Below are 72,089 nucleotides of genomic sequence, written 5' to 3'. Positions count from 1 at the left end.
AGATTCCTGCCAGTAAGCACTACTTGGCATCAGCAATAGTGCATGGGTTTAATGGCTGCATATGGGATGGTTTTGCAGGTGAGGTAGTCTCTGGACGATCTTTTCTCCAATCCCTGCTCCTCAATTTGTTCCATTATTTCCTCCCATGAGTATTTTGTTCTCCCTTTTAGGAGGACCGAGGCATGCACCTTCTACTCTTCTTCTGTTTTAGCTTCATAATTTCTTTAAATTGTTTCATAGGTATTTTGAGACCTATGGGCTAGTATCCACATACCATGAGTGGTTTTTTGTGACTGGGTTATCTCACTCAGCATGATAGCTTCAAGTTCCTTCAATTTGCCTAGGGATTTCATAAAGTCATTGTTTCTAATAGCTGAGTAACACTCCATTGTGAAAATGAACCACAATTTATGTATCCATTTCTCTGTTGAAGAACATCTGAATTCTTTCCAGTTTCTGGCTATTTTAAATAAGAATGCTACGAACATGGTGGAACATATGGCCTTGTGAGATGTTGGAGCATTTATTGAGTATATACTTAGGAGTGGTATAGATGGGTCCTCAGGTGGTACTATGTACAAGTTTATAAGGAACCACCAGACTGATTTCCAGAGTGGTTGTACCAGTGTACAACTCCACTTACAGTGGAGCAGTGTTCTTCTTTCTCCACATCCTCACCATCATCGGCTACCACCTGAGTTTTTGATCTTAGCCATTTTGACTGGTGTGAGTTGTTTTGATTTGCATTTCCCTGATGACTAGAGATGTTGAGCATTTCTTTAGGTGCTTCTCAGCCATTTGGTATTCCTCAGTTGAAAGTTATTTGTTTAGCTTTGTACCCAAATTTTAATAGGTTTTTTTGGTTCTCTAGCGTTCAACTTCATGAGTTATATATATATATATATATATATATATATATATATGATACTAGCCTTCTATCAGATGTAGGACTGGTAAAGTTCTTTTCCCAATTAGTTGGTTGCTGTTTTGTCCTCTTGACAGTGTCCTTAGCCTTACAGAAACTTTGCAATTGCATGGGGTTCCCATTTATTGATTCTTGATCTTAGAGAATAAGCTACTGGTGTTCTGTTTAGGAAGTTTTTTCTTGTGCCTATATGTTCTAAGCTCTTCCCTACTTTCTCTTCTAATAATCTCAGTGTACCTGGTTTTATGTGTAGGTCTTTGATCCACTTGGACTTGAGCTTTGTACACGGAGTGAAGAAAGAATCAATTTTATTTTTTGCATGCTGACTCTCACTTGAACCAGCACCATTTGTTGAAGAGGCTGTCTTTTTTTCGTTGAATTTTTTTAGCTCCTTTGTCAAAGAACAAGTTACCATAGGTGTTTGGGTTCATTTTTTGGGTCTTCAATTCTATTCCATTGACCTACCTTTTGGTCTCTGTACCAATACCGTGCAGTTTTTAATCACAATTGATCTGTAATACACTTTGAGGTCAGGGATGGTGATTCCCCTGGAAGAATTTTTATTGATGAGAATAGTTTTTGCTATATTTTTTAAATTTTTTTTGTTATTCCATGTGAATTTGCAAATTGATGTTTACAACTCCATGAAGAATTGAGATGAAATTTTGATGGGGATTGCGTTGAATCTGGAGATTGCTTTAGGCAAGATGGCCATTTTAACACTGTTGATTCTTCCAATTAATGAGCATGGGAGATCTTTTCATCTTCTGAGGTCTTCTTCAACTTCCCTCTTCAGAGACTTGAAATTCTTGTTATACAGATCATTCACTTGCTTGGTTAGGGTAATACCAAGATATTTTATATTCTTTGTGACTTTTGGGAAGGGTATAGATTCTCTAATTTCTTTCTCAGCCTTTTTATCCTTTGAGTAGAGGAAGGCTACTGATTTGTTTGAGTTAATTTTATATCCAGATACTTTGCTGAATTGTTTATCAGCTGTAGGAGTTATCTGGTGGAATTTTTGGGGTCACTTAAGTATACTATTTTTAATATAGTGATATTTTGACTTCTTCCTTTCTGATTTGTATCCCTTTGACTTGGGGGTCTTACATTTTTGGTGCATTGGCAGGGAACAGCGCTTCTCCCAGACCCTCAATTGGCGAGATCAGAGGTTCGCTCGAAAAGGTCTGTTTATTTTGTATATTTGTGTATTTTCTGTTATCTCTGTTCTTTGTTGTCTGCTTCCACTGTCTTTTTGGTAGACCAAGGTCTGAGGGGTTTGAGTCCCTTTGTGATAATATCTAGTATCAAGAGGTTAGAGTCCCTCGTGAGAGGTCTTAGGGTCTCAGAGAGACCCTAGGTGGTTGTTGTGATGAACAGATGTGCTGGGACTTCACAGGCCATGGGAATCTGGAGGATGCTCCAGAATCCAGCTGGGAAACAGGATTGAGCATGGTCCTTCTTAACCCAGCGGCAGCTTGGATTGAGCTGCTGCCTGGTATGGGAAGTATCAGTCTTTTGTGGAAATAACATGTAGGACATTTTGTTTTGGTTTTATTTGTTTTGTTTGTTTTCTGTGGCCTTGGGTGGTCAAGGCAGGGACACCTAAGGTTTTTGTTTCGATAAGTGTTGTGTCTGTGTGGACTTGGGAATTCGTGACAGGGATGCATCAGAATTTTACTTTCTGTTTTCCTTTTTCTGTCTGTACTTGGACTGACGTTATTTTTTGGACATAACTTTTTATTTTGGAAATAACTTTCAAACCAGGGCAGCAGAGCCTGGCTCAGTCTAAGAACCTTGTAGACATATCAGAGGACCCAGTACCTCCTCCTGCAGCAGGAAGGTTGCTGCAACAAGCCAGTCTTCTCTCTGGCATTTCAGGGTAATGGAGGGATTGTGTGGCTGTGTCTCTGTGTGTGTCTTGTTCTTGCTGTTTGTGCTTTTATTTGTGGTGTGTTCTTGTGTATTTCTGTGGTACTATGTGTGTGGGTGTTAGTCTCTCTCGATGTGTGTTTATATACATGTGAATATGCTTGTGTGTGTGTATACATGCCTGCGTGCCTGGCATGTGTGTAGGTCTTTGTACAATATGCTTTGTGTGTATAAATGCACATGCATGCACATACATGCTTAAGTGCAGCTGTGGGAGAGCATGTGTGTACCCATGTTAAGTATGTGTAGATATATGTGCCTATGTGGGGTTTTGTGGTTGTGGATACTTTTATGAGTGATTGTGAGTCTGTGTCTCTTCTTTTGCTTCTCTGTATGCTCATATACACAACTGTATGTTTTTTTTTTGCATGTGTGTGTGTGTGTGTGTGTGTTCAATTTTAGCCACGTGAGGCCCAGGACAGTTTAATGCACTGTACCTGCAGCATTCAGTCACTGCTTTTATTCCATATGGGTTCACATTGAGTTAAAATTGGCTTCATGAAAAGTTGGGCCTTAGATTTTGCTGGTGGTAGTAAATGATACAGCCCTGTGAGAAGTCCTGTACAATTCTTCACAAAGTTGAATTTCAGTCTCGAGGTGATCCAGTGACTCCAGAGTAAGAAGCTGGTTTCCACAGAGAGACTAGGAGTCATTAGGTTTTAGTCCCATGTCTGGGTAGATCATTATATTTTATTTTAGTTAATGACTACAAGAAAAAGAACATCCCACAAATCTATAGAAGGAAGAATGGACAGGAATTTGACTAGATCATACCATAGACACATTGGAATTTATTCTGATGACATCATCCAACCCACATTGCCTTCCAAAAGCTTCATCTGTAACATCATAGATTGTTTCCACTTTCTTACTACCTCACAATGAGGCTTAAATTTCGACTAGGGGTCTTGTGGTAGATGAGGGTGACTTAGTTGAGATGATAACAACCAGGCAGAAAAGCAAGACAGTGTCATGACAGCTCAAAATAAGAACCCCTGAGAAAATCTGCCACCATGACACACAGTAGCAGAGTGAGAAGTGTTAGGGGTAAAGTACATGTAAGCAACTTAATCAAGTGCAGTTGTTCCTACAATATAATGGAGAGTTTAAAGATGACAGCTCAGTGTGTGCTCTCAGTATCTTTAATTGTAGAGCCATCTCCCCCCTCCCTGTATGAGCAAAGGCTGACTTCAAGATCTGACAAACTGCCACTCTTCCCTTCCATTTTCTTACCCCACCATTGGTCTCTGGATAGTTTATTGACTCCCCAGATTCAGGATGGACTCGATTTGTTTCCTCTTTGTTAGTTTTCTAATTTGTTTCACAATTAGACTCTGTGACAATAGACCTTATACTATGTCTCATATCACACTCAGATTCTTAGGGATTTTCCAGGTCTTTTTTTTTTTTTTTTTTTTTTTTGTTAAAAAAAACAGACACAGATTCCATGTTCTTAAACTTTTTCCTTGTTATTTTATTTCAGTGTTCTCTGGAGATCATCTGCAGTCGTTGAAATGATAATCCCATTCAATCTGATATAAATGCACTAGGATGCATGGTCCTGAAGCTGCGTAAACAGTTATACAATGTCCTGTAAGAAGACAAAGCACATGATTAAATACAGATAATAAGGGACAATTTACTCTAGAAGGGAGGGCAGAAAATTTGAGACTTCTCTGAAAGAGAATGCCTATGAATTGAAGGACCTCTCAACTAGAAGGAATGAAGAGACTGAGGGGCCAAACAAGAGAGAATTTAGGGTTAAAAATGTGAAGTGTGTTTTCATTAACTGCAAAGTTTTATTTAATTTTAAAATAGTACCCCTTTATGCGGGATGTTAAAGCGGGATTACTCCTTTTTTTTTCATTCAATTTTTTTCATCTTCAGAAAGTACCCTGAGAGTTTGAAGGATGCTGGGACATCTGGCATTTGTGGTTTGTAAAGCATTAGTTACTTTTACATTGCCATAAATGATGACCAGAAAGTCTCCTATTTTTCTTGCCATCATGCATATAGTGTATATACTGTGTTTCTACTCAGTGAGTAAAAGTTGATGTCTTTAATTTCATTTTTTCAAACACAAAAATCTAATTTGATTGTTGTACTTTCATTAATGTTATTAATGTATGTGATAATATATGTATATATATTACATAAGAAAATCTATAAATATTGTCTTCCTAATTTTATTGTTTTGATGTGTTTTATATTTCTCTTATTGTAACTTTGTTATGTATTTCACATTTTCATATTTTATTTCTACTGTTTCTGTATACTTTATACAATTATTTAAGGATACTCTGGACATCGTGAAGTGCATTCTGTTATGGTTCTAACTTTTGGTACTAAAACGTTAAGCAGTCTTATGATTGGGGCCTCCTTGTTAATCCCTCTCCATTTCACCTGCACTCACTCTCTTTTGCTGTTTTCATCATCAGAATATAAACAATTCTTGCTGGGTTTCAAGAAACATGATCCTCGAGGTTTTCTTTACTTTTTTTTTACATCTCACCTTACCCTCTACTTCTGGAGAGTCATACATACTTCCTGTATTACTAATCTTTTATGAAATGATAATTACCTTAAACTGGGGTCTTACAAATAATCAGTGGCTGTCTCATGTCCCAAACCAAGAAATTTCTTCAGATCTTCTTTGCCTGATCACTCTGGAAGACCTGAGTTATTTGTATTTGACCCTTCTCTGGACATTACTCACTTCCCCGCTGCTACTGTAAGTCTACCAATCTGCTCAGCTTACATACTCCTGCCAGCAGCTACATCCACTCTGTCTATAACAGGCAAGAAAATTTGCTATTCTCTCTGTCCTGTGAAATATGATCATGGCAGCTTTGAACTTCCACATGAGTTTTCTTCTTTCTACACATGAATGTGTTCAGTTTTGTGGTTTCACTGCACGCTCACTCAGAGATCTTTAAGTTTGAATCAACCTGCTGTCAAGACTGTAAAGGAGATTCAGTATGAGCATAAGGAATCACAATTTGTACATCACAGGGAAGTCATCTTAAAAAATTCAAAGTAAAAGTGAAGTGCTAAAAAAAAATGTTTGCCCCAAGAAGGAACAACTACTTCATATCTCAAAGAAAAAACAAGAATAAAGGTAATTCTGATTTTACAAACAGTATATGTCATCTGAATGCAAAGATGCATTTGTGAGCCCATATCTGCAGTGCCTAAGAAATGCCTAGACAACAGGATCCCAGCTTTGTAAATGCCCTGCTCCTTCTCCATCCCCTCAGTACCAGCTGCATCCTTCTCATTGGTCATTAAAATTCTAAGGGAACGGGCTGGAGGGATGGCTCAGTGGTTAAGAGCACTGACTGCTCTTCCAGAGGTCCTGAGTTCAACTCCCAGCAACCACATGGTGGCTCACAACCATCTGTAATGGGATCTGATGACCTCTTCTGGTGTGTCTGAAAACAGCTAACAGTATACTTACATAAAATAAATAAATAAATCTTTAAAAAAAAATTCTAAGGGAAAATAAACTATGAATATAACAAACCTGAAATTAACAACCTGCTTACACAAGTAAGAGTTCTTAAAAAATAGTAACTATAATTAATAATAATAATTGGGATGATGCTAAAAGACTTAAAGTAGTTACAGTGGAAAGAAAAGAAAATAACATACCTTTTGTTCTCCATTGCAACCATAGCTAGAAATGTCCCACTATCATTTGGACCCACAACATGCCCCCAGAGAACTGAGCACCCAGGAGCACTCTAACTCCTAAGCTCACAGGCCCACAGGAGGGACAAGCTTCAGAGACAACAAGACCAACTCTCCAGTAGCATTCAAGATAACAAGACTAACAAGCTGCTACTCAGGCTTTGTCAGAGCGGTCTAAGATACACAAAGCATCTTGACATACAGAGAAAAGAGGGGAGAAAGAACAAACCCACCAAATGAGGACAATGAGAACCATTTATTTGGCATTTTCATTAGCTCTCATCCTTGCAAGCTACTTTCTTCCTGAACTTGCATGATTTCTGTTAAAAAAATTACTTTACTTCATCCTTCAAAGCTCTGTGCTATTCTAAAGAGAGGCTCCCACATAGGCTTCAAACCTAATGTAGTGTTAGGTGTTACATAGGTCAGTACAGTGGATTTATGTATGTTTATGGTTAGACATGAGGTTAGCAATCCCCTGATATTTAATCCTACCTGCTGCTGGTTGGCAATTGGGACAGAGGTGTTCTTTCTGGCCTTCTCACAGAACCTCCTTGCCTCCTCAATGGCTGCTTGCAGTTCACTCTGCTCCAGCAGCAGTTTTCTGTTCTTGTTCAGCAAGGTTCTTACTTTGTTCTTCACTTGAGTACATTTACGTAGGAGGTGGCAGTGCCTCATGCTGAACAACAAAGAAATCCCAGCCAGCATTCATTTGCCTGATAATCTTCCAAGTACCATCATCCCTGCAAGGGACATGATCCCCAGACATCCCCAATTAGAGACACAGCACCAATTAGAGGCTGGTCAAATCCAGAGACCAGCCCCATTACACATGAATCAAAGTAATTCTGAAAATCCTGACACTAAGAAGGTTTATGTACATAAAGGAAAAGGAAATAGACTGTATGGGAGCATGTAATCCTGGTATACTAAAACCATCAGCAGGTAGAGGGCAAATCCCATCTGAGAGATGAGCGAAAACTCAAAAGTTATAATCTTTCCATGTGTTTCTCATGGATCTCAAAATTTTAAATCTCCTGTTATAGCCCTAGAAGTTCAGGGTTGATTGATATTCCCATCATGATGCATAACTTTTCTGTCCAGAGGATCCTAAATTTTGAAGAATAAATATTGTTCTTATACACTCTTCACACGTAAGTCAACTGAGTCCAAGAGGCAAAAATGAAAGGCCCGTGCCTCCATGCAGGTTTCCTGTTAAGAGGCAGACAGTATAGATATAGTTAGTTCAAAGGTCTAACAGGACAGAAGCATTCCCTTCCTAGTACTGGGGTCTCAGCTCTGTAGGACTCACTGGTAGAAATTGTTCTCTTCTGTTATCTCCTTGAACTTCTTTATGGCATTAATTATCAAGTGGGTCATTTTCTCCATGTCCATCATTTTCATCTCAGGTTGTGATTTAAGCAAGTAGAATTCAGTGTTCAGCCTGTATTAGGGCATGGGTGAAGGAACAAATAACTCTCTGAACTCAGGATTCAAGAACTATGTAAAATCAGGTTGTATCCTCTACTAACCCTGCCCAGTATATGCCACACCCTTGCTCCATCAAACTGAGTCTTATTAGTGCTGATTAAACTTATTATCCAGGGCACAGGACAGCAGAGCCAGGGGACCAAATGGAAGGAGCTGAAGTTCAAGAACTCCTCAGGTAATCCTGAAGGAAGAGACTAATTCTGTAAGAAGTTTCTACCATTCTGTGCCACTGGCTTTGGTCCAACAGATAGTTCTGATGACATTTCTCTTGTTTTTATTGCAGGATGTCTTTATCCTTGGTTCCTATTATTCCATGAATTTCCAGAGGACATAACTAGTCTTACAGGGAAGAGGCTTTATAATACCTTATCCTCTAGAAGACTCCTATGTGCCACTAAGGTAAGCACATGGAGAAAGCTCTCTGTTGATCAATGTAGGCCTTCATGGACTCATCACTATCATGACTTGCCATCTGTGCATCAGACAAATCCACAGGCCCCAACAAAAGTGCCAGGCCCCAGGATGCTGAACAAAACACACACAAATATATTCACGTACATACACACCAACACACACACAAATATAAAAAAATAACAATGCCAAAAATTCCAGGGAGGTGCCATAGAATCAGTGTATCATGAACAAAATCAGCATAGAGCGGTCATGACCTGCAGGCATTTATTCTCACACTGAGAGGCAGCAAGTGTGGCCAGGTCCTTCCAGCTGGTGACAGACCCAACCAGACTGCAAGCACTTCAAGGTTGAGTGCAAAAGAGTTTGAACATAGCACCTAGTTTATTTCACAAGCCATCGCCTGCCAAGGCTTCTTAAAATCCTAGATGAGAGGTGACACACTCCTTTGATGTGAGGACATCTTGTTTTAATAGAGAGGGTACAATACAGTCAACAGGATACTGGGCACAAATAAATACCTTTTGTTCAAATCATTATAATTGTAGAGGCTAAGGATTTGACAAAGTTCATCCCTCTCACAAGTCATCTTCTGAATGGCTACTTTCAGTTCTTCCAATTTTCTCAACTGCTCTTTCTTACTGGTGTAATTTTGGGATGATGCCTTCCTTGCAGACCTTGTAGATAGATAAACATAAGTGAATTTGCACATTTGATGGCCCAGGGGCAGAGAAGACCATTCTGAGCTCTAAGAAGAGGGCAGAGGAAGAAAAAGAGCTAAAATTAGGGTGAATCCCTGAAATTAAAAAACGTATCTTCAAGCTGGGCTGCTAAGCTATGTTTCTCTTCCCTGCCACCATCTGCATACATATGCAACTGTCCCTATTACAGCCACCTTGCCTTGAAATCCATAAGCTGCCTCAGACATAAAGATTTGCGGATATTGTCATCTCATATCAAATGTGGTGTAGGTAAATCCTGGGGTTCATAGTGCTTAGTACCATCAAGCACTAATCATGTGTGTTCAAACCCAAAGTGTTTGAGACATCCATATATGACCAGGGGAGCATCCTTTTCTGTTCTCATCATCAGAACTTACTCATGTAACCTACAGTAATCTAGAGGATGAAGTGCTTCAACTCCCTACTATGAAGGGACACGTTGTTATTCTCACATTGCCTCCTCCTAGCATTCTTTGCCACTCAAAAGGAAATTAAAGAGCTCCTAGAAAAGTAGCTGCAGGCTTGTCAGTTTCTGGGTCTCTGTCAAACTAATCATCAGAAATTCTTGACACTTGGTCTGCCATGGAGAAATTCCAAGGCTCCATCCTGTAAGGACTACTCCTGGAAAGCTCAGCTCAAGCCTAACTCTTCCAGGAAGTTCCCCACCTCTGCCCAGGACTCACTGTGCCTTCCTCAGAATGATTTCATTTTTTTTTTTTTTGTTTTTGCAATAAGACAGGAGGCCAGCTTCCTTCTGCCTCTGTCTGTTCTCTCCTTGATCTTCCTTCTGAACTAGCCTGTGCAGCCAGGAAAACATGCCTGCTTGTGAACACAAAAGACACTGAAGGAATATTCCACAGGCTGTTGGTGTCACCACAACATTGGTGACATCACAGAAGATTCTAGTTCTCTCCTAGATACAAGAGAATGTCTAAGAAAGGGGTTACTGATGATGTAACTGGGAACTGCTATGACCTACCTACTAAATAGCTCTCCTCGAATTGATCAATTTTGTGGGACCCTTTTCTACAACCTCACGTGTGACCCAGGGAATACCCTTTGGCAACCTTTCCTTCCAAAGCTAGAGATTCCTCTCCGCTTCATTGGAAGTCATGAATGCTTTACGTGGGGAGAGTTGGCTAGCAACCTGACATGAGTAAGAGACTTTTAGCACCCAAATTTCTAGGGACCATAGATGAGGACAACTTTTCTCAATAATAAGTTCACGCAAGACAATGCATGTGACATAGAGTGCAATTTCCCAGGTTTTCCGTTTCCTAGAGGCCAATATTTAATTGTATAAAACATGGATAATATTTACTTAATGTGTATTCCTTATTTCTATATACACATTTATGTATTTTAGAAAAATCTATGGTTTATTTTTTGCAATGAAAACTTTTTCTTGAGCACATAGGGGATCAACTACAGGAAAAATATAAAATTATAAACTTTCTGTTCCTTCTTTAAAATATCATCTTGGACATCCTTCTTTTCTCAACTATAAGCAGTCAATTAAAAAGTGGGCATCAGTGAGCAAAGGTCATCCTGGACTGTGTGTTACTACAAGGAACCCACATAGCCATCTCTTCTCCAACATCTATCTTTATGAGCTCACAAGTCCAGACATGAGGATGTTGGAGTTGTCCCAAGATACTCTCCTCATAGCAAACATAAGAATCAGGAGAATGGGCAAGGGAGTGGAGTGGCCTGAGCTTAGTTTTAACCTCAATTTTAATGGGTCCATAACTTCAAGAAGGAGTCTATTTGGCATTGCCATCTATGGCTTCTGCATCCTTATACTGGGTGGGTTGAATCTGTGTTATAATGCCACCTACCTCACAGATGTAAGATTGAAAAATCATGTATGTTTTTTCTGGGAAGAACTCTGCTTTTGAATACCACCTGGAGTTGCAAGTATCACTATGTAAAGCTCAAAAATTAGAGGGGGATTGTTGGTATCTTAGAAGTTGAGGTATTTCTTTTCAATTAGGGCACATATTTTTCAATGTGACTTTTCCTTTCCTCTTTCACTAATGTTAGCTGGCTTATTTCTTAGTCTGAAAGATTCTGGATGTATCACCAAGGGGCCTACTCCATAGAGGCTCCTTTTAATTTAGGAAAGGGTTGCTGCAGAATCATGGCATGGCATCAGGAAGATCAACTAGGCTTCCCTTAGTTTCATCTCACTTGGTACAGGCCAGAAGCCTCAGAGTTTCTGGTGAAAGGAAGTATCACATAGTACTTCAAAACTCTGTTACATCTGTTAGAACTGTTACAAGATTTTTGTTTGTTCATTAGAAATACCAATGAAGCTGGTCAGAGTTGGCATACACTTTTAATGTCAGCATTCAGAAATTTTTTTCCCAATTTTATTGGTTATTCTCTGTATTTACATTTTAAATGTTATACCCTCTCCCTCCCACTCCTCTTCCTCCTCCCCCTCAACTTGCTTCTATGAAGGTGCTTCTCTCCCAATCATTCTCTCCACCTCAGTGCCTCGACTGTTGATGATGTTGCTCTTTCTATGAGGGTGCAAAACCTTCAGCTCTTTCAGTACTTTCTCTAGCTCTTTCATTGGGGTCACCATGTTCAGTCTGTTTAGCTGCAAGCATCCCCATCTATATCTATGTCTCTGAGAGAGCCTCTGAGGAAACATTTGTGTTTGGTTCCTGCCAGTAAACACTTCTTGGCATCAGAAATAGTGCTTGGGTTTGGTGGCTGCATATGGGGTGGTTCTCCAGGTGAGGCAGTCTCTGTAGATCTTCAGTCCCTGCTCCTCTATTTGACCTTGTATTTTCTCCCGTTTTATTCTCCCTTCTAAAAAGAACTGAGGCATCCACGTTTTGGTCTTCCTTCTTTTTGAGCTTCATAAGTTCTGTGGATGGTTTCTTGGGTATTCTGAGCTTTATTTTTGGGGAGGGGGTGGTATCTGCTTATAAGTGAGTGCATACCATGAGTGTTCTTTTGTGACTGGGCTACCTCACTCAGGATGATAGCTTCAAGTTTCATCCATTTGCCTAGGAATTTAATGAACTCGTTGTTTTTAATAGCCGAGTAGCACTCCACTGTGTATATGTACCACAATTTCTGTATCCATTCTTCTGTTGAGGGATATTTGGGTTCTTTCAAGCTTCTGGCTATTATAAATAAGGATGCTATGAACATTGTTGAGAATGTGTTCTTGTTAGATGTTGGAGCTACTTTGGGGTATATGCCCAGGAGTGGTATAGCTGGGTCCTCAAGTATCACTATGTTCAGTTTTCTGAGGAACCTCCAGACTTATTTCTAGAGTGGTTGTACCAGTTTATAATACCACCAACAGTGGAGGAATGTTGCTCTTTCTACACATCTTCTCCACATTAAATTCAGGTGTTCCTTCACCAGATTGGTCTCTTCAGTCTACTATTTATTCATGATTTCTCTCTGTGTGTGTGAGTGTGTGTGTGTGTTTATGTGTGATATAAATGTATGTGCCAATGTGTATTTTGGTGGGTGGGTTGGGAGGTCAGTTAATGACATTTAATTTGGTCCAGTTATTCTCTGGTTTAGTCCTTAGAACCCTGGCCTCTCACTAACCTTGAAATTCCCTGCTTTGGTTAAGCTAGCTAGACAGCAGACTTTGCATCCCCTGTGTCCTCCTAGGTACAGCTCCCTGTCTTGTTTGGCCTCAACTAATTGCTACAATGTCTAACTGCTCACAGTGGAAGCACATGGTGGCTTTCTCTGCATTTTTTACATTTTTGTTGATTTGTGATAAACATGTTTATAATCAACACAAAAGTTAAGCCACACAGGTCTTTTATAAAATAAAACAAGACTTCTTTTTTGTTTTCCCTGCACAAAGATAATCCCCTGGAAATTTCTGGTTTATTTCATTGCCCTCACTGTAAGGATGCATAAGATCTTACAGTGCAACCCTCTGCTGACACTGTGCTGCTGAGGATATCATGGGCTTTGTTTCTGGACAGATTCTCTCTCATAGTTGTGCACAATGCTGCTTTTCAGAAAAATCATTCCAGGTTAATTCACTAGCCTCCTTTGACATTAGGGATCTTTCACTATCATATGTATTGTAATGTGTTTAAAAAGTTACTGAATAATGATCATGGGTTACTGGCTTCCTCTGGTGCTACCTGGCCAAGGTAGGTTTGGGGAGGAGACTATGATGGTCAATTTAGCTTGCTAGAGTCTTCTCTTCAAACTCTCTTCAAAACACAAAACTTCAAAGATGGTTTTGTGTTTTCAAGCTTAGCTGTGTAGACCTTCTAAGTTACTGTAGGACCAGTGAGTCTCTGCATAGAAAATGCCCTGAAGAGGAAAAAATATAGGACTAGGCAGCAGAGCATGGCTGAGTCTCAGAGCCTTGTACACATTATAGGTCTTTCTTCCTCCATCTGAAGGAAAGGTGTTGGAATACAGCAATCTTTTTATGGGTGTGTATAGGCTTTTGTGTGTGTGTGTGTGTGTGTGTGTGTGTGCAGGCATGTACTCTTTCATTTGTAAGTTCACTTGCTCATGAAACATCTTAAATGATGGCAGCCATAAACTTATTGTAAAAAAGTACTCTGTCATTGCACTGTGCATCCACCAAACATCAAATACAGCAGGCCATCATTTTGCATGTCCAAACAGGTCCCTAGAATTGATGGACAAAAAAAGCATTGTAACATTAGATTTCAAGTATTTGTGGAGGCAAAACTATTCATCTGTATATAAATTCTTTGCAGGTAAGCAATGGACTGTCAAACAAGGTGGTAAGGAGCAGGCTGGCCAAGGGTTCCTGTCTCTTTTCTGCTCTTGATGAATAGTGACTGGCCACTGGAGGGTCAAATGGCTCAATATATCTTCTTAGCCTTTTGGTTGTCTTCCTCATTGCCTGCTACAATGTTTTTTTTTTTTTTTCAGCTTTCCATAAGCTTGACTCACTTATCCTTGTACCACATTTTCTGTATCCATTCCTATGTTATATATTGTGTATACAGCATTCTGTCTGCATGTAGACATTAGGCCATAAGAGTGCACTAGGTCTCATTATAATGGTTATAAGCCACCTTGCTGGGCATTGAACTCAAGACCTCTGGAAGAGCAGCTAGTGCTCTTAACCTCAGAGCCATCTTTCCATTCCCCATATTATTCTTGAGTTTCTTCTCATTCTTTTCCTCCTCTTTTCTTTTATTGGTTTCTGTATCCATTTTTCTTTTTTGCTTCCTTTTTATTTTTATTATTTTATGTTCTCATGTGACACAGTCTAGCAACAAAGTCCTAAAAATACAATGTAGTACTATCTGGACTCATGTTATAGTTTGCCATATACAAGGAGCCTCGTGTTCCTCCTTGTCCTGTACTGTTGCTTCTAGCTCCTAGGTTCTGAAATTACAGTCTTACAGAATCTGTACACTCCCATGCTCTCTATGCATATAACTTTGAATGAGATCACTGAGGATGCTGAGTTAGAATTAGTTCCAAGGCCAGGCTGGGCTACAACATAAGTCTAAGCTCAAAGAACAGAACTGAAGATGTTGGTCTGGGGATATAGCCCAATATATCAAGTAGCACACAGAAAACCTTAGGAACATATCATAAAAATGGAAATAGTGGTACATACCTATGCAGGCACTAGGTAGGTGGAAAGGGGATCAGAGGTTCAAATATTGGAAAAGGTTCCATGAGAAGCTTGGTTATTTGACATTGGTTATTTATAAGGATTAGCTGAAGGCAGGTGGGAGGCCATTGATCTGAGTCTGTTCTCTCACACAGCAGAAAGTCCAGTGTCTGAAGAGTATCTGCTACATTCTCTGAATGCTTGAAGATGCCTCATTTGTAAAAGGAATTGGACACAATTCATGTCCTGCTTCTTAGTTCACTGAGGCTCTGAATCTGTGGGAATTGATATAGGCATGTTCTACTAATCTGGATATAAATGATAGAGACACATTCCAGAAAGTTCTGACAGTTTTCCTCCAGATTATAGCCAGAAAAATCTCTATGCATACCTTGAGTGAAGTTATGTAAAACACAGAGTTCCTAAGGGAGAGGGAGATGATTATGGAGCTGTTCCCTCTTCCTGTGGACTGCTATGATAACATGGAATATGTCCATAAAAATACTCATATATATTTTTTTTTAGTTCGTGAATACACTCAGGCATGTGGGGCAGCCCAAAAAGATAATCTTTGCTAACGAAGCTTGTAAAATATGTAAGAAATATTGTGCATGACAAGGAGACCATACTTTGCTTCTATTTGCATAAAATTGGAATGTACTCTTTGCCTTTAGTTATTTGTTACATTCATGTGTGTCCGTTCAGGACCTTGAGTACCGAATTTTTCAGTGGTTTTTGTGTACAGAATTGTTACACTGAAGTGATAATGGAGACACACTCTCCTATGAAGGAGATTTTAGAAATTACAAACTATTCAAATTCAAGATGCTTAGTTCTGGAGGCACCTTGTATGCTTCAAACAAAGTCAAAGGAAAGGAGCACAGAGCAAGGGGAATGTATCTGAATAAAGTCACAGGATTCACTCTGCTTTGTATCTTTCTTTTCCAAGTTGCCAGGTAACCTATTACTCTTGAAAAGTGTTGTATAATTTTCTTTTCATCATTTAGCTATGAGAGTGGGCATCATACTAGTGCAAGTGCTAGAAGCATTGGAGGCTGGAGGTGTCAGGTCCTTAGGGTAGAGTTAGACAGTTGGGAGCTGTCTGGCCTGGGGCAAGAAACAAAACTTTTCTCCTCTGAAGGAGGAACAAATGTTCCAAAGTGCTGATCCCCCACAACCGGATGGGCCAGAATTCTTGTTTTTCTTATTGATTGTGCCTCCACTTCCTAAGTGCTGAGATAACAAACATGGACTGCTGCATCCATCCTGCCTGCCACATGACTATGGGTCACATTTTTCTGGGTATCTAAATGCTCAGTGATTAATGTTATATGAAGGACCTCAACATAAGACAGAATTTTTTTAAGTATCCTAAATCACCTAATGGAACAAATAATTGTATTTTAAAACTTTGTTGTAATCTACATTTTTTTTCTCTTTAACTGCCCTCAAATAATCAATTATACCCTGTTTTATGGATATAATATAATGACAAAAAAAGATTTCTTCTGTACATTTTTTACTGTTTAGTAAAATACAGACTTAATGAGTAGACAGAGGTTTTTGTTTTTTTGATTTTTGGTGTTTTTTTAATGTTATTGGCTTAGCAACTATAAACTGAGTGTGGTTTTTTGCTTGTTTTATTTTCTTCTGTTGTTGTTTTTTTTTTTTTTTTTTGGGTCCTTGTTACTGTATTGCAAGGCTTCACTCTGGAAAGAAGTAGAATCATGAACAGATGTGATTTTCCAGAAGCATAATTTGAGATTATTTGATATTCAGCTATTTTCAAATGAATTTCTAGGGCAAAGATTCACAGTGACTACAAAACATCTTCTACCACACTTGTTTTACATTTTACCAACAGTAGTCCTCAGAACCAAAATTCTCTCAGGAAGGATAACATGTTTGTACTCATTCAATTAGCTTCTCCTGCTTTTCTGAGCTATTCATCTGTAGAAAGAGGACACCTCTTTCTATATCTCTCTGATCTCAAGTTGTACTATATAGCCATTGTATAATAAAAACTGCATGGTATTTGGAGAAAAACACATGTGATGATCAATTGAATACAACTGAAGACCCAGAAATAAGCCCACACAACAATCACCCTTGGACACAAAGTTTTTAACAGGGATGCCAAAAGAGACATTGGGTTCAAAAAGCAATATCAACAAATGGTGCCTCTCTAAAGTAACGTCGACATGTAGACGAAAGCAAGTTCTATATTTATCAGGCTCTAATTTCTCAATTCCACTTGGTCAAAGACCTCACCATAGAAGTGGATACACAACATTTAGTGAAAGAGAAAGTAGGGATTAGCCTTGAACATGTTGACACAGGACATAACTTCCTGAACAGAAACCTGTAGCACGTGCAATAAATTGAGTAATTAATAATGGGACTTGATGAAACTAAAAAGCTTCTATAGAGTAAATGAGTGCATAAGCAGGCCAATGACAGCCTAAAGAATGGGAGAGCCACATGAGCCCTGTATTTGACAGAGTGATGATATCCCTCTGCTTAGTGAAGATGTGGCCTTTTTCTTTCTGTTTGATTATATGGTTCATTATACTGCTGTATTTTTTTATGTTGAACCATTCATGCATCACTGGGATGAATCCTACTAGTTCAGAATTGATGATATTTTTGATGTGTTCTTAGATGTGCTTTAAAAGTATTATTTTGAGTATTTTCCATTGATATTTATATAAAAATTTGGTTTGATATTTTCTCTTTATCTTTTTGTTGAGTCGTTGTGTGGTCGTGTCTTCATGATTCTGGCCTCATAGATCATCTAGATAGATAGATAGATAGATAGATAGATAGATAGATAGATAGATAAATCAATAGAAGATATTGTCCTACTAAAAATTTCTAGTATTCTCTCACTCATCCATAGAGCAGGATGGAACTGGAGCCCAGAGCAAAATAGGCTATTGCTCACCAAGTAGCTCAGTGGACACACCTAAATCTTCACATACTCTCTTGACTGTGTGGTGTGTGGGGATAACATTGGAGCAACACAAAAGTCAAGCTTGCACCCTGCTACTGAATAGCTCCATTTTAAATAAATAGATTTTGAAATGAAGGGTTTTCTTCCAAGTCTTAATCAATTAGGTGTATATGCATATGTGCTATGCATATTGTGCATGTAAAAGCTGGTATCCACAAAGGCCTGAAGAAATGGGCCTGAAGAAACTGAATCCTGAGTTACAGCCGAGAACCACCTAAAGATGTTAGTTCTGAAACCAAACTGTGGTCTTTTTCTAAAGGAGTTTATGCTCTTAAAATGTGAATAATAATTTTTCTGTTTATTTGTTTTAACAGCTTGAAAAAAGTTTATTGTGACCAAATTGCCAGGATATTCACAGGTTCCAGGCAAGAGACCAGTTAAGTTGACAGGCAGACAGGAAAACAAGGTTTTGGGGATTAAAGAAAAGGAGTGTAAGAGACATAGAGGTTATTTTGATGACTTCTGTACCACGGTACAAACTACATGTCCATATGTGAACCATCTTAGCTGATAACTTTATCCACCTATCCAATATTTTGGATTGTGACAGGCCTGGCATCGCAGTGATCATTATGAGTCTCTCCAGAGGGCCTTTTTTGCCAAAGTCTTTAAATTTAGACACTTAAATCCACTCAGATAACAATAATGACATCCACAAAAAGACCTGTTATATTTATTACTAAAGATTTCAATGAAGAACAAACTTTACAAGACCAGGAGAAAGCATTTAGATAATCTGTCCTGGCAGGATTTCCTCAAATTTTTCAAGTTGTCTGACTCCACAAGCCCCCTGTTCCCACAGTTCATCTGACTGGTCCCCGTGTCAAGCTCAGCCTCTATGATTCCAGTCAGGTATAGGCCTGTTCTACTGTGAGGCTACATCTTCTTTATTACACATTCAACTCTAAGCTATATCCAACTGTCCTCAGTACAAGTAAATGGTGGATTTCAAGAATTCATGTACGATAATGCTATCAAAAGCATCTGATCCAATTAAAACCAAGCCAACCTCCCTGAAATTCTCTGCTGTGTACTCCACATGCTCCCTTCTATAGTCCTTAGTTGTTGCATACCTGGAGTGAAAATCTCTTGTTAGTCACATCTCTACTCCACCTAACACAGTCTGCAAAGTTTCCAGGTTAGGTGTCTTCATCAGTGCTCCCACAGGCAGACAGGAAAATGACCAGGAGGCCACCATTGCCTTCACAAGCGTTTTGTATCTGCCAGTGCGGGCCTTCTTCAGCAGTGCTGGGAAGAGCCCAGGGGGAAGTTCCTGCAGAGAGGACATGAGCAAAGCCTCATCTCAGCAGAATCTGAATTGTCAGCTTCTGCAGTGCTGGTGGGCTCTCATCTCCAGTCAGAAGGCTCCTGGAGAACAAGTCAGAAAAGACTGTACTTTCAAGACAAAGTTTATAAAACCTCACCCTCTATCCGGCTTTGCTAGGGTAGGTGAGTCCGGCCGAGGCGGCACCAGCACCGGCGGCTGAATAAAAAGCGGTCACAGTGGCTGTGGAGAAAAAACCATGGGCACGGAAGCCGGATGGGGGGAGGGGGGAGACGGAGCAGCCTTGAGCCCGGCAGGGCTGTCGCACAGGGGACCCACCTGCTTTCTTCCCCAACCCTCCTCAGCACAAGCAGCCTGCGGTGACGGGGGCAGGAGTCAGCCTGCTTCCGACAGCCCCCTACCCACTTTCTGGGGCTCCTATTCTTTGACCCTGGGACCCTAACCTCCTCCTGGGCGGTTGCCTGTACCTGGGCGTCTGAGTGCTCTTTCATTCCCTCCCTGCACCTTCTTCCCTTCACTTTTGCTGGGGTTCTCTCCCTCTCCTCTTCTGTCCTGCCTGTGGCCTCCTCTCCTCACTTTCTTCCTCCAGCCTCCTTCCCTGGTTCATTCTTCCCAGGAAAGTTTGGTACATCTCCCCAATCCCCCTCAATCAGGTCATTCAGAGTAGGGGAAGATGTGGGAAGGCCTGAAAGTTCGAGGGGAGGGAAGCTAGAAACTGGTTTCCCTGATAATTTTCCCTCATCTTTTTTATTTAGAGTGGTTGGAATTTTTTTAAATGTGTTTTTGAGGAGGTGGGAAGTGTTTAGTGAAAGAGTTAAAGTTTCAAGTTAACTCCCACTAACCCTGCTTTGAGGACAAGTATGCTTCAAGGCTAAGAACAAAATAACTTGTTTAAAGAAATGGCCCAAACCCAGACCGGCTAGACTTGATAAAGTCTGGGCTGGCCTTGCAGTCCTGAGAGAAACAAAGTATGAAGGTCAGTGTGCCCCAAAACAGAGTGGTCTAGAGTTGAATTATATCCAAGAACAGAGAGTGCCAATTTGAATAAACCAATGAAATTGTTATGTGCTTGTTGCTAACTGCTTATGTAATTTTCCCTATAAATATGTCCCCCTAATTGAGTTCAGGGTCGATGCCTCTGTCTCCTGTGTGAGATATGTATCGGCCCGGAGCTCCGTTATTAAACTATCTCGTGTTTTTGCACAAGAAGGTCTCTCACATTTCATTGGGTAACCCCGTGTTCTGAGACTCGAGTGGGGAGTCCCTGAAAGGGGGTCCTACATTTAGAAAAGGATGTGGATGTGGGAATGGAAGGGGTAGATGAGTCAACCCTCTCACAAGGTTCCAAGGGTGGCATGTTAGCAAATCCTTTTTGTGTGTGAAGTTCAGGGGTTCAGGAGGTTTGACCTTTATTCCCACAGTTAAAGTTGGAACCTACACCCCCTGCCCCCATTAAGAATGGAGTTTTAGTATCCACCTGTGGTAGGAATTCTGGGGGAAAGAAGCCCTTTTCCCTTTTTCTTTTCCTCTCTTTATTCTTCTTATTATATATTATTAACTTTTTTTGGCAACCCACACCCTTCCACACACACCAAAAAAAAAAAAAAAAAAAAAAAAAAAAATCAACTCCCCAGATCTTCAAACTTGTCTGGATTGACTGATGAAGACATAAAACCAGTTCTGCTCTGTGTTTTTTGAAGTGGAGTGAGTGGTTTTTCTTCTTTTTTTTAAATGGCCAAAATGACAGCTTGACCCAGTTTGCTTTCCAATCACAGGGCATTTTTTTTTGAGTGTCTCTTTGTGGCACAAGAGCCAACTTAAAATGATAGCAGCTTACAACGGCGGAACATCTGCAGCAGCAGCAGGTCACCACCACCACCATCACCACATTCCACACCTTCCTCCTCCTCACCTTCACCACCACCACCATCCTCAACACCACCTTCATCAGGGGTCGGCTGCTGCTATACACCCAGAACAGCAGCATACGTCTTCCACAGCTGCGGCAGCCGCAGACAGGTTAAACCCTGGGCAACAGCAGCCATATTTCCATCCCCTGCAGCAGCCCCAGCTGGGTACAGGCTGCTGCAGCTGTTACGGTTAAGGCGCACCATCATCAGCACTTGCATCATCCACAACAGCAGCTGGACATTGAGCCAGATAGGCCTATTGGAAATGGAGCCTTTGGTGTTGTCTGGTTAGTAACAGATCCAAGAGATGGAAAGAGAGTAACACTCACAAAGATGCCCAATGTCTTCCAGAATCTGGTCTCTTGCAGAAGAGTCTTCCAGAAATTGCAGCTGTTGTGTTTTTTTTTTTAAACATGATAATGTACTCTCTGCCCTCGACATACTCCAGCCTCCACACATTGACTATTTTGAAGAAATATATGTTGTCACAGAATTGATGAAGAGTGACCTACATAAAATTATCGTCTCTCCTCAGTCACTCAGCTCAGATCATGTCAAAGTTTTTCTTTATCAGATTTTGCGAGATTTGAAATATCTCCATTCTGTTGGCATTTTACATCAAGACATTAAACCAGGGAATCTCCTTGTGAACAGCAACTGTGTACTAAAGATTTGTGATTTTGGATTGGCTAGAGTAGAAGAATTGGGTGAATCCTGTCATATGACCCAAGAAGTTGTTATTCAGTATTACCGGACTCCAGAGATCCTGACGGGCAGCTTCCATTATAGCAATGCTTTTGACATCTGGTCTGTCGGGTGCATCTTTGCAGAACTACTGGGCTGAAGAATATTGTTTCAGGTGCAGAGTCCCATTCAGCAGTTGGATTTGATCACAGATCTGTTGGCACGCCATCACTGGAAGCAAAGAACTTGTGAAGGTGCTAAGGCACACATACTCAGGGGTCTTCATAAACAGTCATCTCACCCTGTACTTTACACCCTATCCAGCCAGGCCATGCATGAAGCCATTCACCTGCTTTCCAGGATGTTGATATTTGATCCATCAAAAAGAATATCCACTAAGGATGCCTTAGCCCACTCCTACCTAGATGAAGAGCAGCTGAGATACCATTCGTGTATGTGCAAATGCTGCTTTTCCACCTCGATGGGAAGAGTCTATACCAGTGATTTTGAGCCTGTCACCAACCCCAAATTTAATGACAGCTTTGAGAAGAACCTTAGCTATGTCTGACAAGTTAAAGAAAGTATCCACCAGTTCATTTTGGAACAGCAGATAGGAAACAGAGTACCTCTCTGCATCAACCCGCAGTCTGCCGCCTTTAAGAGCTTTATTAGTTCCACTGCACTCAGCCGTCTGAGATGCCGCTGTCTCCTCTGGTGTGGAAGTGACTGTGGAAGATGCTGTACTACTGAGGATGTAATGTAGCTTTCACTGGAGTCTGGGATGTGCAATCCTGGAGGGTTAATCATGCTTGTACTCTAATTTTACTAATGGAGTTTTAAATTAACAACCAATACTTGTAGGATATGAATACTATTTAGAAATGTTACTAGACTTTTAGAAGAAAAAATATTTTCCCCAGAGTTGCACATGGTTAAAGAATTCAGTGCAGATGTTATGGCTCACCTCAGAACAAATGAAAATTGAACCAGATTTGGGCATTTGGGGTTTATGTTTTTATTTTATTATTAATATTTTTAATGAAGCAAGATTGTTCACATGTATACACTCACACACAGAGGACAATCATACATTTTGATATTTGAGCCATTCCTAAACATTAAAATTTTTCTAAAACTAAAGAATTTAGAAAGCTTGCCAGTGACTAATCATGGAGCCACGTGAGCTGATCGTGGCCGCGTGGTGCCATGGGTCAGGAGGGGCTTGCTACCTCATGACCAAGCCCTGTAACTGGCTTCTCATTAAATCCATGCTGGTGATGTGTGCTGCCTAATCTCCGATATAATATATATGCAATAATATATATAATCTATTTTTATTAGAAGTTTTCTTGCTCTTTCTTACATAAAGAAAGAAGAAAAAAAGACCCAAGCATGCATCTTTCATGTGTGTAAATAATTCATTTCTGGGCTAATTTCAAAAGAATCCCAACACTGCTGTATAAAGAACTAGCTTGCACATTTTTGGTCTGTGAAATTCTGTGAGACTTTTCCTACATTGGACAGTGAAAAATAGTAAATAAAAGACAAAAAGCAATTTAAAAAAATTACAGCCACAAAGGTACATAGAGGACCATGTCAAATGTGTTTCTGTCCTTAGGCAAAGCTGTGGGAGTCACAGTAGTAAATAACTTATTACTTAACTCTGTGCATATGTAACTATGAGCACCAATCAAAGGCCTCTACCTTCTGGAGTTACACAACTTGACTTGTTTACCTCCACACGCTGATGATGACTTTTTTTTTAAGTTCAATGTGGAGACTTGAAACTTGAATGTCCTTTCCAACTTTTATATTAAAAATAAAAAGACAAGAAAATTGAAGAGCGTTTTTCACCTGCATGAGGAGTCCTAACAGATTGTCTTAAAACTGGTCTAGGCAAAGCTTGATGTTTGTTACGGACAATTAACTGTTAAAGTTATTGTAAGTGATCAGTATTTAGCAGAGTATTTTCATCTTGAGTGATCTGACTCAATTTGAAGTCTATTACATTATATTTGGAAGTTTTAACTTTAATGAAGTAATTATTTGCTGTGAAAGAAACAAACATTGAATTACTAAACAAAGATGGTGCAATATCTTTGTTGTTGTTGTTATTGTTTATGAGGCTCCTGAGCATCTACTCAACCGAAGCATTTCAATTCACTTGAATGAGAAACATGTTTTGTACCAAAAGAGCCCGAGAAGACACTGGTATAAAAGGTACACTCTGAGGTTGGTCAATTACCGTGGCACACTTTCTGGTTACTTTGTACAATGTAGATTTGAAGTACAGTGGTGAGAACATTTAACATGACATTTAAAAATGGAAAACAAAACAAAACAAAACAAAACAACAACAACAAAAACCTTCCTTGCCATCATAACCACTAAGCTTCTGACTTAACTGCTCTGGAAGTTGTAGAAACATAATTTTATTTCTTCATCCTAAATTGGAAAGACAGGTACCCTCAATGGTGCCATGGAAGCCTTTCTTTCACTCAAAGGGTTGTATAGTTTTTTGGTTAACATATTTTATATGTTATTGAAAGAAAGACACTAACATGGGAGAGATTTCCTGGGACCCATTGGGGATGGAAACTAGCTAAAATGTGCAATAGATGGGCCATAGAACCTGAAGAGACCACGACCTCTGCATAGGCAGGTCTCCCAGTTGAGGAAGGGGCTACTCACACATCTCAACAATTTTAACTTAAAATTATCCCTCTCTGAAGAAAAAATAGAAACAAAAATTGTAGTAGAGAGTGAAGGAGAGGCCATCCAGAGACCACCTATCTTGGGTTCCATTCTATCAGCTGACATCAAACCCCAACACTATTGCTGATGCCAACATATAGGAGACTGGTATGGCTGTCTTGTGAGAGGCTCTGCCAACATTTGTCTAAGGCAATTACAGACACTCACTATTGACTGAGGCTCGGGACCTCAATGGAAAAGATAAGGAAGAACAGAAGGAACTGAAGGAGGCTGCACAAAGATGAAAAATCACCTATTTACACTATTCTGTCAGAAGTCACTCAAAACTGCCAAGTTGTGCTTCTGTCCCCACAAGAGCCCTCTTCCCACAGCTCATCTGACTGTTTACCATGTCAAGCTCCAGTTCCAAGATATCAGTCACTGTACATCCTTTTGTTTCCAACCATCTGAGCAGTGTCTGAAGTCACAATCTCTGAGAATCCCAGATAGTTAGACATATGGATTAATGTGGGGTACAAAGAAAGACATTAAAACAACCTTTCTGTCTCTCAGATTCCTGTTTTTCTCCCCCACATACTTTCTCAGGGCAGGGCCAAGCTCACAGCATACCTGTTGTATTGAGTATGTTCTGAGGTTTGCTAATATTATGGAGTTACACAACCATGAGTTATATTGATTCACGACCTCAATCCTAGCATTAGAAGGATGCAGAGGCAAGAGGATTGCTAGAACTTAGAGTTCTAAAACAACCCTGGCTTCACAGAAAGACACAGTCCTGTGCCAAAGTCAAAACTATGTAATAATTAAGCAAATGAAGGGAGAAAATCCATTTGATACTTTCTTTGGATGTCATGACTGTTGTCTGAGTGGAATAAAGGGACTAAGTTTAAGGAATTTGCCAGAAATGCCCTCCTGAGAGAGTTGAAATATAGAAATTGATGCCAGGCATGTCATCATTGAAAGCTATTAGTTAAGGTGCTTCACATAGGGACATATAGGTTGCCTGTCATACAGAAGAATCATTGAAACAACCTTTATGTCTCTCACACTCTTTGTTCCCCCACATATACACTGTCTCCCTCTCTGCCAGTCAGCCTTGTGGCCTTTTTGATTGTAACCTGTGAACCTGCTGGACGTTTGCTCACAATAAACATCTTTTGTGCTTTTGAGAAAACAAACAAATAAAAAAAGCCCAGCAAGCCATAGGTGAACTTAGATGCCTCATGCCCTAAGAACACACGTTGTTGTACAAGAAGACCAATGTTTGGTTTCAGAACTAATATCATCAGTGGCTCTCAATTGGAACTCAGGCTTCAGGTTCTAGGCCCATTTCTTCAGGCCCCTGTGGATCTCAGGTTTTAAATGCACAATATGCACAATACCCTATAAATACAACAAAATATTAGATATTTACACAAGAAACACCCCAATTTAATGTTAGCCACTTTTCTTAAGGAAAGGTTGTTTAAACATGTGTAGTTGGTAAGTCATTCAAAGTTTTGCCCAAGATTGGAAGGCAACTGATTTGTGTTATGAATTGTGTGGTTGATGCTGTCCCTCGAGAAAAAGGAATGCTAAAGTTACCCTTGAGGTTACTTTCTAGGCACACCTGGCAGAGAGTTTCAAGATTTGCAAACATTGAAGACCAACCCTAGATGTGGCCAGTGTCCTGTAACAGCCCAATTTTTGTAGAGATAATAAGGAGAAGCCAAGCTCAGAAGTTCCATTGGAATCCAGATCTTTAGTCCCATGCCTCTGCCAGTTGAGTACAACTGCCAAGCAAGAAAGGAAATTGCTACTCCTGACTTTGGGCTGCAAACAAGTGTTTCTCTGAGGCTCACCGTGTTTCTTCTCAGTTCCTATTTTACAGACTCAGGATTGAAACCAGAAAGGAATTGCATGGAGTAGGTAGATGTGAATGGCTAAATACTAAGGGCACAACTCTGAAGCTGCTGCTACACCTGCACAAGGTGGTAGAGTGCAGTGAGCTACCAGAATAATATCTCTGAGCATCAGGCTAGCCAGGGAATTGTAAGTTTCATGGCCAGACATAGAATAAGGCTTAACTGTGTGATTTCACCCTCAGACATGTCCTGAGAAAACTCTCAACTAAAGATAGAAGACACAAAACCAAATAAATGACCAAACAAATAAACAACAACAAGGTGAAGAAAACCTCCCAGTCTCAATCTTCCTACTCTGAAGAGCATGGTACAGAAGTTCAAAATCAGCAGGTCAAGGCTTCTACCACAGTGGTGAAACTATGCTGCCCAAAAAGCAGCATCTACTGTGGTCCACACTTAGCATGGAATTGCTCAAGAATACCCTAGACAAGCTTCTCAGAGGGGCATAGGCCAATTATAAAAAAAACTGTAGAAAGAAGCTTTCAACTATATAATAGGACCAGGGGTCTATCCACTCCTATTGAGCCCATTTAAGCCTGGACCTGAAGAAGGTCCTTTTCCTACCATCAGGTATTTAGACAAAGGCCTCCATGCCATCTGAGACTGGAAATGTTTCATGCTTGTTAATTATGGAGTTCTTCTCTTTATTTATGGCCAGATGTACTCATGGCTTTTCCATTAATAACTGAGGTATCTATTAACCTGTCAAGGTAAACGCTCTCTCCTAGGCTCCCTAATTCCCTGCCCATGTGTCCCATCCAGCTCAAAATCTCTTTTCTCTTGGTCCCATGTAATTTTGAAAATTGTTCTTTCCACTATTGATTTCTCCTTACTCTTCCCAAAAGACATCCATAGCACTTTTGAAGCCCCCCCCCACCCTTTGACACAATGAGCTTGGAATTCTTACTTTAGCTATTTTCATTCATGAAGCCCAGGACAAGGGGCTAAGCTGCCTATTTAACACCCAGCTCCCATTAATGGTATTTGGTTGAATGAGACCTAACTGCATTATGTTGTCTAGGCAAGACTCAGTTTGGGGGCCACTCTTTATCAGTTCCCTGAAGCTTGCACCACCATCCTTGATCAACTCCCCTGCTGTTCTTTGCATAACTGTACTAGTTTATTTGTACTTTGGTTTATCAGCAGGGGGGCATGCAAATAGAGGTGAGAGGAGAAGAACCTGAAGTGGTTTCTCTCAGTATACCTGTGGGCCTCATTCCTGAATTCAGGCTTGTGAGAAAGTACCATTTCCCTCTGAGCCATATCACTGGATGTAAAGCTCTCTTTAGGTTTTCATTTAGGAATTTCATTTGTTTTGCCATTTGGGTTTTGTTGTTGTTTTTTCTTTTACTTGGTTTATTTGTGAGCTGAGTTTGTCTGTTTCTTTGTTTAAGATTCCTGCACTTGAGCCATCATGTGACTCATCATGGCACCACCCTTCTTTAACTTAGAAAAAAACCCTTTAACTCTCAGGTTGGTAATCTTAAATTTTTAGTGGACTCTTGTCTAAAATGTTGGTTTGCCACCTGTTGCAGTATATATTAAAAAAAGATCTTCCAACCCACGATACGGCCAGCATCATAGAGCCATATGGCATCTTCAGCATGTTTTCATCTCAGTGGTGGCCACCTTACTGAGACTCTCTGCAGAAGACTCTGCTCACATTTTCCATAACCACTGCCTGTGGTTACTGTCATAATTCCCAATAGCCCATCAAATCTAAACTCTAGAAGTTTGTAATTCACCAATCAGATTTATATCAGTCAATTCTCACTCCATAAAATGTCTACACAATAAATTCAGGTCCAATTGAAATAATACAATCTGCCCATCTAGAAAAGATAAATTGCCCATAATAATCCATCCATATCACAACATTTATTGCTCCTGTGGCTATCCAAAGCCACAAGGAGATAGACCATTCTCTTCCTGCTCCATCTTGGCTTCTTCTCCCTCCTCTCCTATCTCTCCTGCCTTTCTAAAACTTTGTCCCTGCCTTACTTTTTCACTGCCTTGCTTTGTCTGTGCCTTCCCTCACCTGCATATCAAAACAACAATTTATTTGTGCAGAAACTGGTGGCTTGTTTTTGCCATTGTAACTCTTCTAGCTTTGAGTTACACTGAGAAATCTCTATGAGGGTCAGAAATTTTCTATGTGGTTTGAGCAGGTGAGTACTTGTGCATTAGTACAAAATCTTGTTATTTATGTGGCAGCTAATTTGTCAGAATGTTAGAAACTTTGTGTGAGATCTACAGAGCCTAACAAAAACTTGTGAAAAGGTAAGTGACTTATGATACCATGGTGATTTTTCAAGGTCTGAGTAAACATTTGTGCAGTCCCGATACTAATCATGTATATATGCCTGCCACCTTCTGGTTGGTTATTGTTACTGCGGGCTGTATCCTTTTCCAGGTCTGAGTGGTGCCACATTTGTCTTCTGTGAACACCACAGTCTGGATGTTTCTTGTTATTATAGGGTGTATTTTCTTCTGGTTTTAGTTGTTGTTGCTTTCTGTTTCTGTTCACAGATTGACAACGGCACCACATCCTTCTCCGTACAAGGCATTTAATTTTTTTCCTTGTTTGGTTGCTTTTAATACAGACTTGTCTGAGATCTGTGGCCAAAGTGTGGCCAGGAGACATCCCAAGTCTTTGTCTGGGTTGGGCATGAGCTCAGGAAAATCAAGAGATGCCCACCAATCTGGTACTTTTCTTGTAGGTGTGTGCCACTTTCTGGTTATTTCTCGTTTTTGCCTAACAGAGAGAAAAGGTTGGACTTGTGTTTTGGGTGTCTTTAGAGTGGTTTTGCATGAGTACCAATTTCTGCTTGTGTCTTGTTTTTGCTTCATAGACAGGGAAGGTTATATTTGTGTTGTTATAGATTGTTTTATATTTCTCATTACATGATGATTTGACAAAATGAGTTTGACAAAATGACTTTGATAAGAAAACCTTGACAAGAAAACTTTGATGAGATGACTTTGACTGATGCTTTTGACAAAGTAACTTTGACTTAATAGACATTAACACAAGACAGACTGCATCTTCCACATTTTATGGACCACTTCACCACATAAGAACCTAAGAAGCTGGTTTCTGGCACCATGCAGAAGTTCCCAAATATGTTTGCTTTACCCTGATATAGCCAGGCTGAGATTATATCACTTGAAAATAAAAGGTCTACCTTTAGGCTCTTCTAAAAGGTCACTAGGTGGCCACAATGCCCTACAATTTGGTCAGAGTGTATGTCATTAGTTGGGGAATAAAGGAACTCCCTGCAGCTTTTTTAGAGAGACTCATGGAGGCATTTTGACAATTCGCTCACACAAACCCTGAATCATCAAAAGCAAATGCAGAAATCAATCTAAATTTATTAATCAGGTAGCACCAGATAATGAGAGATACCCCCAGAAGGTTGAGAGGTTAGAAAAAAGGAGCCTGAGGAACATAGTAATAGTGGCAGAGAGAGTATCTAATAAATGAGAGACTATAGAGGAGAAGCTGGTGAGAGAACAGAAGCCACCAATTTAATATCTGACAAAGTTCAACATTCGGTCTTGCAAAAATTTGAAGTTAAAGTCCCTTCATAAGTTTATAAACTTGGAAAATCATATGATTGAAGAATTTCTTTTAGTAATATCTTTGTTACTGTTTATATAATCTCATATTTAATTGGGAAAGGCTTAGTCATTCTGTAAAATGTATGTATAAATACTGGCAAAAATCTGTATCCCAGTTTTCTTGTTTTTATCTCTGTAAAGTCAATTTCTTAATAGATTCCTGGTTGTTGTTCTCTTATTGAGTACTGGGGTTCTTCACATTGGCCACTGCATTGGTCAATTAACAGGCCTTACAGTTTTTAAATTTTTCTGCGGTTTTCAAATTGGCATTTTTGATTCTGCTGTTGGACTGTCTTGATTTTGGACTGTCAGACTAAGTCCTTCATTCTACTGGCTCTCATGTGTGAAGAATGATGGACTATTTCAATATATGTAGACCCATTTTCTCTTGTATGATAAGTTTGTGGTCAGCTGTAATCCAACATGCCTATGGCACTGAGACATGGGCTGATTTTTAGATCCTATCTTCAGTAGTATATTTATGCTGGTCATGGAGTGTGAGGTTCTCTGAATTTAGAGTAATCAAATGCATGAGGGGTCCAGTTTCTAGGGCCACCTGCCAGGCTGTTTCATGTGCTTTGTTGCTGCCGTATGAGATGGAGTTTCTTTCCTTCTTATGCCTGGACAGTGAATGATGGCAAGACTTTTACACCACTCTAGAGCCCTTAGTAGGAGAGGATTCCCTCTTTATTAGTAGTAGATCTTCCTTCTGCTGCCAGAAGGCCCTTTTCCCTATCAATAGCCTCATAGAAATGAGCAGTAGGCACATCTAGCCCTCACAGGAGGGGCCAGTTAACTTCCTCACATCACCACATATCCCTGTCCCCAAATCTGCGGACAAAGGAGACAACAAGTCCAGTGCAACCTCTGTGAGCGCAGAGAAATCTCTGCACCAGATGTCCCTGGCAGAGACAGGTTCCCTACTTCAAATGCAGGAGGAGGCTGAGCCCAAGGTCCCGTTGCCTGAGCCTGAGTTGCCCGATGCAGAATTGCCCGAAGCAGAGGCCGAATTGCCTGAACTCTCAAGGCCAAGCTGCCTAAGGCAGAGGCCGAGTTGTGTTCCCAGTTCTTCCAGCCCAAGAGTACGGTGGACAGAAGGCCTCACTGGAACAGTCCGGCCACCCTACCTCCACATCTCTGCCCAACTTCCCTAGTTCCTCGGGTAATGCCACAAGTGGGCGCACCCTGGCCCTACAGTCATCCTGGACAGGTGCAGAGGACTCTGAAAACGCCGGCTGGGATTTGAAGAATTCTGCTCATGTGTGGGGCCCTTTCCTAGGACTGCTGCTGCCTCCCCTGCTGTTGGCTGGCATATTCTGAAGAGGACACCCCAAGGCCTGGGAGAAGAAATTAACTACCCAACTGCTGTTCTCCTATCCTGTCCCTCAAACAGGATACCACCGCCTGGCTAAAGCGCCTCTGGAAGGGAAAGGCTGTGGGGTCCAACTCATCAGCAACTGCACACCAGAACCCTTCCTGCCCCTTACAGTGGAGCTCCACAGAGAACATGATTCTCAGGATACTTGTCTGCTCCACAGGGTGGGGTGGGGAGTGCTGTCTGCCCACAGCCTCCAAGGCTCCCCATCTTTGAATGCTCATGTGGCTTGGATAGCAGTCCCTTGGGGCAGGTAAAGAACAAGCCCCAACCAAGTGGGGTTCTGTGGGTGGGGAGACAGGGAACAGAGAAAGGAGGCAGCCTTGACTCCTGAAGAAAGCCTGTCTGAGTAAAAAAAAAAAAAAAAAAAAAAAAAAAAAAAAAAAAAAGAGTAGCAAAAGAGTAGCAAAGCCAAAATCATCTCATCAAAGTTATCTTCTCAAAGTTACCTCATCAACATCATCCTGTAACCAGAAACACAAAACAACACATAAAAATACAAACAAAACCTTTTTTTCCCTATGGAGCAGATACAAGAAACAACCAGAAAGTGGTGCTCATGCAAAAACCATGTTATGACACCCAAAACACAAGTTCAACCTTTCTCTCCATCAGGCAGAATTGAGGAATAACCAGAAAGTGGCATAGACTTACTAATTTAAGACCTTGTACCAGAAGGATATGATACCATTTAGAATCGGTGAACAGAAAAAGACACAATTAGAAACATAAATCAACCAAAACCAAAAAAATAAAATAATAAAAAAATACAGTTTGTAGTAACAAAAAACAACCAGAACATGGCACTCACAGAAGACAAATGTGTTGCCACTCAGAATCTAAAACAGAGACAGCCAGCAACAAAAAACAAAACAAAAAAGTCTGTAGTAACAAGAAACAATCAGAATAACATGGCAGTCACAGAAGACTGATATCCTTCCACTCAGACCTGAAAATGATACGGACCCTAGTAACAAGAACCTACTAGTAGTATGTGGCACTCACACATGGCAGCCCTCAGTATTGCACACATTTTTACTTAGTCCTGGAAAAATCAGCATAGCAGTATAAGTCACATATCTTTACACAAGTTTTCATTTTGCTCTGTGGATTTCACACAAAGTTTCTAACATTCAGACAAATTACAAGATTTTAAGCCAATGCTCAAGTGCTTAAAGACTACATAGGAAACTTCTGACACTCACACAGAAGCTGAAACCTAGAAGAATTACTATGGCAAAATCACTATGTTCGACAAAAAGAAATTTTACTGTGGCTGGAAGTTATCACATTTGCCTTTGCAGAAGCTTGCTCCTGTTCTGCCCTTCATATCACACAGAAAGTTCAGACAAATTGAGCCCTCAGAGAGGGAAAAAGCAGGAAGTTAAACACAGTGTTACAAACATATGAACACAAATGCTGAATTTTTTTCTTTTTTTGCTTTAAGATCAACCAGATTGGTAGTCTTGTACATCGTAGCAGCAAAATGTTGTACCAGAGAAATGTTAGTTATTCCCCCAAATCCAGATAGAAGCAAATATAAAGCAACTCTGAGCAGGGTTTTATTCTATTGCATCTAGCTGAGCCCCTTGTCCACTGCAGAGCAAAGGTCAGTTTTAGTTGTGGGGGAGCTCAAATATCTATCTGGGCAAGGCTTTAAGTAGAAAGCAGGGAGTATGTATGCAAGAATTTAACTGGAAAGTTCCTGTGGCCTGTAACATAATTAGCTACTGCTGGCAGTCATATCACAAAGTTAATATCTACTCCCGTCTGCATTGGTGGTCATTAGGCAGGAGGTCATTTTGTAAACAGGGGATACAGGTTAAACCTGATGACACTAGTTTTATTGAGTGCTGTTTTTGTTGGGGATGAGCCTAGAAACTAGAGCTGAGTTCAGGTTTTTTTGGGGTGCAACCTTGAAATTAATGCTAGGTAACAGCCTGTTTACCTGAGTTCAAACGTAGGTCAGGTTCTCTAAAATGGGATCTGAATTTCAAAGATTTGGCATCTCATTGGCAGCAGATAAATATGAACAAACATGAGGCAGAATTCAGGGAGTCTTGTTGAAAAGTTAGAGGAAGGATTGAGGTAGATGGGGTAAAGTATACCTACAAAAGTCCTACAAAGCAAAGCCACTTGGAGCCATTGAGGGTTCACAGAGATGAACCATCAAGTAAAGAGCATGCATGGTATATTCCTAGGCCTCCTACACATATGGAGCACATGTGAAGCTTGCTCTTAATGTGGGTCTCCCAACCATACCAGGGGCTGTCTTTTATTAAACTTTGTTAACTTTCCTTATGAACCTTTTCCCCAAGCTGGGCTGGCTTGTCTGAACTCAATGACAGAGGATGCATTTATTTTGATACAACGTAGAGTCCAAAGGTGGTGTGGTATCTGGTGGGAGTGGGGACTTGGTGCCTCTGCTTCTCTGGGAGAATAGGAGCAGGAAATGAGAGGAAAAGGTCAGAGGGTAGAACTGGGAGAAAAGGAAAGGCAGGATGTGATCAGTAGTAAAGTGAATAAATAATTGAATTAATGAAAACAAAAGGATGCAATTTGTGGTTATAAACTAATCTTACCAAAAAATCTGTAAGAGCATCATAAATCCCAACTTCTATATAAAACCAGTCATTTCTACTTAAAAAAATCAGAGTGCACTTCTACTCATTAACAATTTCTTATTAATTCATATCATTATACTGAAGGCAAAAGAAAGTAATCATCAGCTAAAACAAAGGCACATAAGCTAGTGCTTGTTATCACTTCACCCTGGCACATGAAGTCACAGCAGGTCTAGGCACATCTCTCCAGCTGAGACCAGATAAGGCATCCCAGTTACATTCTTAGACATACAGATATCAAATTAGACCAGCATCATTTGAAAATTTCTTTTTTCCCCTGTTGTATGGTTTGGTTTTGTCAAAAATTAAGTGTCCATAGTTGTTTGGGTCATCAAGTTAATTACACTGATTGACCTGTCTGTCTCAAAAAAAATGCAGTTTCTATTTCTATTGCATTGTAGTACCATTTGAAGTAAGAGATGGTGATACCTCCAGAAGTTCTTTTATCGTATAGAATTACTTTAACTGTTCTGGATCTTTCATTTATTCATGTAGAATTGAGAATTGCTCTTTCAAGAACTGAAAATAATTGTGCTGGATATTTGATAAAAACTGCATTAAATCTGTAGATTGATTTTGATAAGATGGCCATTTTCAGTATGTTAATTCTACCAAACTATAGAGAAATGGCATGTCTCCCAGCCTGCTACCTGCAAGATGACACAAAGATTTGTGTAAATCTCAGCATACTGGCACATCTAGAAAGAATACTTTCTCAGTAGAGAATGTCGATGTTCTGCCAATTTAGCTACTGTCTTAGTTAAGGTGCTATTGCTGTGAACAGACACCATGACGAAGGCAAGCCTTACAAGGACAACATTTAATTGGGGCTGGCTTAGAGGTTCAGGGGTTCAGTCCATTATCATCAAGACAAGAGCATGGCAACATCCAGGTAGGCATGGTACAGGAGGAGCTGAGAGTTCTATATCTTCATCCAAAAGAAACCAGAAACAGACTGAGCATCTTCAGGCAGCTAGGAGAAATGTCTCCAAGCCCACACCCAGAGTGACACACTTCCTCCAACAACACCATGCCTTCTAATAGTGAAACTCCCTGGTCCAAGTATATGAAACCATCACAGATACATACCCCAGAAAGTGAACTTCACAAACATTTTCTCATGGGAAACTTACTTTGTTTTCAACTGATGTAAGCAACACTTAAAAGAGGTGGACTGCTGACAGATTTCTTAGTCTACAAGGAGGTTTTGGTCAGCTTGAACCTAGACAAGTTATTGCTTGTGATATGGAGGCTGTTGAGAATTAGAAGCTATAAAAAGTCTTTATTCAGCTTCCCCATAAAAGATGCTTGAACATTTAATAAACTCCATTCACTCATTGTTGTTATGCATGTCCTGTGTACTGGTTACTGTGACTCCACCCTGGAAGTCACACTGATACACACAATGCACCTGACATTAATACTGATCCATGGGAAATCTTGCCATACTCTGGTATCTTCCTCATTTTCTTTCTCCAAAGTCTTGAAGTTTTTGTCATACCTATATTTCATTTGGTGGTTACACAAAGATAATTAATATTATTTGTGATTATTGTAAAAGGTATTGTTTGCCTAATTTTTTTCAACCCATTTATGATTTGTGTAAAGGCAAGCTACTGATTCTTGAGTTAATTTCCAATCCACCCACTTTTCTGAAAGTGTTGTTCAGCTATTGAAGCTTTCCCATTAGGTTGAAGGCAGCTTCATCCCAGAGATGGAAGAAAGATTCAATACATGCAAACTAACCAACATACTCTACCACTAGAAAATAAAAGACAATCACCCTATTTGATACATAAAAAACCTTTTACAAAGCACAGCATCCATTTGTGATGAAAGTATTGCAGATCCAAGGGATATATTTCAACTTGTTAAAGGCAATATATAGCGAAAGTCATCCAAAAACGGGAAGAATTAAGTTTTTCATGCTAAAATCAGGACCAAGACAAGGATGTTCACTCTTCTCACTTCTTAACATACTTCTTACATGTTACCTAGAGCAATAAAAGAAGTCAAAGAAATCAAAAAAAAATACAAATAAATGAGAAGTGAAGAAATCAACATATATTTTTTCAGATGTTAAGTTTCTATACATGAAAAACTAAATCATAAATAAAAACTCCTAGAGCTGATAAGTACTGATAAAAGTTGAAAAAAAAAAAACACAAAACACAGCCATCAGTATCCTTTTTATATACAAAAGACAATCAGAAAAAGGAAGGACACAAAACTATTCTCAATAAACTGAACCAAAACAAAGCAACAACAAAAAACTTGAAATAAATATGGCAAAGGCATGAAAAACGTGTGCCATGAAAACTGTAAAACAGTAAAAAACTTATTGAAGGTTTGTCTGCATAACAAACAGCTACAATTGTTTCTTGACTTCTTGCTAAGATCAGGAGAATAAATAACATTCTCCTATTACTCAGTGGCTCCTGGGACTCTCCTAATATTTACATCACCACACAGAACTACAAACAATTAAGAAACTTAAGTTATTAAGAAGCGTATCCAAAACTACATGCATTTTTTATGTAAATAAATTATTTCAGTATCAAGTCTCAAATGGAGAGGATCAAGAATGCAGCCTCTGGGTTACCACAGCCACATGAGAGTGCCTTGGTGTGACATAGCTCCAAGGACTACGTGTCCTGAGAACTGTGTGTCCTGAGGACTTTATGCTATTATGCTGTTATGGAGCTCTGTTCTGCTCACTGCCCTCACATTCCTCTTAATCTAAGAACTATGGAAAACTCTAAGGGAGCTTCATGTCACTCACTCGGCAACATCCCTGGTACTAATAATTGATTTCTTATATGCATTTTCCCTCAGTTTCCTCATAGGATTTATTAAGAATTGCTCCTGAGTAGATATTCATTCTGAGGATTTAAAGTAAGTATGACTGATTTTTTATAAGTGTTTAGATTTGTGAGTGTTTTAAGATTCTTACAAGATTAATTTTTAGGGATAAGTGGTAAAATAATTACTCGTGTCTTTGTAACCATAAATTGTTGCCTGCCAGTGAGAGAAACTGGCTGAGAAAAATACCTTGCTTGCTTAAGCTTTGTTAATCTGTAACAAGTTACTTAGTTATGAATGTACATAGGTTTGGGGTAATAATTTGTTTTCTTTACTACATAGTATTGTTTCTTGTAAAGATATGGATAAACTCACTGTTTCTTGGTAACCATTCACTAGAAAAAAACGACAGCATAATCACATTGTAATTTCATACTGCTTCAAAGATTTTCTGGGGTATCTAAGTGATGGAACAAAGAATAAAGTAAGAGGGTTAGACATCCGTCAACTATGTGCATCTGTTATGGCCCCTGTGTGATGGGCTGCAACACTGTTTCTTCTACCATCAACTGTGTGCATGCATGAATATTTGTAAAGCTTGTTTAGGTAGGTGTTAGAGATTTCTTATTGTGTGCAATTACCTACATATGTGTGAACTGTTTGAAGCTTGCTTGCTGGAGTTTTGCTCTAACCATCCTATGTGTGAATGGATATATCTCTGTCTGTATTTCTGTATGTATTCATGTATGTATATATGTATGAGTGTCTGTATTTATTCTTGTGTTTGAAATTACTGGACTCTGCTTTTTGATTTATCAATTCAGTGTATGTATGTTTGAATTTTCTCTCTTTTCTGGTCTTTATCACAGGCCACAGGAAGTTAAAAGTTCATTTTTTTTCTGATGACTACAGAGCATTCCAGCCCCATTAATATAAGCTTTGTTGCCTGTTCAGTAATATCTTTAGTCGTTGACTGCCTGACGATGCCCACGCCACCACTGTCACCAAGCCTCGGACAGAGGCCTGGGGGATTGAAAAAGAAACACACACACATGGGTCATTCAGTAATGGGTGAATACCACCCAGGTTTTAATCGGGACTATTTTTTATAAGGGGTAAAGAAGGAACCCTGGCGAGGCCAGGTGCAGTTAAGAGTGTGCAAAACAAGTTGTTTTCAGGGTAGAGATAGCTCGGGTGGAATGTTCTGGGGCGTGGTTAAGAACCGCAATGGATACAAGGAAGGAGTTCTTAGCAAATCAAGCAGGGGAAGGGAAAATAAGGCCAGGCTCCAATGCCGGGTTACAACAGCTCCCCCTTATATATTATATAAAAGACAAGTTTGTAGAGGGAAGTAGAGGCTCAAATGAGCAAAAAAGAGGTATAACTCCAATTTCAAACAGCGCCTTGTCTTAGGATCAATCTGGTGATTCATGGCCCTTGTCCTTTTCTGGGTACCTGCCAGTCTTCAGAGTCCCTGTCTTAGGTGGGCCTGGTCCCAGAAGGTTGCCCATCTTTGGCTAACTGCTTGTTGTTATGGCCACAATTTTTCTGTGGTTCAAAATGTTATATTGGCCTTGACTGGCATCAAGAAAGCATGCTTCACAGAGGGTCCAGGACGACTATAACAAGCCCCTCTTGCAGTCTCAGCTCCACCTCATGACCTTGTGATTATATGAAGGAGGGAAAGAGCATGACACCAAGCTCTGGACACACTGGGTACTTGAAATAAGCTATGGAGCACAGGCATGGTAAAGAAATAGAGAGTAAAGGTCAAGAGGGAAAAAGTACTAGTATGCAGTGTCGATGAAATCTCTTCCTTCATGAAGGACGTTGTACTGTTGTCTCACCATCATCAATTGAAAAGCTGCAAGTCAACTTCACAAAATGCCTAGAAACTTATTAAAAAGAACTGTTCCAAACATAAGAAAATGGTAAATGCTGGTCATACCGACAAATAAAAGTGAAATCATAACAGTTATAAATAAATTATTACATCAATTTCTGCCCACTTGGATAATTATGGGTTTCAGGTCTTTAAGTATTTTCCTTACATTAGTACTGGTAATCTTAAAGAGTTTGAGGAATAATTACACTTTATGTTCATCAACTTCAGAAGCCAATTTAAGGTTTCTGTTCAAGCTCTCTTGCTGAGTTGCCGAGGCCCTGCTTTCTTATTGCCAAGTGATCAGGTAATAGACTGGTCTGTGAGTTCCTCAGGGCCAAGGCCAACCCAGGTAGGTCTCCAGCTGAGCTAAACTGTTAACTTCAGGTGTGGGGCCCCAAATGCCTGCTTTCTATCCTTAATTTTACCCTACTAGACACAAATTAAAACTAAATCAAGAGACAAACACACAACATTTTCTTTTGAACATGAAACACAAGTACCACCATAAAAAAAACACAGAAACAAATTGACACACATGTATGGAAAGACAGCTTGGTGCACCAAGAGACAAACACACAAGAGAGGAGAACTACATGTGTCGAAGGGACCCTGTTCTCTTTCCTAAGGGACCCAGAACCAGACTAAACATTTCTTCAGTGGGAACCGGAGAGTCAGGATGTCTCCTGACCTTCCGTTCCCGCTTCAAGAACTCTGGAACAGTTTACGTTCTTTTTCCTCCTCTTTCTCTCTGCCTCTTGGCCAATCTCTTCTGTAGATTGTCCATAGAATCTTTAATAACCCCAGAATGATCCACATAAAAGCAACACTCTTCTTTGAGTGCAACTTAACCATTCTGTTGGGTTAGTCTCTTGACCTTTTTGAGTAAAAGTAGTATTTAAGGGGATGCAGTACCCTGTCTTGCAGGAGGTGTCATTGGTAACCCCCTTTTAGATCCAGGAGGAACTAAGATCCACGTAGATCCAGAAGGAACTAAGTGTTTTAGAAGAGGATATTAAAAGTGTGGAAGAAAGGAGTGGCTTGTACTCTTGTCAGTGAAGACAGCACAGTGCCTCAGTTTGAAGATCTTCTCCATCACACAGTAGCAAAATACAGCCACACTCCAGGGTTCAGTGGGACTTCTCAGCCCCATCTGCTTTAATATGATTGAGGGGGCATACATAACAAAATGTGACCACGGCTTTTGCTACCAGTGTATTCATCAGAGTTTGGAGGACAATAATAGATGCCCCAAGTGTAATTATGTTGTGGACAACATTGACCACCTCTATCCTAATTTCTTGGTGAATGAACTCATTCTCAAACAGAAACAAAGATCTGAGGAAAAGAGGTTCAAATTGGACCACTCACTGAGTAGCACCAGTGAGTATAGGTGGCAAATATTTCATGATCTGCTAGTTGTTCTGCTATCAAGGTATGTGCTGCCTCCAATTTTTCCTTGATATAGGGTCACTGATCAATCCACACTGGCTTATCGTTTATCCAGATAATAGATATGGGGTGGACAGAGGGAAAGCAGTGGCCATCAGGATTAATTTCCTAAACCAGAACCGTTTTCTCCATGTCGAGTTGGCAAGGAGAACTCTGAAAGTGGTTCCTTCTTTCTTAGCCCTGCACGTGGGCACCAGCCCATCTTATGCATCATTTTTTCAGCTGGTTGTGTAGTCAGAACCGCCCCCATACCCTGGAGGACATCTTTACCCCACAGATTGACTGGAATATTTTCCAAAACAAACGGTTGGCAGATACCACCATGTCCTTCTTCATCCCGCCAATCTAACCATTTGCTACTTCTTTTGAAACTGGCGGTTCCTATTCCTTGTAAATTTGCAGGGGAATCAGAAAGTGGCCAATTTTTTGGACAGTAACTTTTAGCAATGATAGCAGAGTCTGCTCCAGTATCTAGAATCCGTTGAAATGGCCTATCTTCAATCCAATGGGTAAGTTGAGCTGATCTTCTAAAGAGGCCACCCAAAAAGCCCCCAGTCCTGAGGACCCAAATCCCTTATCTCCTCTAGTATCTTTCACAAATGGATTATTGGTGGAGAATCTAGGTAAGAGAACAAGTTAAGCGATTCGGTCTCCCCATGGAATAACCACTACCCCTCTCTCAACTGTGACCATGATTTTAATTTCTCCTGTATAATCTGGATCTATTACCTCAGGGAGGACATGTAATCCTTTCATTGTGGCACTACTTCTTCCTAATAATATTCCCATACTACCCTTTAACAGGGGTCCAAACAACCCCATTCCTAATGCTTGTGGTCCTATTTGCAGGGTTAAAATTGCTCTGGCAGAGGAGTGGAGGTCCAATCCTCCCACTTTGTTGGTTGCTCTGATAAGGTCCTTGACATAAATGAGTTGTTCTGGGGAACCTACTGGACAGGGTTGGAAAGAGGAATCTTCATGGCTCTGTAAACTCTGGTTTGTGGCCCTGGAGCGGGCCCCACCATCTGTTTCCCTGCTGGGGAATTGGGAGACCCTCAAGAGCTGTTTTTGATCTGCACTCATGTCCCCAATGATGTCCCTTTCTACACTTAGGGCACAGCCCAGACCCTGGATGTTGTTTAAGTCTGGGGCATTTTCTCTTCATGTGTCCAGGTTGACCACATGAAGAACAGTTATGATTGGCTCTCCCCACCCCCGTTTTCCCTAGTTTAATAGCAGCCGCCATAACTTGTCCCATGTGGTAGGCTCCATCAATTTCCGTACAAACTTTGACGTAATCATTAAGACCTTTAGATCCATGTGGCCAAATGGCCTCCTTGCAGTACTTATTAGCGTTTTCAAATGCCAATTGTTTCCCAATGGGCATGGCTGTATACACATCACCAAACAGCTTCCCGGCCAGTTGTAACAGTCTATCGACAAAGTCTGGGAAAGTCTCAGAGGGTCCCTGAATAACTTTAGATAGTTGGTCTCCAGCAGCTTTATTAGGCAGGGCTTTCTATGCTCGAGTAGCAGCTGTGGCAACTTGTAAATACACTGCGGGGTCATAGGCTATCTGATTTCTGGAGGGCGGCATAAGGCCCTGACCCCGACATTTCAATATTTCTTTGAGGGTGGCCTGCCTGAGCGTTTAGATGGGCGGTGGCAAGGCAATGTTCTTGATATTCTCCCCTCCAGAATAAATAATCCCTGCCACTCAACACTGCTCAGCAGAGCTGTTGCCAATCACTAGGCGTTAAGTTAGACTGGGTATAAGACTCAAATGCAGCAAAGGTAAATGGAGCCAAAGGTCCATAAGCCGTGACCGCCTCTTTCAGTACCTTGAGTTCCTTAAGGGTTAATGGAATGTATTGCCGACTATGTTGATTAGGGTTATTCGGAACAATAGTCTCAATTACAGAAAAGCCTGGAACTTTATGGGAGGTCCTGGTGATGATGGTTAGAAACTGATCCCCCTACAAGGCAAATCAGGAAATTCTGGATAATCATCATCCCACCCTGTACCCTCAAAGACTAGAAGGGCCAAAGGAGCAATGAATGACCCTCTCTGGTGAAAAGCCCTTTTAATTTTTTTAATTTACATTTATCTAACTTCTTTTCTAGGCTCCTAATTTCTTCTTTTTGTTTAGACTCTTCCTCGCTTTTGCTTTCACTGTCTCCCGTCTCATCGGAAGTATCTGCCAAAGTGACAGATTTCTTTGTCTGGTCATCTGGAACAGTATCAAAAGCTCTTTCCATTTCAGCCCTAATTTCTCTTAATTTAGCATTATCACTTAAGAGAGCATCTTTCACCAACCTCCAAAGAGAGAAATTGGTGACTGCTAACAGTAAGGGGAACTCATCGTCCTCATTTTAGTTTCAGTTTTTTGAAAAAGATTAGAGAAGAATAGTCTTTTAACAATAATACAACCCAACACATCCCCCCTTTTACTTACAATTGCAGACTCTCTGGGACGATCCCATCAGTTCTCCCTCAGTTTCCAATCTCGGTGAGACCTCCAGATGATGATGCCTGGGCCACCAATGTCACCGAGCCTTGGACAGAGGCCTGGGGACTCGAAGAAAAAACACACACACACATGGGTCATTCAGTAATGGGTGAATGCCACCCAGGCTTTAATCGGGACTGTTTTTATAAGGGGTAAACAAGGAAGCCTGGGGAGGCCAGGTGCAATAAAGAGTGTGTAAAACCAGATGTTTTCAGGGTAGAGATAGCTCGGATGGAATGTTCTGGGGCATGGGTAAGAACCACAGTGAATACAAAGAAGGAGTTCTTAGCAGAACAAGTGGGGGGAGGAAAAATAAGGCCAGGCTCCAGTGGCAGGTTACAACTGCCTTTGGCAGCAGCCCCGTAGATATCTGAAAATAACCCCTTCAGTAGCTCTAGGCACTGACCCCCAAGGGCTACCTCATTTACACACCACACAGATGCCAACATTGGTCACTGGCAATGGGAGTAAATAGTTTACATATAATTTAGAAGGAAATCACGTTTCAGCATAATTTTCTATGTGTTTTCTTGAATTTATATCTGTGTAACACTTTTGTGCCTTGTGCCAATGAAGAGTAGGACTGCCTGGAACTGCAGTTATGGACAGTTGTGAGGCAAGTTTTTCTTATTGGTAAAGGAAAGAGTGAACAAATAAGGCCTTGCCAGTGCCATTAAAATAAAAAAAGAAAATACAGGAGAGCCTGCACACTGACATCAGGACCAGCGGCATGCCCAGAGTGAACTGAGCACTGAGAGGAGATGCAATAGCACTCTCCTTCCTGAGTTCACGGATGAGCCCATGGTCTCTCTCCACTGCCTATCTGGGGAAAGACCTCCGGGAACTTGCAGGGCACAGGTATCACAGTACCACTTGGGTCTGAACAATACAGGCCTCCATCATCACCCAGAGCTAGGGCCGGCCCATTGCCATCGGAATTCACATCCTGCCCCATAGATGGCTAAACACCCAGAACCAATCTCCCTCTGGAGCACAGGGCCCACAGCCCACAACCCACAGACACACAGCTTAGACACACTCCATTCAGAAACAAGATCAACTAACATCAAAGATAAAAAGATGGCAAGAGGCAAGCACAAGAATCTAAGCAACAGAAACCAAGACAATGTGACAACATCAGAATCCAGTTCTCTCGCCCCAGCAAGTAGTGTATATCCCAACACACACAAACACAGACAAAGACACAGACACACACACACACACACACACACACACACACACACACATGGTTTGGACTTAAAATCGTGCCTCGTGTTGACAATAAATGGCCTTGAGAAGCTCACGAATAAATCCCTTAAAGAAATACAGGAGAACACAGATAAACAAGTATAAGCCCTGAAAGAAACACAAGAAAACAGACAAAGGAACTGAACAAAATAAACCAGGATCTAAAAATGAATATGAAAACAATAAAAAAGCACAAAGAGAGACAACCCTTGAGACAGAAAACCTAGGAAAGAGGTCAGGAGTCATAGACACAAGCATCACCAACAGAATCCAAGAGATGGAAGAGTGAATCTCAGGGACAGAAGTTAACATAGAAAGAATTGACACAACACTCAAAGAAAATGTAAAAATTTAAAAGCTCTTAACCCACTATATCTAAGACATCCAGGAATCAATGAGGAGATCAAACCTAAGAATAACAGGTACAGAAAAAAAGCCAAGACTCCCAACTAAGAGGCTCACTAAATATCTCCAACAAAAAATTTAGAAGAAAACTTTCCTAACCTAAAGAAAGAGATAATCATGAACATAAAAGAAGTCTGAACTCCAAATGTTCAAAACAAAGAAAGTATACTAAAAGCAGTAAGGGAAAAAAAGGGAAGTAACATATAAAGGCAGATTGATCAAACTTACACAGACTTCTCAACAGAAATTATGAAAGCTAGAAGATCCTGGACAGACATCATACAGATCCTAAAATAACACAAACACCAACCCAGGTTACTACATGCAGGAAAACTCTCAGTTACTATAGATGGAAAATCCAAGATATTGCAAAACAAGACCAATCAAGATATTCCAGGACAAGACCAAATTTACACAGAATCTGTCCACAAATCCAGCCCTACAAAGGATAATAGATGGAAAAGTCCAATACAAAGAGGAAAACTACACCCTAAGAAGAGCAAGAAAATAATCCTCTTGCAACAAACCCAAAAGAAGAAAAGCACACAAGCATAATCTACCTCTAACAACAAAAATAACAGAAATGAAGAATCATTATTCCTTAATATCTCTTAACATCACTGTACTCAATTCTTCAATAAAAAAAAAAAAACCACAGACTTGGTATTACTCAGGGGTGGTGAGAGAAGAAGGAGGCTGCGAATCAGTTATAAATAGCACCCAAGCAGGACCCAAAGCCTAAATTCCAGGAGGGTGAGCGAGTGCTGTGCTTCCATGGGCCTCTTCTTTATGAAGCAAAGTGTGTAAAAGTTGCCATAAAAGACAAACAAGTGAAGTACTTTATCCACTACAGTGGTTGGAATAAAAATTGGGATGAATGGGTGCCAGAAAGCAGAGTACTCAAATACGTGGACACCAATTTGCAGACACAGCAAGAACTTCAAAAGGCCAATCAGTAACAATATGCAGAGTGCAGGATGAGAGGGAAGAAGACATCTGATCTGCAACAGAAAAATGTTGAAGTGAAAACAAAAAAGAACAAGCAGAAAACACCTGGAAATGGAGATGGTGGCAGTACCAGTGAGACCCCTCAGCCTCCTAGGAAGAAGAGAGCCCGGGTAGATCCTACAGTTGACAATAAAGAAACATTTATGAACAGAGTTGAAGTTAAAGTGAAGATTTCTGAAGAGCTGAAACCATGGCTTGTGGATGACTGGGACTTAACCACCAGACAAAAGCAGCTTTTTTATCTTCCTGCCAAGCAGAATGTGGATTCCATTTTGGAGGATTATGCAAATTATAAGAAGTCTCCAGGAAAAACAGATAATAAGGAGTATGCTGTTAATGATGTTGTGGCAGGGATAAAAAAGTACTTCAATGTAATGTTGAGCACTCAGCTACTCTACAAATTTGAGAGACCACAGTATGCTGAAATTCTGGCTGATCACCCTGATGTACCCATGTCCCTGGTGTATGGAGCGCCACATTTACTGAGATTATTTTTGTGAATTGGAGTGATGTTGGCCTATACACCTGTAGATGAGAAAAGCATTGCTTTATTACTGAACTATCTACATGATTTCCTCAAGTACCTGGTGAAGAATTCTGCAAATTTGTTCAGTGCCAGTGATTATGAAGTGGCTCCTCCCGAGTACCATCGGAAAGCCTTGTGAGAAGTGTGCTCTCTCTCTTTTGTGCTTGGGTCTCTGTAAACCATTTGGTTCTTAGTCTTTCTCTTGTACAAATGATATACTCTGAAGACCGTTAGTGTATAACAGAGTTGATGTTTATTTTCTGTTTAAACAGAGAAAATAAAAGGAGTAACTTTTTTCATTTCAAAGTTTCTACCAGTGTATCAGTGATAGACAGCAGAAAGACATGTTGAAGAGTGTTTGCCTAGTTGACTAAGCTGCTTTTGAATGCTGATGGTTCTGTTCCTTTGACACTATGCACTTTTATATTATGTGTTAATGCTCTCTGACAAAATGCTCTGATTCCAAATGCCAAAATTCACTTCAGTGTATATAACAGAACACTCATCCATTTGTGCTCTTTTTTTAAAAAAATGGTGCTTAAAGAGCCCATCCTTTGCAAGTCATCCATGTTTTTCCTTAGGATTTTATCTTTGCTCAATTGTTACAGAATGGCGGCTTGTTTTTATGGTTTTTGTATTTTTGTCTAATGCATGTTTTAACATGATAGACGCAATGCATCGTGTAGCTACAGTTTTATGGAAAAGTCAGTCTCATAGGAATTGTTTCTCAGATCTTCAATAAATTTTTTCTTTAAATTTCAAAAAAAAAAAAAAAAACATACACTCTCCCACTGGATACTAAAACAGGACCCAGCATTTTGCTACATACAGTAAACTTGTCTCAGCAACAAATACAGGCACTACCTGAGAGAAAAAGTCGAGAAAAAACTTCCCAGGCAAATGATCCCAAAAAACAGAGCTGGAGTAGATTTTTCAACCAAATGTTAACAAAAAAGAAAAGCAAGAACTTTTTACACATCAAAGAAATAAATCTACCAAGAAGAACTCTCAATCCTGAATATCTATGCTCCAAATACAAGGGCACCCACATTCATTAAAGAAACTCTACTAAAGCTCAAAGTATATATTACACTGTAAGACCCCCAAGGTCTCAGCCTAGGTGTACCACCCCACATAACACAACTTCAGGATAGATTGCTGCAATGTCAAGAGGTTTACTGATCCGATGCATGGGTGGGGTTGCTCAGCCTCACAGGGAGACTCAACACCGAACTCAAAAAGCATACACGTTTTATACCTTTTATGTGTGTGTGTGTGTGGGGGGGCTAACTACTATTTTACCATTGTTCAGCAAAGCAGCAGTATGATTTTCAGAAAGAGGAGAGGAAGGGGTGAGAAATTTTTGGCAGTACGGTTTTTGACAGTTCTTGGAATTCAGTACAAGGAGGAGTTGGGAAGTTGTTCCTAAAGCAGTTATTTTTGTTTTGTCTTAACTCAGCTTGGTTAGCATAGCCTAGTCATTCTGACCTGTCTACTAAAACTTTGTTTTTACATTTTTAAAACCTTGTTTATACATTCTCAAAACTTTGATTGGTTTAGGCTGCTGATAATGTATATTCAAACTTTTCTTATGAGACCTTGTGGCTGTCAGCCAGTAAATTTTGTCTTCAAAAATGGGTGTTTTGGTAAAGTCTCATAGCCCCTAAAACCTTCATTTTCTACATTTCTCCCTTTCTCTTTGGCATGTTTAATCTTAAAATCATAACTTGGTCTCATCATTAGTGATGGGCCCATATTGTTGTCTTAACATCATTATTTGCACTGTACTAATGCGTTCTCTAATAAAAGCAATTAAGTGATTTAAAATGCAAGGCCTGCAGGTCAAAAGCAACAGCAGAATGATCAAAGATCTTATCAGAGTTAAAAGTAAAGTGACCCCCCCCACCCCGGCTGTAAAAAAAAATTGGTCTAGCTCTCTCTGTAGGACTACCTCTGCCAGGGAGGTGAGCAACTCCTAAAGGTGGGAAAAATAATTTTTTATCCTCTGGATATCAAGGTCTATGGCTTCATTAAAACTGGAGTAATGATATTTTCATTTCTAACTCTCCCAGGCTGGCTCCCAGAAGCACACTCAGGGTTAAGGCTGTAATTGGTTCACCTTCTGGTGAGGAAGTCTCTCTGTAATAGGGGACAAGGGCATTCAGGAATGACAATAAACATTGGATACCTGGCCCACACCGAGATCCACTGTTCTTCGGGTAGTCCATGAATACTGTTTGGTGCTTGTAGCCCCTTGAATTCAAGACTTTTTATTGACATGGGTCCCTCAGTTTGTAGCAGGACAGAGGACTGAGCCCCTGTATCTATAAAAAACTGGATAGATTTTTCTTCCACCTTTAAGGTTACTCTGAATTTGAGGAGGGAGGCTAAACCCTGTCTCTTCTAACTGCTGTCTTCCTGCTTGGCCAAAATCTTAGGACCCAGGGGTTCTTTTTCAGGATCACAGCCTCCCCCTTCTTTTCTTTTTCCGTGGGCAATCTCTCGCCCATTGTCTTTGTTCTTAAAATTCTGTGGCCAGGATCCTCTGTAAATTATTTTCCTTTGTCTCTCTTGAACTCTCTAGCTTCCTGCTCCTTTGCTTCTCTTCACTTTTCAATTTCTTCCTCTATGATTTTCCCTCTCTCTCTCCTTAATTTCTGTTCAGTTACCTCTCCTCCCTCATCTTACTCTTTATCATACACACTCTTACTTTCTCAGCAACTTGAACTAAATCCCAAAACAACTTAGCTCAATAGTATCTCTAGCCTCTGAAGCTTTTTTCCTAACACCTCTACTGGTATATAAAAAGCATAGTGACAATAGCTTTGTGCTCCTTGCTGCTGGGAAGATAGGCAGGATGCCTTCATGAGCTTCTCTAGAAAGGCTAAGGGTGACTTGTCTGGTCCCTGCTTAACCTCATGTACCTTTGTCAAATTAGTGGGTCATCCTGCAACCCCCATAAGACCTGCAAAACAGCCTGGTGTAGAAGGGAGATCTCCTTACATTCTGAAGTTCCAGCCAGGCCTACTCAGGGAAAATCCTGCATCAATGTCCTCAGGCAAAAGGGAGGAACACCCATCTCTCCCCCAACCCACCCACACATTTTTCAAGCCTCAAGGACAATACATTGTTTCCCCTTTGTGGTATAGGGGACCTGGAACAGCTGCTGGCAGTCATCCCAGATTGGTTGGTAGGAGAAAAGGAGTGACTCAAGTAAATTCCTCAAGGCCTGCAGGTTCTCAGAAGAATGAAAGGGACCCCCTAGTGTCCTGCTCCTGGGTCTTCCTGAGAAGGAACAAAGGGCAGATAAGGGGAGATTAGCCAAGAAGAAGGAGGTCAGCATCTGTGGCCAGGTGGACATCCTTTAGTGATAAATAGCCATGTGGAAATGTAAGTTGAATAAAAGAGCTGCGATTTTAGCTTTCAGCTGGTGCTGCACCACCCCGCCCCCAACTGCTGCCTCCTCCCCATGCCCACTAACAGGATCCAGGTAACTCCCTAGCTCTGCCCTGCACAGCTCCACCTGGAGCAGCTGTACTGGTCCACAACCGAAGGCAGCAGAAGCCAGGGATTTCTTTTTTTAATAAAAAGCAAAGCTGCTCGCTTTATCAGAGTTTGACCTGGGAAAGCAGGCTTGGCCCAATGCCCATACACAGAAAGCAAATTTCACAGAGCCCCCAATGGGACACAACGGGCAAGGGCAGACACCCTCCTCACACAGAGAACCAAGAGGGGGTGAGGCTGCAGCCATACAGAACAGTGAGGGAAAGGAATGTCAGGTTAACTAGGATATTTAACAGAGTAGATTCAGTCTGTCCTATGTCCAAAAATAAGGTCAGTCCAAGTACAGACCGAAAAAGGAAAGCAGAAAGTAAAATTCTGATGCATCCCTGTCACGAATTCGCAAGTCCACACAGACACAACAGATACCGAAACAAAAACCTTAGGTGTCCCTGACACGACCACCCAAGTCCACAGAAAACAAACAAAACAAATAAGACCAAAACAAAACTTCCTACATGTTATTTCCACAGAAGACTGATACTTCCCATACAAGGCGGCAGCTCAGTCCAAGCTGCCTCTGGGTTAAGAAGGACCATCCTATTACCCAGCTGGATTCTGGAGCCTCCTCCAGATTCCCAAGGCCTGTGAAGTCCCAGCACATCTGTGCATCACAACAACCACCTAGGGTCTCTCTGAGACCCTAAGACCTCTCACGAAGGGACTCTAACCTCTTGATACTCTCACAAAGGGACTCACACCCCTTAAACCTTAGTCTGGCAAACAGACAGTGGAAGCAGAAAACAAAGAACAGAGACAACATCTCCACCTTTCTTTTATTTTAGTGAGTGAATGCTCTCTGCGGGGGAGACCAAGCTCGCCACAATGGCCGTCCCGACTTAGGGGGCCATCACCCTTGGCTTGGGGTCATTTCATATTCACAGCTCTACCCGGCTAGTCCAGGCACCCTCTGAACCCCATGGCTTGGGTCAGCTGGAGCAGCAGGGAAGGTGCCTGTCATAGGAGATGACATCAATTAGGGCCAAAGGGTGGCTTGGGGGTGAGCAGGGGCTCATCCTGACAGAGGGACTAGGTCAAGCCAGTATAGTTAGTTCTGAAAGACCCCCTCCTGCTTTAGCTGTGCTAGGCCCAGAACAGGCAGAGATAAAAAAATACTGAAACAAAAGTGAGCCAGAGGACAGCCCAGTCTCTGTCAGAACAAAAATATCTGCAGTTGACCACCTGGACTAGGGCAAGGACATCCTGCCACACATGTTGAGGCAAGGACATCCTGCCACACATGTTGAGGCAAAGACGAAAAACAACTCCCTGTCCCAAAGGAGGGGCCAAGGCTGCCCTCCTCTTCTGAGAACTTGGGTCTGTAAGGCTGTGCAGGCTAGGTCAGGGTCCCAGGTGGCCAAGCAAGATACCGGTGGGCGGCCAGCTAGCAATAGACAAAGAAAGAAAGACATTCAGACAAGGCCAGCTCTCAGATAAGCTGCAGCCCCCGACTAGAACCAAGAGTTGTGTCCTTGGAGCCATATGTCTGCCATAGTTCCCACACTTGGATAAGCCCAAGGCAACTATTCTCAGGAGCTGCAGCCCCAGCTGGTATCAGGAGCTGTTTCCTTAGAGCCATGTCCTTGGGCTCACTCCCTGGCCACATTTAAACTAACCAATTAAAATCCTGTTGCTATGCTTCTGCTTCTGTACCTTGCTTCTGCCCCCCAAGCCCTATAAAAAGGGGACTGCCCCTTTGTCCGGCGCGCAAGTCCTCCAAGAGACTGTGTGCCCACAGGTACCTGTGTATCTTAATAAACCTCTTGCTACTTGCATCCGAAGTGAGTGGTCTCGCTGTTCCTTGGGACGGGTCTCTTCAGACGGAAGATACCCTCCGGGGGTCTTTCAGTTCCCTGAGAGCTGCCTTTATGTCTATAATGATCCACCGAGATATAGCCTGTGGAACCACAGTAATCTGGTCTCAGCAGCAAAGATGGAGAAATTAAGACCAGCTGGTCTTGCGCTTTGTTTAGCAGGAGTGGTGTCCTCTTCTGTAGCAAGTTGATGATAGTGGACTGCGATCAGTCTACTCAGGGCAGAATCTACTTGTGATTTAACAAAGTTGGTTAGTTATTAAAAGCCCAAGGCCCAAATGATAAAAGCAGCAACATGATCACCAAAGGGCCCAGCAGGCTAGGGACCAGCATGGAAAGCCAGGGGGAGGTAGAAAACCAATTTTGATACCAGGACTCTTGTTGCTCTCTGTTTTGTTTTAAATTTATCAGCAACATCTGCAGCATTGAAGCTCAGTGGGGCAGCATTCTTTAGATCAATAATCTCAGAGTGTAAGGCTAAAACATCTAGAGAGGTATTAGAACCAAACCAAACACCCTATAAGTGTCTCTCAATCTTCTCCCAATTAATGACTATCCATGTAAAGCTTAAAAGTAACACAACTCCATAGGTACTTAGTATGACTCTGGAAATGGCTTCTTACTCTCAGACTTTGAAGCACTTCTCTAATAACTTGAATAGCAGAAAGAATATCAATCCATTGTTCTAAATGCCTATCTAAATCCCCTTGAGTATTCAGGACCTTAGTAACCTTTTAACAAAAGTAGCTGTCTAAACTCCTGTCAAGACAATTGCAGAAGCAGATAATATTAGCTATTAATACAATTAAGGCTACTATGCCTACAATAATCAAGCCCAATATTCTCTTGCTTCTGTATAAAGCCTGACTAACTTCTAGTATCTGCAAACCTTCTTTTAGAATATCATGGTCTTATAATACTCACTGGCAATAGAACAAAGGCTGGTTGATAAACCACCATTACAGACATGTCACAATTTAACATTAACGCAATTGGAAAGTGTACAATACAACTTACAATATGTATCAATAAAGAAACATAATTTTTAACATGACCAAATAATAAAAGATTAGAAGCTTAAATACATGTCCTAACATTTAAAATCTGGATCTAGTCCCAATTTTATCCAAAGTAAATATAGCTTTTTAAGGCAATTATGAATTTTTAAATTTCTTTAAAAATGTCTAGAATCTGTCTTCCCAATGAAGACTATTATTTCTAATATTGGGTCAATTTCTAAACCAGTCCATGCTTGAGTCAGAATAACTGGTCTCATTAAAGTTAAGAGAAAAGTCATTATAACTTTTTTTTTTGACTAATTTTTTAAAGTCAGTTTCCACAGTCTCCATGTTCTCTGTCCCACAAGGTCTAAAAACTTGAGGCAAAAAGCTGCTTGTCCAATCTGGGTTAAAGGCAAGCAAAGGTGGGTCAGGAACAGATGTCCAATGCAGCTTCTTGGTCACCATTGTCAGGGCACTCAGGAAGCTCACAGGTCAGGATGATTCTTTGTCTTACCATCAGCATGTCTCACCAACCACCCTGGCAGCTAGCATGCTCTTGCAGCACCCTGTGGGAAAAAACAAACACACCCTTTTCCCCATATTAATTGGTCCCCTTGACCAGGACTATACCATATGCCAGTATGTGGATCCTTTCATTTCACCTGGGCATAAGTTTGCCCAGTTGTAGGATGCCATAGACATTTTTTGACATCTAAATTTAAAAATTATTTAAAGTAAAGAGGTGTGTGATTCAAATATATGGAGATGTAATTCTCCCCTTTCAGTTTTGTAAAGTTTTATAGTATTTGTATAATGAATTATAAGGAATTTTAATAATATGGGTAATATTAACTTGTCAACAAAGCATCTCAAAAGTTTGACTGTAATACCAGTTCCATTATCTGTTATAGTCTGATTTGGAGCACCAATCATAGGAAAATAACATAGACCATGAAAAATTATGTCTTTAGTTGTATTTTTTTTGTTAAAAAATTGTAATTAGGAAGCTTGAAGAGGTGTTCATATTTAAATAATATTTGCCATAGTTGGTTAGAATTAAAAAATATTGAGGGTTAATATAGAGACTGAGATATTTAGGACAAATCTTTATAATTGGCCGTGTACATTTTCTAGAAATATTAAAATTGTTATCTCAGGCTATCACTATTTTGAAGGTAAAACATTAGATTATAATATACCTGGTATAAAAAATTGTGGTGGCATTGCCTTTGTTAAGGGATCCAGGCAACCTAGTATTTCTTAAATATCTAAGTATTGGACAGAATGTTCTTTTAAATTAATTTGTATTTGTATAAGCAATTGTAAAGCTCAAGAATTAGCAGTATCTAAAAATGAAACAATTTTAAACAATTGCAAACTATAAGCTATGTATATATTGGCTATCAGTATATAAATTTAAAGTTTAACTAATTTTTTAACTTTTAAAAACAATGGCTACAGCACATAATCCAATAATCTCTGCTGTAGCAAGGGAAAACACAAAAGAATGAACATTTGATTCAATTGTATATATTATTTTCTCATAGATGAACCATCTATAAATATAGCAATTGTATTGTCTATGGGCTGCAGGTATAAATTTACAGGAAAATAAAAAGGCATGCATTAGGGAAAAGGATTAACAACTAGTCTTTTGGATAATGATTATTAGTTGTCAATTTTGCCTGACAAAGTTTGCACATGCAATAGTCCAATGATCAGTACTTAGGAATAACCAATTTAATTGTTTGGAATAAGAAATAAATATTTTATTAGGTTAAAACATTACCTTATATATATATATTTATTATTTTATCATGCAATTCTGTTTTAACACAGCAAAGGTTTCATAATAGGATGCTAAAACTTTCTTTGAAGAGGAAAAATGATGAATTTACATTAATGGTTTCTTTTGACAAAAAGGCTGCTGTAGGTATGAGGCAAAAATCCAGACAGCCAATAATTGATTATACTTTATATAATATCTGCTGTTAACTAACTGCTTTCTCTATATTCTCTGCAAAACTTTTCACCTCTCAGTTAACTGCAGAGAGACTAGAATTTGCATTTCTCGAGAACAGCAGACTAAGATTTGGTATCTGCTGTGGTGATCTTAAGGAGAGGTTTTTAGTCAGCCAACATCTGAAGATTTTTGAAAAGTAAATTATCTTTACAAACTTTCTGTGCTACAATCTGGCTAGGAAGACTGATAACCCAATTATTTGGCAAGTAAACATTGAGGGTTTTAAGTTTCAGCCTCCTGCCATTGAGGCAGCAGTAAATTAATAAAAGATCATCAGCCATTCTCTGAGGCAAAGGTTTCCAAAGACACCCATTGTCTCAAGAGGCTCTTAAAAACCACAAGCAGACAAGTCAAATGCAAACCCTTTACAATCATGAAGATGCAAAGGGTCTGTAAATGATCTTTGAAAATCCATGATAACTCTTTGGAATGGCAACTGAAGCAATAAACCAGGCTGTAATTCCACAGCCTCAACCCTTCACAAAGCTGAAGCAATCCTTACCTGTTTGATTCTTACTTAATGTGGTCAGCTTGCAATTGCTCCTGCACTAGCTAATGAGTGGCCAAAATTTTTTTCTGAAGCTGACTAACCCATATAGGAACATTACATTTTAAAATAATTTTTTCTGAATGGTGTGCAGGCTTGAAAATATCTTAGATCTGTTTGTTTTTTTTTCTTTTTCTTTTTCTTTCTTTCTTTCTTTCTTTCTTTTTTTTTTTTTTTTGTTCTAGGGGTAACTGCAGCAAGCTCTAATTTAGTCTTGATTTTGCTTTTCCAGACCTTGATTAGGCATGTAACCACAGTTGAACATTGGTTGTGTAACATAGTTACCCAGTCTATATAAAAGGACTCCCATAAGGCTAACTCAGATCTTTCAGCTTTTATAGCTTGCACACAATATAAGCATCTGAAAGGCCAAATCTTCCAGTAGGAAGAGCCTGCATCCTTATTTTTACCAAAAGTATTCGAACAATAGCAGCTCTAAACACTTTCTCAGACATTTTAATTAGCTTATCAACGAACTCTTGAAAAAGTTTAGAAAGCAAAACTTAACCCCTAAACAATCTAGTCTCTCCAAAACCAACACATAGTGTGCATCAGAACACATCAGCTTTATGCTTCGAAGTTTGGCTGCCAGTTTCCCACACACAAACACACTACAGTGCAGTAATACTGTCTTAAATCCTATTTTATCACATATAATATAACCCAATTCAGAGGTATCCTAGAAACCTGTTTCCCTGGGTTGGTCCATGCCACGTGTTGTTGTTTAGAATGACTTTTACCAAGTTACTAGTTTTAAACATAAATTTTTTTGTTACTAATATTGCAATTTTTGAATCATACCCAATTACTTATGAGCAAATAATTTACCACCAAGACATGCAGAGCATATTTATGCCTTTTAAAATCAGTCGAAAGCAGACATGAGTAACCACACATCTTATATATTTAAACTAGTTAAATTTTTTGCTTTTTTTGTAGCTGTAGTTTTAAGAGATGGGAACTTTGTCTCCTGTTGAGCTCCACAAAAACAGATTTTTCTAGAAGAAGCAATGGAACAGCTCCAAGTGAATAAGCTGCTGGCACCCTTTTCTAGGAGCAGCCTAAAAATCAGCTTCTAGCAGGTCTTCAACTGAGCTAAACTATTAGCTTTAGGTGTAATGCCCTAGATGCCTGTTTTATTTCCTTTAATTTTACCGTCTTAGACACTAGTTAAAGCTGAATCAAGAGACAAGCACCTAAAATTTTCTTTTGGACATGAAACACGAGTAACATTTAAACAAAGAAAACATGGACATAAATTGACACACGTGGACAGACAGACAGCTTGACGTGCCAAGAGACAAACACACAAGAGAAGAGAACTACATGTGTCAAAGGGACCCTGATATTCTTTCTAAGGGACCCAGAACATTTCTCCAGTGTGAACTAGAAAGACAGGACGTCTCCTCACCTTCAAGTTCCCACTTGAAGAACTCTGAAACACTTTACCATTTTCTTTTATCTTTTTTTTTGTCAATGTGATAAATGAGGGCCAGCCAGGGCAGACTGGCAGGACTAGCACTGCGTGAGTCTCTGAGGGCAGGCAGATGGTGCTGCCTCTTCCCAGGCAGTAGCAGCAGCAGCAGCAGCAGCAGCCTCTCCAGTATCTGAGACTACAGGCGTGCACCACTGTGCCCTGAGGCCTCAGTGTAGGCTGCCTCCTCAAAAGTACTCTCCACAGAGGGATCTTTGTCACCTTTTCTTTTTAGAAGTGGGGAATTCATTGGGCATGGGGATCACCACAGAGGGCCAGGGTGAGGGATGGACTCAGGGTCCTGTTTTTGCAAACTATTTAATTTTCATCCCACCTTATTCCACGTTGTGGGGCGCATATCTGGTCTATGGCTTACGACCCATGGATGAACTTCTGACACGAACTGAAAAAACTTAAATAAATCTTTTTTTCATAACTCTTATTCCTCTCTCCCTAAATGTCCACTTTATTTCCTTTATAAAAGCAGTCTCTTTAGCCAGATTTTTGCCTATGACTTATGGGACTGAAAAAACAGAGTGCTCAACCTTACCTTCCTTCTTTCACGGAGTACGAGTGATGCGAAAAATAGCGGATATTTTCTTTCCTCGGGGTCCGGTACTCCAGCCATTCTTCAGATCCCTGTTCGGGCACCACTTGACCAGTCCAGCAGGTCCAGTTATTCAGGGTCCCGAAGAGGCCTTTGTCTTGAAAGTCATGGGGGCAAGAGAGAAAGGAAGCCAAGCACGCAAAGAATGAAACAGAGACAGTATGAATGGTTGTAGGAAGCCATTGGCACCAATAGATAGTGCCAGCTTCCCGCCCATTGTTCAGCCTACAAAAACCTTTCCCCTCGTGTTGCTTGGCAACCACATAGTCACAGCCCACCCCCGGGGCACGTGATTGAGCTACAGTAGGATGCACCAATCAGGTAGCAACACAAGTCTTTGAGGCATATATAGCAGTGCATTTTCTCCCCCACGTGGGGAGAAGAGAAAGACAGTGGGGAGATTGCGGGAGACCCCACGTGGATGGATGGTGGAGAGGTGCCACGTGGAGAGAGACTCGGTAAAAGAGATTGCGGGAGGTCCCGCGTAGACAGAGACTGGACAGAGAGGTCGCTCGTGGGGGACTGCGCATGATAGGTCACCTAGACAGTAGGACTCGCTAGGGAGTTCCAGGCTCAGAGAGAAGTTTCCTGCTCAAGAAGCCCCCTGCTCAAAGTGCTGTTCAATAAAGGTTATCTGCAGAAGAAGCTGTTTGTTTTGTTGCACGCCTGTTCCTATCTGCGGGAAGCGTGGGCGCGTGACAAATGGTGTCAAGGCTTTATTGAGGCTTTGATGCTTACAGCTTATATGGGCTGGGCAAAAAGGAGGTAGCAAGGTGCAGTTGAATTTTTACAGCATCTATGTGACAGGAAGAGTGTTGTCCTGCAAGTTACAGGTTAACAGTCAGGTATGTGTTTCAGGATATCTTATCTTGCCGGCTAGCAGCTAATCACGGCAGAACCTCATAGTGGTATTCCTCGGAAAGGTCAGGCTCACACAAGTGGGGGTGTAAGTACAGCATTGACCAGTTCTAAGGTGGCTGCTGTGCAGTCACTTTCTTAAGCATGGTTCTCAGGCATGGCTGCCTACAACAACAGAAGACAGAAAATATACAAATATACAAAATAAACAGACCTGCTCGAGCGAACCTCTGATCTCGCTAATTGTGGGTCTGGGTGAAGCGCTGTTCCCTGCCAATGCACCAAAAATGTAAGACCCCCAAGTCAAAGGGATACAAATCAGAAAGGAAGAAGTCAAAATATCACTATATTATAAATAGTATACTTATGTGATTCCAAAAATTTCACCAGATAACTCCTACAGCTGATAAACAATTCAGCAAAGTATCTGGATATAAAATTAACTCAAAGAAGTCAGTAGCCTTCCTCTACTCAAAGGATAAAAAGGATGAGAAAGATATTAGAGAATCTACACCCTTCCCAAAAGTAACAAAGAATATAAAATATCTTGGTGTTACCCTAACCAAGCAAATGAATGATCTGTACAACAAGAATTTCAAGTCTCTGAAGAGGGAAGTTGAAGAAGACCTCAGAAGATAAAAAGAACTCCCGTGCTCATTGATTGGAAGGATCAACAGTGTAAAAATAGCCATCTTCCCTAAAGCAATCTCCAGATTCAACGCAATCCCCATCAAAATTCCATCTCAATTCTTCATAGAGTTGGAAACAGCAATTTACAAATTAACGTGCAATAACAAAAAAAAAAAATAAAAAAACAGGATAGCAAAAACTATTCTCATCAATAAAAAATCTTCCAGGTGAATCACCATTCCTGACCTCAAAGTGTATTACAGATCAATTGTGATTAAAAACTGCACGGTATTGGTACAGAGACCAAAAGGTAGGTCAATGGAATAGAATTGAAGACCCAAAAAATGAACCCAAACACCTATCGTCACTTGTTCTTTGACAAAAGAGCTAAAAAAATTCAAAGAAAAAAAGACAGCTTCTTCAACAAATGGTGCTGGTTCAAGTGAGAGTCAGCCTGCAAAAAAATAAAACTGATCCTTTCTTCACTCCGTGTACAAAGCTCAAGTCCAAGTGGATCAAAGACCTACACATAAAACCAGGTACACTGAAATTATTAGAAGAGAAAGTAGGGAAAAGCTTAGAACATATAGGCACAGGGAAAAACTTCTTAAATAAAACACCAATAGCTTATTCTCTAAGATCAAGAATCAATAAATGGGACCCCATGCAATTGCAAAGTTTCTGTAAGGCTAAAGACACTGTCAAGAGGACAAAACGGCAACCAACAGATTGGGAAAAGATCTTTACCAGTCCTACATCTGATAGAGATAGTATCATATATATATAAACTTATGGAGTTGGACTCTAGAGAATCAAAGAAACCTATTAAAATTGGGTACAAAGCTAAACAAATAACTTTCAACTGAGGAATATCAAATGGCTGAGAAGCACCTAAAGAAATGCTCAAAATCTCTAGTCATCAGGGAAATGCAAATCAAAACAACTCACACCAGTCAAAATGGCTAAGATCAAAAACTCAGGTGATAGCAGATGCTGGTGAGGATGTGGAGAAAGAAGAACAATGCTCCATTGTGGGTGGAGTTGTACGCTGGTACAACCACTCTGGAAATAAGTCTGGTGGTTCCTCATAATATTGTACATAGTACCACCTGAGGACCCAGCTATACCACTCCTGGGTATATACCCAATAAATACTCCAACATCTCACAAGGCCATATGTTCCACCATGTTTGTAGCATCCTTATTTATAATAGCCAAAAGCTGAAAAGAATTCAGATGTTCTTTAACAGAGAAAAGGATACATAAATGATTGTACATTTTCACAATAAAGTATTACTCAGCTATTAGAAACAATGACTTTATGAAATCCCTAGGCAAATTGAATGAACTTGAAGCTATCATGCTGAGTGAGATAACCCAGTCACAAAAAATCTTTCAAGGTATGTGGATACTAGCCCAAATGCTTCAAAATACCAATGAAACAATTTAAAGAAATTATGAAGCTCAAACAGAAGAAGAGCAGAAGGTAGATGCCTTGGTCCTCCTATAAGAACTAAAATGAAGGAGATATGAATTATAAAAAGATATTAAATATTATATAAGTCCAGTGGCTACAAAGATGCAGGTAATTAGGTAAACAAAGAAAATACTCTGTTGAAAAACCATGTATGACCAGACAGTGATGGAAAGAAAGGAAATTAGTTTCCTGCTTCTTACAAAGAACAAGTGCCGACCAAGGTCAAAATTTAGACACAGATTGCTAAAACAAGCAGCTGACATAGACTCTACCCACCAAACTGAGCAACCAAGGGACTTAGAAACACTACCAAACATGCACATCTGGATTTTTTTCAATTTTGTCAGATGTTCACTAAGTATTTGCTTAGTGTTCAACATGTGAGAAGTACTGTATACTTCCTTCAGCCACACATTTCTTGCTTTCTAGAACTTTTTAAATCTTCTATCATTTTAGTAATACAAATACTGAACGAAAAAGCAAACTGCTACAAAGGTATGTTTAAGAAACTAACCATAGACAATGAAACAATGATTCAACAAGTTCCGGAATTTACGCTATGATCTCCTGACACAAATCACTAAGTCTCAAATTTTTCTGAAAACATTGAACAGGTAATAAAAGCGCTAGAAAACTTAAAAAACTGATATACATATAAAATATAAATGTATGCCTACAATTACCTTTCCCAATGCATACTGTGTAAGCAGATAATCGTAACCAAGAAAGACTAATTCCTGAAAAGAAATCCAGATGACTAGACTCTGTTTTGCCTCATCAGGGTCTTTTGTAAAATAATCCCAGTGTTTTTTATCTGACAAAACAGGGAACAGAAGTAACTGGGGTAAATCCAATGTCTAGATCCTTCCTACTGGACTATATGTCTTTCATCTAGTTAATGTTTTTCTAAAGAGTGTTTTTTTTAAAAAAATGCTTGTGGTTTTATAATTTATTCTACAAGGAAACCAATGAGAAAGACTTGCAAATTTCTTTGGAATTATAATGCATTGTAGTAAAAACAGATGAAGATCTTACTATTATAAAAAGACTGGTTTTCTAAGACAGCTATGAAAATACTTCCTTTAAGAAACAAGTTCACTCAAATGAGGCATTTCATAATCCTGGCATTTAGATTCTGGTTCCAATAGAGGTTGTGTACTTCTTCAAATCAGGTTTTCCCTGCTCTCTACCCTTCCCTTGAAAATACTATTCTCCTGGTGCATCTCCCAAAGGTTGGGATTAGGTACCACTGTGGCTACCTTTAATTTTAAATTCTTAAAAATACTGAAGAACATAAACTTCGGTGTCTTTTCTGTGACACAAGCCAAATGGCTAACATCGAAGCAAAAATACTCAATAAAATTCTTGCAAACTGAATTCCAAAACACACCAAAATGATCATTCATTAATGCAGGGATTGTTCGATATATGGACATCCTTCAAAGTAATCTACTATATGAACAAACTCAAAGGAAAAAAAAAACAACATGATCATCTCATTTGATACTGAGAAAGCATTTGAAAAAAATTCAATCCCCATCATGTTAAAAGTTTTGGAAACCTCAGGAATCTAAGGCCCATACCTCAACATAGTAAAAACAATATACAGCAAACCAGTAGCCAACATCAAACTAAATGGAGGCAGTCCCACTAAAATCAGAAACTAAACAAGGTTGCCTACTCCCCCCTACCTGTTCAATAGAGTGCAGAAGTCCTGGCCAGAAAAATTGGACAGCAAAAGGAAATCAAAGGGATAAAATTAGAAAGAAAGAAGTCAAAATATCACTATTTGCAGATGATATGATAGTATACTTAAGTGACACCAAAAAAACACCAGAGAATTCCTACAGCTGATAAACACTTTCAGCAATGTGGCTGGACATAAAATTAACAAGCAATAGGTAGCCTTCCTCTATTCAAAGGATAAAAAGCCTGAGAAAAAAATTAGGAAAATGATAACTGTAGGGAGCCGTATTGGATTTGGGCCTGGCCGTTCTTGTGACTGTATAGCACAGAGTGGCTACTCACCTCTACGATGACTGCCATAAAATCATGAGATTATTTGACAAAAGCCTCTCCCAATATGTTGATGGCACAGGAAGACTCCGAGAACAACCACAGAATGTCCCCCTCCCCTCAATCACAAACTGCTCTAGCCTGAGCAAACACCAGATATCCCTGCCAGATGATCTCCTCACCCCATTCTCCCTACGTGAGAGCATGGACTTTTCCCAGGGTCTTGGTGCCTACACAAGATAAGTTACAACTTCGCTAATGACTGTGAATTCCGGGGCTCCGCAATTGTTGGTGCCCAGATGTCCTGTGAAGGCAGTTAAGCCCTAAATCTTCTAGCTAACAACTGACAAGATACCTCTGTCTGTGTGCTCACCCTGCATTCCATCCCCTTGTATAAAAGAAAGAACCTTTGTCAATTAAATGAGACCTTGACAACAGAACCTTGCTTGGTCTCCTTTCCATTTCCACCCTCTTGACCCTCAGGTAGCGCCTCTTCAGGACAATGAATAACTGTACCTGCTGGATGGGTCATGTGGTGCCCGAACAGGCACCCCCCAAAGCACGGCCAACTACAGGACTACAGAGACAGGAGATCCGTGGAAAAATTGAGGACTCTTCAGGCCGCATCGCTCATGCGTCACTGGAGAGGGAGGTAAGACAGGGCCCCCCAAAAATTGTCGTCCCATTGTCATGGGGAAGAAATTGTTTTAGGAAGCTTGTTTCATAGGAGAAATCAAGCATTCACTCAGGGAGAAAGGAATAAGAGTTAAGAAAAAAAGATTTATTTAAGTTTTTTTCATTTTGTGTAAGAAGTTCGTCCATGGGTCGTAAGCCATGGACCAGATATGCACCCCACAACATGGAATAAGGTGAAATGAGAATTCAATAGTTTGCAAAAACAGGACCCTGAGTCCGTACCTCACCCTGGCCCTCCGTGGTGATCCCCATGCCCGATGATGTTTGCCCCAAAGACACAGCTCGATCTTTGTACCTTTCCCTTCCCTGAACAGCAGAGGTTCCCTGCTCTTTAGAGGCACTGCAGGAACCCCTTTTGGCTTTCCCACTTCTAAAAAGAAAATTTGACAAAGATCCCTCATTGGAGAGTGCTTTTGAAGAGGCTGCCAACACTGGGGCTGCCAGGGGAGGGGCAGCCACATCCAGCCCTCTGCCACCTGCCTGCACCCAGAGACTCTCACAGGAGGCTGCTGCTGCTGCTACTGCCTGGGGAGAGGTAGCACTATCTGCCTGCCCTCAGAGACTCACACAGCACTAGTCCTGCCAGTCTACCCCTGCTGGCCCTCATTTATCACCTTGACAAAAAAAAAAAAAAAAAGGTAAACTGTTTCAGGATATGTCCTGTCTTTCTAGTTCACACTGGAAAAAATGTCTAGTACTGGTTCTGGGTCCCTTCGAAAAATATCAGTGTCCCTTCAACACATGTAGTTCTCTTCTCTTGTGTGTTTGTCTCTTGGCACACCAAGCTGTCTGTCCATCAATGAGTGTCAGTTTATGTCCATGTTTTCTTTGTTTAAATGTTAATCGTGTTTCTTGTTCAAAAGAGAATGTTAGGTGTTTGTCTCTTGATTCAGCTTTAACTCAAGTCTAAGAGGTTAAAATTAAAGATTAAAAAAAAAAAAAAAAAACACAGGCATTTAGGGCCCTACACCTAAAATAGTTTAGCTCAGTTAAAGACTTGCTGGAAGCTGATTTTTAGGCTGCTCCTAGAAAGGGTGTAGGCAGCTCATTCACTTCAAGAAGTTCCATTGCTTCTCCTAGAAAAATCTGTGTTTGTGGAGCTCAACAGGTGGCAATGTTCCCATCTCTTAAAATTACATCTTAAAAAAGCAAAAAATTAACTAGTTTAAATATATAAGATGTGTGGATACTTCATGTCTGTTTTTGACTGATTTTAAAAGGTATAAATATGCTCTGCATTTCTTGGTGGTAAATTATTTGCTTATAAGTAATTGGGTATGATTCAAAAATTGCAATATTAGTAACAATTTTTTTAAACTAGTAACTTTGTTAATGTCACTCTAAACAAGAACACGTGGCATAAACTAACCCAAGGAAACAGGTTTCTAGGATACCTCTGAATTGGGTTATAGTATATGTAATAAAATAAGATTTAAGACAGTATTGCTGCACTGCAGTGTGTTTGTGTGCGGGAAACTAGCAGCCAAACTTCGTAGCATGAAGTTGATGTGCTCCCATACACACTATGTTTTGATTTTGGAGAGACTAGATTGTTTAGGGGATAAGTTTTGCTTTCTAAACTTTTTCAAAAGTTCGTTGATAGGCTAATTAAAATGTCTGAGAAAGTGTTAATAGCTGCTAATGCTAGAATGCTTTTGGTAAAAATGGGGATGCAAGCTCTTCCTACTGGAAGAAGACTTGGCCTTTCAAATGCTTATATTGGGTGCAAGCTATAAAAGCTGAAAGATCTGAGTTAGCCTTATGGGAGTCCTTTTATATAGACTGGGTAACTATGTTACACAACAAATGTTTAACTGTGGTTACCTGCATAATCAAGGTCTGGGAAATTAAAATAAAGACTAAATTAGAGCTCACTGCAATTACCTTAGAAAGGAAAAACTGATCTACGATATTTTTAATTGGCAAGCCTGCACACCATTTAGAAAAAAATATTTTAAAATGTAATGTTCATATATGGGGTAATCAGCCTCAGAAAAAAATTTTGGCCACTCAGTAGCTAGTGCAAGCTGGCCCCATTAAGTAAGAATCAAACAGGTAAGAATTATTTCAGCTTTGTGAAGGGTTGAGGCTGTGGAATTTACAGCCTGGTTTATTGCTTCAGTTGCCATTCCAAAGAGTTATCATAGATTTTCAAAGATCATTTCCATATTATTTCTTTGCATATGGCTTGTATTCTTGTGGTTTTGAAGAGCCCCTTGAGACAATGGGTGTCTTTGGAAACCTTTGCCTCAGAGAATGGCTGATGGTCTTTTATTATTTTACTGCTGCCTCAATGGCAGGAGGCTGAAACTTAAAACCCTCAATGTTTACTTGCCAAATAATTGGGTTATCAGTTTTCCTAGCCAGATTGTGGCACAGAAAGTTCATAAAGATAATTTACTTTTCAAAATTCATCAGATGTTGGCTGACTAAAAACCTCTCCTTAAGCTCACCACATTAAAACTTAGTTTGCTGTTCTCCAAAGTTGCAAATTCTAGTGTCTCTGCAGTTAACTGAGAGGTGAAAAGTTTTGCAGAGAATATAGAGAAAGCAGTTAGTTAACAGCAGATATTTTATAGAGTATAACCAATTATTGGCTGTTTGTATTTTTTGCATCATACCTACAGCAGTCCTTTTGGCAAAAGAAACCATTAATGTAAATTCATCTTTTAACCTCCTGTTATGAAACCTTTGCTGTGTTAAAACAGAATTGCATGATAAAATCGTAAAGATATATATATATATATATATATATATATATATATATATTTAAAAGATAATGTCTTAACCTAAAAGAATATCTATTCCTTATTGCAAAACAATTAAATAGGTTATTCCTAAGTACTGATATTTGGCCTATTGCATGTGCAAACTTTGTCAGGCAAAATTGACAACTGATAATCATTCAAAAGACCAGTTGTTAATCATTTCCCTAATGCATGCTTTTTTATTTTTCTGTAAATTTATGCATACAGCCCATAGACAATGCAATTGCTATATTTATAGATGGTTCATCTATGAAAAATATATATAATTGGATCAAATGTTCATTCTTTTGTGTTTCCCCTTGCTACAGCAGAGATTATTGGATTATGTGCTGTAGCCATTGTTTTTAAAAGTTAAAAAATTAGTTAAACTTTAAATTTATATACTGATAGCCAATATATACATAGCTTATAGTTTGCAGTTGCTTAAAATTGTTTCATTTTTAGATACTGCTAATTCTTGAGCTTTACAATTGCTTATACAAATACAACTTAATTTAAAGGAACATACTATCCCATACTTAGATATTTAAGAGATACTAGGTTGCCTGGATCCCTTAACAAAGGCAATGCCACCACAAATTTTTATACCAGGTAAATTATGATCTGATTTTTTACCATCAAAATAGTAATGGCCTGAGACAACAATTTTAATATTTCTAGAAAATGTACAGGGCAAATTATAAAGATTTGTCCTAAATATCCTCAGTCTCTTATGTTAATCCTCAAAGACTTAATTCTAACCAACTATGGCAAATATTTTTTTAAATATTAACACCTCTTCAAGCTTTCTAGTTACAATTACTTTAACAGAAAAAACAACTAAAGATATAATTTTTCATGGCCTATGTTATTTTCCTATGGTTGGTGCTCCAAATCAGACTATAACTGATAATGGAATTAGCTATTACAGTCAAGCATTTGAGATGCTTTGTTGACAAGTTAATATTACCTATATTATTAAAATTCATTATAATTCATTTTACAAATACTGTAAAACTTTAAAACAATATTTTCATAAATTAAAAGGGGAGAGTTACACCCACATATATTTAAATCATACACCTTTCTATTTTAAGTAATTTTTAAATTTAGATGTCAAAAAATGTCTATGGCATCCTCATAAGTTGTAACTGAGAAAACTTATGCCCAAGTAAAATGAAAGGATCTACATACTGGTATCCACATCTGTTCCTGACCGACCTTTGTTTGCCTTTAACCCGGATTGGACAAGCAGCTTTGCCTCAAGTTTTTAGACCTTGTGGGACAGAAAACATGGGGACTGTAAAAACTGATTTAAAAAAAAATTAGGGGACAGAGATTAAAGGTCATGGCAACATGGAGCTTCCCAAGGACCAGCTAGACGCAGCTGTCAGGAATGACAGGAACAAGAAAAAGAAGGAGCCTTCGAAATAGGAATGCACAGAGAGCTAGGAGATGACCGCAGAGCTGGATGACCTCACCGAGAAGATCTGGAAAGCCCACCAGGAGACCTTTCCCTCACTCTGTCAGCTGGGGAAATACACCACGAATTCTAACGCTGACCACCGGGTCCGATTGGACTTGGGCTTCTGGGACAAATTCAGTGAGCTGGCCACCAAGTGCATTATTAAGATCGTGGAGTTTGCCAAGCGTCTGCCGGGCTTCACAGGCCTGACCATCGCAGAGCAGATCACCCTGCTCAAGGCCGCCTGCTTGGACATCTTGATTCTCAGAATTTGTACCAGGTATACCCCAGAGCAAGACACCATGACTTTCTCTGATGGCCTTACACTAAGTCGAACTCAGATGCACAATGCTGGCTTCGGTCCTCTGACTGACCTTGTGTTCACCTTTGCCAACCAGCTCCTGCCTTTGGAAATGGATGACACAGAAACAGACCTTCTCTGTGCCATCTGCTTAATCTGTGGAGACCGCCAGGACCTTGAGGAACCAACAAAAGTAGACAAGCTCCAAGAAACACTGCTGGAAGCACTAAAGATTTACATTAGAAAACGATGGCCCAGCAAGCCCCACATGTTTCCAAAGATCTTAATTAAAATCACAGATCTCCACAGCATCAGCGCCAAAGGTGCAGAACGTGTAATTACGTTGAAAATGGAGATTCCTGGATCAATGCCAACTCTCATCCAGGAAATGCTGGAGAATTCTGAAGGACATGAACCCTTGACCCCAAATTCAAGTGGCAATACAGCAGAACACAGTCCCAGCGTGTCCCCCAGCTCAGTGGAGAACAGTAAAGTCAGTCAGTCACCACTGCTGCAGTGAGACATTTCCAGCCATTGCAGACATTCCCCAGGACCTTCAGTTCCAGACTGAAAACGCAAGGAAAACATTTTTACTGCTGCTTAGTTTTTGAACTGAAATATGTTAAACTCAAAAAGGACCAAGAAGTTTTCATATGTATCAATATATATTCCTTACTGTGTAACTTGCCTAGAAATACAAACTTTTCCAATTCTGAAAATCAGCCATTTCATGTCACCAGAATCTAGTTTAAAGCTTCTAATTTCCTCTCTGAACAGTCAAGATGCATGGCAAAGACCCAGTTGAGATGATTTAGCCCTGGTTAAGTTTCTGAACACTTTGTAGATACAGAAGTACGGCTCTGTTTTTCTATACTGTATGTTGGTGCTTTCTTTTGTCTTTCATACTCAATAACCAAGACACCCAGGTTATGGAGCAGAACACTGTATGTCCACTGTACATCTCGCTTTCATGAATAACAAGGCCTCATGGTAAGGAACCAGGACCTTTGTACAGTACAGGATAAGACTAAAGACACTGGTTTAAGTAGTGTGGAAGCTTCTCCTTGCTTTTTGATGCTCTCAGGCTGCATCCTTTCTTTTATGTTACCCAGATAGAGCATACCACTTCACTGCACTAGCAGAAGAGAATTCTGTATCAGTGTAACTGCCAGTTCAGTTACTCCAATGTCATTGTTCAATTGTTAATGTCACTTTAAATTAAAAGTGGTTTATTCTTTAATGACACAACTACTGAATGGAAAAATGAAGCATTTTTACAGTCATGATAGCCTCCAAGGCAAAAACACTGTCCAGTGTTAGTAAGTTTGTTTACCTGTTCACAAGCCATTGGAGAAATATCCCAGGATAATCAATAGGCTAGTCTGCCATCTGGGCCCTAGTAGCCCAGTGTCCTTCTGACTCAGGCCTGCTCCTGGGATTTCCCCCGGTCTTGACGCTTGACGGTATGGGCAGTGGCCTCCTCTGGCCTTGTTCAATCACTATGATGCAGACTGACAGCAGTGGGAGGGCGAGTGAGTGGTTGACAGACTCAAGTGTTGGGTTCTGAGTTCCATGTAAGCACTAGTGGAATTTTTTTGTTTGTTTGTCTTTGATATATTAGCAAAAGTCTGTGATGTACCATTGGCTCTATTTGTACATTGAGATGGTTTAACAGTGCTTTCTATGTTCATATACTGTTTACCTTTTTCCATGGAGTCTCCTGGCAAAGAATAAATATATTTATTTAAAAAAAAGTTTAGTCAATTACCAAACAAAGGTTATAATGACTTTTCTCTTAATTTTAATGAGACCAGTTCTTCTGACTCAAGCATTGACTGGTTTAGAAATTAACCTAATAATAGAAATAATAGTCTTCATTGGGAAGACAGATTCTGGACATTTTTAAAGACATTTAAAAATTCATAATTGCCACGTGAAGCTATATTTACATTGGATAAAATTGGGACTAAATCCAGACTTTAAATGTTAGGACATGTATTTAAGCTCCTAATCTTTTATTATTTGGTCATGTTAAAAATTGTTTCTTTATTGATACTTATTTAAGTTTTATTGTACACTTTCCAATTGTGTTAATGTTGAATTGTGATATGTCTGTAATGGAAGTTTATGAACCAGCTTTTGTTCTATTGCCAGTGAGTATTATAAGACCATGATATTCTAAAAGAAGGTTTGCAGATACTAGAAGTTAGTCAGGCTTTATACAGAAGCAAGAGAGTATTGGACTTGATTATTGTAGGCATAGTAGCCTTAATTGTATTAATAGCTAATATTATCTGCTTCTGCAATTGTCTTGACAGGAGTTTAGACAGCTAATTTTGTTAAAAGGTTACTAAGTTTCTGAATACTCAAGGGGATTTAGATAGGCATTTGGAACAATGGATTGATATTCTTTATGCTATTAAAGTTATTAGAGAAGTGCTTCAAAGTCTGAGAGTAAGAAGCCATTTCCAGTCATGCTAAGTACCAATAGAGTTGTGTAACTTTTAAACTTTACATGGATAGTCACATATCGGGAGAGGCTCAACTTCCATAATCTCCTAAAGTAATGTCATTCAGCCCTTACCCTTTCGCCCCTGGATTCTTGGGAGGAATGATAAACTGACCCAAGGTAGTCATACTCACTGACAGGCAACTTCTTTTAGCCCCTGACCAACCTAAGACACGGAGCCTTGAAGACAACAAGGTAATCCTGTGATGGGTAAGGCTTGGGTTCCAGAGGTCAGTCCTAATACAGAGACGGCTACATCCTGTATTACAGGACGATCAAATACTCCTTTGCCCAGTTTCTCCCCAGAGGCTCTAGCGGCCTTTTAAAAAAAAGAAAAAAGGGGGAGATATAGGGAGCCGTATTGGATTTGGGCGTGGCCATCCTTGTGACTGTATAGCTCAGAGTGGCCACATGACTCTGGGCTGTATAGCCATAGATACTCAGCTCTAGGATGACTGCCATAAAGTCATGATATTGTTTGACAAAAGCCTCTCCCGATATGTTGGCAGCATAGGAAGACCCTGAGAAAAACCATGGAATGATCCCCTCCCCTCAATCACAAACTGCTCTAGCCTGAGCAAACACCAGATATCCCTGCCAGATGATCTCCTCACCCCATTCCCCCTACGTGAGAGCATGGACTTTTCCCAGGGCCTTGGTGCTTACACGAGATAAGTTACAACTCCGTTAATGATTGTGAATTCCTGGGCTCCGCAATTGGTGGTAACCAGATGTCCCGTGAAAGCAGTTAAGCCCTAAATCTTCTAGCTAATAACTGACAAGATACCTCCAGCTGTGTGCGCACCCCAAATTCCATCCCCTTGTATAAAAGAAAGAACCTTTGTCAATTAAATGAGACCTTGACAACAGATCCTTGCTTGGTCTCCTTTCTCTCTCCACCCCTTTGACCCTCAGGTAGTGCCTTTTCAGGACTCTGAATAACTGGACCTGCTGTATGGGTCAGACAACCTTCCCAATAGTCACAAACAATATGAAATACCTTGGTGTGACCCTATCCAAGCAAGTGAAAAATCTGTATGACAAGAACTTCAAGTTTCTGAAGAAAGAAATTAAAGTAGATCTCACTAGATGGAAAGATGTTTCATGCTCATGGATTAGAAAAATTAACATAGTAAAAATGGCCATCTTTCCAAAGTAATCTACATATTCAATGCAATCCCTATCAAAATTCCAACTCAATTCTTCACAGAGTTAGAAAGACTAATTTGCAAATTTATTTGTAATGACAAAAACACCACGATAGTGAAAACTATTCTCAACAATAAAAGAACTTCCAGAGGAATCTCCATCACTAACCTCAAGCTGTATTACAGATCAATTATGATTAAAAAAAAAAACATGGTGTTTTTACAGAGACAGGCGGGTAGATCTATAGAACAGAATTGAAGACCCAGAAATGAACCCACACACCTATGGTCACTTGATCTTTCACAAAGGAGCTAAAACCATTGAATGCAAAAAGGACAGCATCCTCAACAAATAGTGCTGGTTCAAGTGGAAATCAGCATGCAGAAGAATGCAATTTGATCCTTTCTTATTCCCTTGAACAAAGCACAAGTCCAAGCAGATCAAAGATCTCCACATATAACCAGGTACACTGAATGGACTAATAGAAGAGAAAGAAGGGAAAAACTTAAAACAATAGGTACAGGGTAAATTTCCTAATCAGAATACCAATACCTTATGCTCTGAGTACCTACAAATGGAACCTCAATTGCAAAGATTGTTAAGGCTAAGGACACTGTCAAGAGGACAAAACTGCAAACACCAGTTGGACCTTTTTTCCATTCCTACATCTTACAGATGGCTAATATTCAATATATATGAAGAACTCAAGACGTTAGACTCCAGAGAATCAAATAATCCTATTAAAAAATGGAGACAGAGATAGACAAAGAATTCCCAACTGAAGAATATAGAATGGCTGAGAAGCACCTAAAGAAATGTTCAACATCTGTATTCATCAGGGAAATGCAAATCAAAACAACCATGAGAATTCACCTCACACCCATCAGAATGGCTAACATTAAAACTCAGGTGACAACAGATGCTGGTGAGGATGTAGAAAAAGAGGAAAACTTCTCCATTGTTGGTGGGATTGCAAGCTGGTATGACCACTCTTGTTATCAGTCTGGAACTCCTTAGATAAATGGACACAGTACTACTCAAGGACCCAGATATACCACTCCTAGGCATATAAGGAAAAGATACTCCAACATATAACAGAGATACATACCCCACTATGTTCATAGCAGCCTTGTTTGTAATAGCCAGAAGGTGGAAAGAACCCATATGTCCTTCAACATAGGAATGGATACAGAAAATGTGATACATTTACCCAATAAAGTACTACACAGTTATTAAAAACAACGACTTTATGTAATTCTTAGGTAAGTGGATGGAACTAAAAAATATCATCCTGAGTGAGGTAACCCATCCACAACAGAACACACATGGTATGCACTCACTTAAAAATGGATATTAACCCAAACACTCAGATTACACAAGAAACAGTTCACAGACCACATGAAGCTCAAGAAGTTGGGAGACCAAAAAGTGATGCTTCAGTTCTTCTTAGAAGGATGAACAAAATACCCACAAG

General features: G+C 40.0%; 3 pseudogenes across 3 annotated transcripts; all 3 read left to right on the top strand.

Annotated features, from left to right (window-relative positions):
• The first annotated feature begins 13,279 nt into the window (after positions 1–13,279).
• Positions 13,280–22,394, top strand: LOC308416156 (serine/threonine-protein kinase NLK-like; annotated as a pseudogene). Its single transcript has 3 exons — positions 13,280–13,316; positions 18,912–19,238; positions 20,866–22,394. The product of its transcript is annotated as a serine/threonine-protein kinase NLK-like (transcript).
• A 443-nt stretch (positions 22,395–22,837) lies between these two features.
• On the top strand, positions 22,838–45,879 carry LOC308416155 (mortality factor 4-like protein 1; annotated as a pseudogene). Its single transcript has 2 exons — positions 22,838–22,913; positions 44,924–45,879. The product of its transcript is annotated as a mortality factor 4-like protein 1 (transcript).
• Positions 45,880–66,547: 20,668 nt separating this feature from the next.
• Positions 66,548–67,477, top strand: LOC308416154 (retinoic acid receptor beta-like; annotated as a pseudogene). The gene has a single exon. The product of its transcript is annotated as a retinoic acid receptor beta-like (transcript).
• The last annotated feature ends 4,612 nt before the right edge of the window (positions 67,478–72,089 follow it).

This window comes from Micromys minutus, assembly GCF_963924665.1.
Source record: "Micromys minutus genome assembly, contig: SCAFFOLD_202, whole genome shotgun sequence".
Classification (NCBI taxonomy): Eukaryota; Metazoa; Chordata; class Mammalia; order Rodentia; family Muridae; genus Micromys; species Micromys minutus.
The sequence above is the reverse complement of the archived record's forward strand: the minus strand, read 5'-3'. Positions and strand labels throughout refer to the sequence as shown.